Here is a 71,706-nt window from a genome sequence, read left to right as displayed (position 1 = left end):
GCAAATTGATTTCTTGCTTTTGGCTACAAAAATGATCCGATCTGATCCAGATTCAGCAATCTGATAGATATGGTCATTATCTATGATTTTGCGTTTTTAGTTTTCTCGAATGTGCAATATTGTGGATGCAACAGATTTTCGTTTTTTGTGGGGGCGGAAGGGGTGGGGCGAAATTCTGAGATATACGTTTTATAGTGAGATCTAACAGGAGTGCGGATACCAAATTTAGTTACTCTAGCCTTAATAGTCTCTGAGATTTTTGAATATCCCCAGATTTTCGTCCTTTGCGGGGGTGGAATGGGGTGTGGCGAAATTTTGAAACAAACTCGTCTCGGTCCGATATATTAGGAGTGTGCATACCAAATTTGGTTGCTCTAGCTTTTGTAGTCTCTGAGATCTAGGCGCTAATGTTTTACTCTAAGCAAAGCCGCCTATGCTACGTGTGTGTTAGAGAGAGACAGGGCGAGAAAAAATGAAATTGTTTTCTTGATGCTGGCTATAATAATTATACGATCTGGTTCAGATTTTGCACTCTCGAAGATATAGTCATCTTCTACGATTCTGCGTTTTTAGTTTTCTCGTGTCGTCGAAATTGTGGATGCCACAGATTTTCGCCCTTTGTGGGGGCGGAAGTGGGCGGGGCAAAGTTTTGAAATATTTTTGTAGCAGTGACATATCACAGAAGTCTGGATCCAAAGCATCGTTGCTCTAGCTCTTATAGTCTTTGAGCACTAGGCGCTGAAGGGGACGGACAGACGGACAGACGGACGGACGGACAGACAGACAGGGCTCAATCGACTCGGCTATTGATGCTGATCAAGAATATATATACTTTATGGGGTCGGAAACGATTCCTTCTGGACGTTACACACATCCACTTTTACCACAATTCTAATATACCCCAATACTCATTTTGAGTATCGGGTATAACGAGGGGGAACGTTGTGAGTTGCTGCGGACACCGCAACTCTACAGTTATACCCGATACTAATTCAGTATGGCTTTCCTCCGGCAGACGCTGCTAATATTAAACGACACGACGAAGAGTGCGTGCGAGAGAGACAGAAAATCAGTCTGAGCGTGACGTCGGGTGCTGCGTAGCCAGTGCAAATTGATTTGTTCCTTTTGGCTATAAAAATGATCTGATCTGATCCAGATTCAGCAATCGGATATATATGATCATTATCTATGATTCTGCGTTTTTAGTTTTCTCGAATGTGCAATATTGTGAATGCAACAGATTTTCGTTCTTTGTGTAGGCGGAAGGGGGTGGGGCGAAATTTTGAGATACACGTTTTATAGTAAGATCTAACAGGAGTGCGGATACCAAATTTGGTTACTCTAGCCTTAATAGTCTCTGAGATTTTTGAATATCCCCAGATTTTCGTCCTTTGCGGAGCGGAAGGGGGTGTGGCGAAATTTTGAAACAAACTCGTCTCGGTCCGATATATTAGGAGTGTGGATACCAAATTTGGTTGCTCTAGCTTTTGTAGTCTCTGAGATCTAGGCGCTAATGTTTTACTCTAAGCAAAGCCGCCTATGCTACGTGTGTGTTAGAGAGAGACAGGGCGAGAAAAAATGAAATTGTTTTCTTGATGCTGGCTATAATAATTATACGATCTGGTTCAGATTGCAGATTGCACTCTCGAAGATATAGTCATCTTCTACGATTCTGCGTTTTTAGTTTTCTCGGGTCGTCGAAATTGTGGATGCCACAGATTTTCGCCCTTTGTGGGGGCGGAAGTGGGCGGGGCAAAGTTTTGAAATATTCTTGTAGCAGTGACATATCACAGAAGTCTGGATCCAAAACATCGTTGCTCTAGCTCTTATAGTCTTTGAGCACTAGGCGCTGAAGGGGACGGACAGACGGACAGACGGACGGACGGACAGACGGACACACGGACAGACGGACAGACAGACATGACTCAATCGACTCGGCTATTGATGCTGATCAAGAATATATATACTTTATGGGGTCGGAAACGATTCCTTTTGGACGTTACACACATCCACTTTTACCACAAATCTAATATACCCCAATACTCATTTTGAGTATCGGGTATAAATATAAAAAACTGTGTGAATAATTTGGCTTGACAAAAACTCCACTCGCGTCGGTCGAAAAATTTATTACCAAATCCAAACCAGCGCAGCTATGCCACGCGGATCCACTGCCAGAAGATCCACTGCCGGCGTCACAGCCAGGGATCGCCCCAAATCAGCCATTTCCACTGCCAGCTCCGACAGCGCCGCCGACGGCGAAGCCAGCGCCGACAGCGCAGCCACCGGCACCGTGGCAAACGCAGCGATACTGAGACGCCAATCCACCGACTCCGCCACTTGGTTGGAGGCACTTCCTCCAATTCCTGGACCGGCTCCAGCCACCATTACCGGGTATGTGAGGACCACAAATGCCGACACCACCATCACGGCCACTCCGGCCACAAGCCCCATCCCCGACCTGCCCTGCCCCAACAGCTGGGCGGCCATTCCCAATCTCACCAGCCAGGAGCAGTTCCAGATCGGCGACTGGGTGGAGGCGGCCCATACCCAGGATCGCCAGCAGCAGCAGCAGCAGACCATCAGCAGCAGCAGCGGTAGTCGCCGGCTTGAGGCATTGGCGGCGTCGGCAGCGGCAGCGTCGGCAGCGGCAGCGGCGTCAGCCAAAGCACCGCAATGTCAAGCCAAGCCAAGACAAGCGGTACCAAGCGCGCCAATAATTCCGCTTCCCACACTCCAACACACACAGACACGTATCGATGCACCGTATGCCGATGCATCGCGTGGAGAGAGCCGGAAACAGCAAGGCGCGAGAGAGGGCGCAAAGAGAGAGCGGGTAACGACCTCGTACCAGCGACAATACGAGAGGGCACTCGAGCAGCCTCTGCACGAACAGCAGCCAACAAAAGATTCGTGTTCGAGTGCCCGTTCGGGAGCGAGTTCGAACTCGAACCACAGCCATGGCACAAACCCCGCTCGATCGGCCACAGCAGCGGTTCCAAATGCAATGCACACAGCCAATACCACAACCACAACCACAAATACAATGATGACATACATCAGCACACAAACAGCGACATCAAACACAAAAACGACAACTACAATTACGTCGGCAGCCAGACGATGCCTGTTAACAGCAATGTTAACAGGCGGACCCCCCCACCACCGCCGCCAGAGGAACATCAGCAGCAGCAAACACATCAACAACAACAACATCAGCCAACGGCAACAAACACAGCCAATACCGATGATATCCCATCCACCTCTGCTGCAGCGGCCCGTTCGCCACTGAAGCGCGTCCGCGCCGAGTTGGATGATGATGACGATGATGACAGTGATGTTATGGTTGTTGAGTTTGATGACGATGACGACGACAATTTGGATGCCAATCATGCATCGGCCAAACGACGACTCCGGGAAAGTAACCAACAGGCAAGGAAATCCCATATCCCCCAAATTCAAAACCATCCCCATCACCAACAATCAACCAGCAACAACATCAGCGGACAATTACACAAAATGCCCCTGCCCCCGCCCCTGCCCCTGCTCCTGCCACTGCCAATGCTCTACTAGCTCTACCTCACTCACCTGCAAATGCAACTAGTAGTTGCGGCACAGGAACCCACAGCAGCAGCGGCGGCGGCGTTGGGCTGCTCCAGCTGCCCTCCCTGAGTATGCCCAATGCCAGACAAATTCGGATGCTGCAGCGACAGCACCAACCAACGACAATTATCCCCCCACCCCCCCATCATTCTGCCAGCTGTCCCCACATTATGCCCATTCTGGACAAGCTGCAGAATGACCCGAGGGTGGGCAACAATAGCTATCACACCAAGCTCATCAGCCGCAATGGTGTCCGTATCCAGGCCCGCGACATGGCTACCAGGGATGCCATCATGGCAATCCTGGGCGATGGCGGCGGCAACGAGGCGATGACTGGCCACTACACACACCAGCACAAGAGTGACCGTGGGCTACGGATCGTCGTGCGAGATCTCCACCACTCCACAAGCACCCAACTAATAACAAATCAGATGGCCGAACTGGGCTATTCAGTTAAATTTATTAGAGCCATTAAAGCGAGATCCGATGGACAGCCACTCGACCAGTTCGAGTTGGAGATAGCCCCCAAGCCGGATGAAAGCCACCACGATGTCCTCCAATTAACCCAGCTGGGCAACCAGTTGGTGATCGTTGAGAGGCAGGCCAAGCCGGTGGACCCAGCCCAGTGCCACAGATGTCAGGCTTTTAAGCACACCCGCACCTACTGCAGGCGTTCATTCGTCTGTATGAAGTGTGCGGGTGCCCACGCGTCCACGGCATGTGCCAAGCCAAGGGCAGACGCTCCTAAATGCGCCAATTGCCAGGGCGCCCACATCAGCGCCTACAAGGGATGTCCGGCATTCAAGGCAGCAAGGGGCCGCCTTCTGTCGCACCGAGTGGCCATGCAGGAGTTGCGTCGCAAGCGCAGCTCGCTTCTGCAGCCATTGCCAGAGCAGCAGCCACCAGCAAAAACAACACCAGCACATCCAGGGCGCCGACAGCAGCAGCAACAGCCAGCTCAAACGCCAGCCAATCCCTGGCAGGCAGCATGGACGCCACTCAATGTCTCCTCTCCTGGGCGACGAAGAGGACAACAACATCAGCAGAGCAGAAGCAGCAACAGCCAATACAGACAAAAAAACAGACGCCTGCTGCCTCTGGCCCACGCACTGGGCGACGACGTCCAGAGCAGCCATTGAGCCGTTCCCAGGCACAACAGCAGCAGCTACAGCAGCTGTCAACAACAGCGACAGCAGCAGCAGCAGCTTGCCAACAACCGCTCCCGGCAGAAGATGCAGCCGAAACGCCAATCTTTCGAGGGATCCTGCAGCCAGGCACTGTTGGAGAATACGCAGAGGAGGACGCGATTGGAAAAGATGCTGGAAGTGATGATGTCACTACTCACCTCGCTCATCCAATCCCAGGCAGTTGCCGTTCCAGCAGTTCCAGAAACATCGGAAAATCCACCAACAATGGCAGCAGCAACAGTGGTTGCCCCAGCTCCAGCAGCCAGGCGGTCAAAGAAACCACCACGATCACAGCCACCACAAAAAACGTTAGGGCCAACGCCAGCCGCCATTCCAGAGACGGATCCTGAAATGGATGAAGAAAATGATGACGATGAGATGTGGACAGATGACCTCTCCATGGATGACATTAAGGCCTACGCCCGCAACATGAGGTACCATCTTGACAACCAGATATCCTGGAACGCTGTGTACTAATTGGACACATCTCAATCTCTGCCACTGCATTGGATTAAATGACAAATGCATATCACTCGCATGCCACAACAAAAATGAACAACGGACGCTGCCGACATCAAAGCCATTAAATAAAACATAAACGAATAAAAATGCTGCCATACACACTTGCAAAATCATACGGCCGGACAAATTCAAATCGAATGCAGTGCGTTGGTGATTGCTAGAACAGCCAAAAACAGACACACACACACAAACACCCATTACACTTGGGCGGCCGGACCTGTGCCGTTCGAGTTATGTGTGTCGTGGCCGCCATCGTCCTTAGTTGGTGGCCGGATCCAGTGCCATGGCATTCAGAGTGCCCTATGGTCCTGGAAAAGGAAAAATCCATCAGCCACACATACGATTAAAAAGGGCTCTCAAAATACTTACCGCCAGCCATTCAGACACACACACACAAACATCCATTACACTTGAGCGGCCGGACCTGTGCCGTTTGAGTAGGTGTGTCATGTCCGCCATCGTCCTTAGTTGGTGGCCGGATCCAGTGCCATGGCATACAGAGTGCCCTATGGTCCTGGAAAAAGAAAAAAATCCATCAGCCACACATATGATTAAAAAGGGCTCTCAAAATACTTACCGCCAGCCATTCAGACACACACACACAAACATCCATTACACTTGGGCGGCCGGACCTGTGCCGTTCGAGTTATGTGTGTCGTGTCCGCCATCGTCCTTAGTTGGTGGCCGGATCCAGTGCCATGGCATTCAGAGTGCCCTATGGTCCTGGAAAAGGAAAAATCCATCAGCCACACATACGATTAAAAAGGGCTCTCAAAATACTTACCGCCAGCCATTCAGACACACACACACAAACATCCATTACACTTGGGCGGCCGGACCTGTGCCGTTCGAGGAGGTGTGTCGTGTCCGCCATCGTCCTTAGTTGGTGGCCGGATCCAGTGCCATGGCATTCAGAGTGCCCTATGGTCCTGGAAAAGGAAAAATCCATCAGCCACACATACGATTAAAAAGGGCTCTCAAAATACTTACCGCCAGCCATTCAGACACACACACACAAACATCCATTACACTTGGGCGGCCGGACCTGTGCCGTTCGAGTAGGTGTGTCGTTGTCCGCCATTGCCCACAGCTGGTGGCCGGACCAGTGCCACTCGCTCTACACTAGGGCCACAATTGCCGACGCACACACACACTCACATACCTGGAAAAAATACCCGAAATTAGCTCAAGCTCTTGCTGACACCGCGTGCTCACCTGGGAGGATCGAGTCTCGCCCCGACTGGCTTCTGATCCGGGGTGCGCGTTGCATTTCCACGGTCACCCAAAGGGGGCAGGGGCGCTGGGGCCCACCGTGAGTGCTTTGGACGGCGCTTTTCACTCGTCACTTGGAGTTTCCCACCTTTTTTCATCCTTTCTCTCCTTTGGGCCGGTTCTCCCGTTCTTCTTCTTCACTTCAGGCCTCGCAGCTGATCGACTGGGGTACCAGGGCTGGATAGTGCAGGCCACTAACCAGCTGATCGACTGCAGTGCGGTGAAGGGGCACTAGGTGCCAAAGCATCCAGCCCTCGACAGAGACCGCTGCGGAAGATAACTGCGCCCACAGCAGCTAGCTTCTGTCAGCGATCGCACCTGAGGGAAGGTACTGCCTAACTCCTAGGCGGGATCACTTGCAAACCGCACACACACCTACGCATAAGTTCCATCCCAAACTCACACGCGTGGAGGAATCCCGTGGCCGGGGCGCGGACCCTGGAGGCCCTGAGAGATGTTCCCCCGAATCCTGCTTCGCCGGTGGCACACTTGGCCGACGAAGCAAAATTCGCTACAAGCCAAGGAGCAATGGCTTTCCAAAAAGCCTCAAAGGTGGCCCGAACACCGCCACAAGCAGCTTTAGCACCGCCAATGAAGCAGAGCTCGTTGCACAGCTTTGCCAGTGGGGCCACGCAGGACGGCGGCAAGGGCACTGATACTCTGAAGAGGCCGAGGGACCCCCTACACCATCGAGTAGCGGGAGAAAAACCCCCCCCAAGCGAAGCAGGAACTGCTTACAGGACATAGACGAGATTGGCGCAATCCTGGACGACCTACTCTATCAGATGAACGAGAAGGGCCAGAGGTCGATCAACATGGCCATCAAGAAGATGGTAGCACGCATGAAGGAGTTGCAAGTGGAAGTCAAATCCCATCTGCAGGCGCCAGAGGATAAAAGGGCAGCGCCAGGAGGATGCCAGTGCCATGATCACACTGCAGGCCCAACTGGCCCCCTACCCAGGATGACCAAGCCCAGTGCGACTAAGGCGCCGCAAACGGCATCAGGAGCCCACAAGAGCGAGGCAACACCCCGAACTGAGGAGAAGAGCGCGCGCGGAAGGCCCAGGCAAGGACACCAAGCTGACGCCACTCGACAAGAGGAAACCAAGATGCAGTGCGGCAAGGCGGAAGACACCAACCCTACACAGAAGTGGAGTGAGGTGAGAGGCAGGCGTGCGAAACGCAAGCAGACAGGCCGACCAGACGCAGTGCTGGTCAAATGCACCGAGGAGGCATCATACGCCGACATCCTCAAACTGGTGAAGGCAGCACCAACGCTCCAGAGCCTCAAAAACAAGGTTCAGGGCATCAGGAAGACAGCCTCGGGCGAGCTGCTTCTAAGGATGCAACAATCCTCAGACCCCGCCACCCAGGAGCTGCAGATGGCCATCCAGGCAGCGCTTGGGGACAAGGCAGCCGTGAAGGCCATGCAGGAGACAGTCGCGGTTGAGGTACTCAACATAGACGAGCTCACGACAGGCGACGAGGTATGTGAGGCCATAGCTGCAGCGATCGACGGCGACTTAACACAAGGAGCAGTGCCGTACATGCGGAAAGCATATGGCGCAACGCAGGTAGCTACGCTGAACCTTCAGCCCGCACTCGCAAAGAAGCTCCTGGAGCTTGAAGTGGTTTGAAAGAGTAACGTATAAAAAAAAAGGTATAAATACTGGGATCCACAAAAGGGAACATTTGGAAAAGTACCAAGAAGGGATATTGGTCTCCCTATGTTACTCAACTTTGCCGCCTCAATTCAAGTTAAAAGGTAAACGAAGGAGAGCGGTTTTTTTTCTGTTTTTTTGAGTTGAAACTTGTAAAATAATTACAGCGTCAATTCAAAAATGGAGGATTCTCAAGTTTAACGCTGTACTGGGGGGTCTCAGACTGTGCAGATCTAGCCTCGGTCTCTTGGAAGAAAAACTGTTGGCGAAGACAGACGTGCTATTTTTGTCCAGTCCAAGTATAAAGAAAAAAAAAGAGGAATAAAAACCGGGAAAAGATCTTAACAGCTGAATACAGCAAAAAGAAAGAAATATCGTGCGTTTATAAAGTAAAAGAGTGTTAAAAGCCAATCTCAATTGGTATGTATTTCAGCGTCGCTAATATACACCACATACACTCGTGGCGTAGGGTAGTGCTTTTTTTTTATTGTTGGAAATTAATTTTTCAGATTGGCGGTTAGTACCGGCTTAAACTTCGGGCAATCGTTTGGGGACCTGTCTGAACCCCAATACGAAAGCTCGCAACAACAATTTCCCCGATATTAGGGCCTCCGCCCTAATTCCCAGCGCTAGGCCGAGCAGCACAAAGCGGGAGGCGTAAAAGATCGGCTCATCAGTCGCCGTCCAATTCTGCGGAAATTATTAAAGCTATGTAAACGGTCAGCCAATTTCTACCCGAAATATAGATCTGGGTCTCGACCTATTTTCGTTTCCCCATACGAAGTGCCGAGGAGTGCCCAGATGTGAAGCCGGCGGCAACGACTGTCGTTTTTTTTATATCCATCAGTGTAACCGCTGATTCCTATTTTTATGCTATAGTGTCATTAGTGTAATTAGCTTAGTAAATTTCTTTTGGTTGTGTTTCTAAATTCTGTTCGGAAGAAATAGCAAGTGGAATGTGTGACAGGGCGAAAGTGAACAACGGTTAAACGGCAGAGGAGAGCGTGAGTTTTTTTTTTGTAAAAATATTTCTCCAGCTTTCGTTTTAGGAACGTTGCCGCAGTCCATGGAAGCGCTTTTATCGCTGTTTCAACGCATTTATTAAAACAAATCAAAGGAAGGCCGTAAGTGATCCCAAAACATAAAGATAAAATATTGGAGTTTGTTTGTTATGAGCAACTATTTATTGCATGACCGAAAAAAAAAAACCTCACGTAGTCAGGGGCTTCGTCGCTTAAGAGAGGCTGTGCGCTCTCCCTTATGCCCTGCTGGCAACCATAAGCGCTTACGCCGCGCATAAGAACCAGCCCTCTTAAGAACAAGGCACAAAAGGGAAGATGCGAGGCTGGTCGCTCTGACGTTCTTTTATGCTTTCTACTTGCGGTTGCTTTCGCTAATGCACTTGAATAACTGACCTGCCATAACGATCGCGGCGCACAGTTTTTACATTCCCTTTTGCATATTTATTTATTATTATTATCTATTTGCCTAACATAAAAGCTGGAGATATGTACCCTTCCCTTCTTTCAATTTGTCAGTTAAATTTCAATCTAAAGTGTATTATTAAGAGTTAATCATTTATTAGTTTACTAGTGCGATGCATGTGCTATTGCTCAATATGAAATATAGGATTTAACATAAATCGGGGCTATAGTTCTATATGCGGGGAACATGCTGGGCAAAGGAGGGTAATGGGGTTGGATAGGAGGCTGTAAGAGCCTTCTTTATGGGATCACCGGATGAACCGGGAGCGGTGATCATGGTAGGGTGGGCATGAGTGGTCACAACAACACCGTGGCACGACTTGTATGTGTGTATGTGTCCGTGTGTGTGTAGTTAGGTGTATTTGCTCTTGTACATATTTGTGTCGATACTTCGCTTGCACGTGAAATTTTAATGAACGCTACTGTGTCAGTATTATGATTGTTGGAGTAGAGCTGTGTCCCGTCCGTTCTGGGAAATAAAAAAACCCCCCATTTCTTGCCGATGAGACGGAAGCCGGAACAAGCACGTGCCCGGACGGGAGACGAACCATCACCTGCTCAGCCTTCCGTGAAGGTTTGGTAATATCCAATATGCTACAGTTAGTTTATTATTTGGCGCCCAACGTGGGGCCCGAGTTGTCGCAACTGACAACAAACCGGCAAGGCCCAAATGATTGTGAAAATTGTGGAATGTAGACCTTACATTCCCAACCAGTATCGGGACAGATGTGTCTTTCTAGTTGTCATTCTGTTTTGTTTGTTTTGGCTTTATCACTTTATGCTGGATCAGCGCAGTGGGTTATTAAACTATTGCCACCGTTGTAAGTGACCAACCGGGCTCCTAGGATGCAGGCCGGAATGATGAGTACATATAACACCGGTACCACCCCGATGCATCGAGCTTATTACTATTCGTTTCGTTCTTTCTTTCTTTATTCGTTTGTCTTCCTTTCCTTCCTGTTCCTTCTGGCCAATGCTGGAGGAATGCTCCTTTTTTTCGGTTTGGATTATCCGATCAGGAACGGTGGGTGAAAGGCCTCAATTTGCCAGGAAGGAGTTGTGAATGGACTCATACTCATCGGGCTGGGTATCTGGTGTCGTTGGATGGAAACGTGGTATAAAACTATTACCCACCGCGAAAGACCCGGACCGCCTATAGCTACGAGTTGTGGGTTATTATTAATTTCTTTATGCATGTAGTTGAGTAAATGTAGTACATGGGAACATCATACACATACACACACATAGATATACCCTATTATTCCCTTTGACTTAAGCATGGTCCTAGCAGATTGTTTTTTTTTGTTTGATACTGTATTTTTTTTATTTTTTTTTTTATTAATTTCTTAAATTTTATTTATCTATTTAATTACTTTATTATTATATTTTATATTTTATATTATGCCCGTATTTGGCAGTTGCGAGAATTTAGCAGACGAAGAATTAAAAGAAAGTGTTTGCTTGATCTGCCAGGCTCAGGTGGAATATTTGGCTCAGCTCCTTACCACGTCTTGTGGTCACACTTTCCATAGGGCCTGTTTTGGCGCACAAGTGGGTTCTAAGAAGGTTTGTCCTGTCTGCAAAACGTCTTTTCAGTCATCGACGTTGAATTTATTAGACGAAACTGCTGGGGTTACCGTCGGAACCTTATTGGTACCAAAAATGCCTGATACAAGGAGTAAAGCCCATGTGGGGGCTCCACAGGGAGCTTCGATGTCTGCTTCGGCCAATCAGCCGCAAACTAGGGAAGCTGGTCCGCCAGTGGTGGTAGCTCCGCCGCCTAGTAACGAGCTTCAGCGAATGATAGCCGAAGCCATGGCTGAAGCCTCGTTGACACAAACCGAGATGCTAAGCAATGCGATCGCTAATGGTTTTCAAGGTATTCTCAGCTCTCTCATGGGCCAATTGGCAAATACAGCGGATGTTCATTCGAGGGATAACCAAGCTGGAGAAGGATCGGCACGACGGCCGACACCTTTGCCCGGGTTTCAGGGTTTCGAAACAGCCAGCAGGAATTCCCCCATGAGTGTGGATATTCGACCAGAGCGTGTTAGTCAAATTTTAGTCAATTGGAAGCTTAGGTTCTCTGGGCGGACTGGAATTTCCGTCGACGATTTCATTTATCGGGTAGAAGCGCTCACGATCCAAACATTGGACGGGAATTTCGAGTTGCTTTCGAGATACGTGAGCAATCTCTTTGAGGGAAGTGCCAGTGACTGGTATTGGCGCTACCATAAGAGTGTTAGGACGGTCGTTTGGGCCGACCTTAAATCTTCATTGTTAGTACGATTCAAGGATGCGAGGACAGAGGTCAACATTCGAGCTGCAATAGACCGAAGGAAGCAGAAGGAGAACGAATCATTTGATGAGTTCTACGAAGCGATTGTCCGACTGGCAGATACCCTGACAACGCCCTTGTCAGAAGGTTCCCTGATGGAGTCACTCCGATCCAATTTATTGCCGGAGATACAGCATGAACTGCTATATGAAAAGATCTTTAGCATTGCACAGTTAAGACACTTGGTGAAGACTCGGGAACTGTTCATGCAAACTGTTGGTAAAGATCCGGTGGCTAGACCACGACCAGCACCAAGACGGTTGGTTCACGCGGTAGACAGCCCAGGGCAAGAGGAGTCAGACGAAAGTGATGGGGAGATAGCAGCGTTCAACTTAGTCTGTTGGAACTGCCGTGGTAATGGTCATCGCTACCAGGATTGCGTAGCAGAGCGAGTAGTTTTTTGCTATGGGTGTGGCCAGCCTGACACTTACAAGCCGTCGTGCCAAAAATGCCAAGCAACAAAAAACACCCAAGTGCGTGCACCCTTGAAAAGTGCACGCAGACCATCAGCGTCAAAAGCGACGAACACCGAGTAGCGATAGAAGCTGCTACGCAATTCCCAATCCCAATAGTAAACAATAATTTAACCATAGTTAATAGGAAAATAACACAGGAAGAAAAAGAGGATAGGGAGTCTAAACGGAAGGCACGAGCTAAAGTACGTCGGGAAGAATTTGTCAGAAATCTAAAGTTAGAGAAAAAAGCTCTGGTATCGTCAATAATATCAGAAGATCTCAGGCCATATGCAGAGGTCACATTATTAGACAGAAAGCTTGTTGGATTAATGGATACAGGGGCATCTATTAGTTGCATTGGTGGAGATTTGGCCAGCGAGCTGAAAGCCAATTTCAATTTAAGCCCATGACATCCACAGTTCGGACAGCGGGTGGGCAGTCTCAGAGAGTGGTGGGGAAGCTTAAAGCGGAAGTGGGCTATAAAGGTGTTACCAGGTCTGTTACCCTATACATCGTTCCAACCCTAACGCAGCCTCTGTATCTGGGCATTAACTTTTGGACCGAATTTGGCTTATTGCCAGCCGATTTGTATCCACAAGGAAGTGCTAATGACACGGTGAACCATTGCGATGAGGTGTGGAATCCAGAAAACCAACGTCCTTTATCGGAGGTGCAACGAGAACAACTGAATAGAACCATTCAGTGTCTTCCGTCTTTCGCGGATAATGGTTTAGGAAAAACCACGTTGTTGTCCCATGTAATAGATGTAGGGGAGGCAAAGCCCACAAAACAACGACACTATGCAGTGTCCCCAGGTATCGAGAAATTAATGTATGAGGAGTTGGATCGCATGTTAGCGCTAGGGGTCATCGAAGAATCCAACAGTGCGTGGTCTTGTCCGGTAGTACTCGTCCGGAAGCCGGAGAAGGTTCGTCTTTGTATAGACAGCCGCAAGGTGAACGAGGTGACTCGGAAGGACGCGTATCCCATGCCGCTCATAGATGGGATCTTAAGCCGGTTACCAAAGGCAGAATACATAACTAGCCTCGACCTGAAAGATGCCTACTGGCAAATACCGCTAGAAGAAGGTTCTAGGGATAAAACAGCATTCACAGTGCCTGGACGGCCGCTTTACCAGTTTAAAGTTATGCCGTTTGGGCTTACCAATGCGCCGTCTACTATGTCCAAACTTATGGACCGCATTATTCCAGCCAATCTTCGAAACGAAGTGTTTATATACTTGGATGACCTGCTTATAGTGTCAGACAGCTTTGAAAGGCATCTGAGTGTGTTAAAAGTATTAGCAGAGAAGCTGTCTGCAGCGGGGCTTACAATTAATATACAGAAGAGCAAGTTCTGTGTGCCTGAGGTCCGCTATCTGGGGCATGTAGTGGGTCACGGTATTATAGGCATGGACTTGGACAAAATAGAGGCCATTAAGGAATATCCTGCTCCGATGTCGGTGAAACAGTTGCGTCGATTCTTGGGTATGACGGGATGGTACCACAAATTTATAAAGAATTTTGCGGCTATTGCGGCGCCTCTGACGGACGCCCTGAAGCAGAAACGCCAGTTCATTTGGTCCGAAGAAGCAGAAGCTGCATTCACAGCTCTGAAGAACTCAATGTGTGAAGCTCCCGTCTTACACACACCGAATTTTGAAAAGCCTTTCTTTATCCACTGCGACGCTAGTCACTCAGGAGTAGGAGGGGTACTGATGCAGATAAACGAAGAGGGCGATAAAGTACCAATTGCGTTTATGTCACGAAAATTGAATAAGTGCCAACGTGCTTACTCGGTGACGGAAAAGGAATGCTTAGCTGCCATTCTGAGCATCAAGAAATTTCGCGCTTATGTAGAGGGACATCAATTTACGGTGATAACCGACCATGCCTCCTTGAAGTGGCTGATGTCCCAATCAGATCTGAGTAGCAGACTGGCCTGGGCTTTGAAGCTTCAGGGGTATTCCTTTAATATTAGCCACCGAAAAGGGTCTCGAAACATCGTTCCAGACGCCTTGTCTCGGGTCTTTTCCCCAGATTTGTCAGAGATCGAACCAGAAGAAAGGATCGATTTGGAGTCGGAGCACTTTAGTTCGACGGATTACGTTTCCCTTAGGGCTAAAGTAGCGAGTAGTCAGGCTCAGATGCCAGATGTAAAGGTGGTAGGCATGCATATATATCGTCGCACCGAGCACGCAACAGGCGAAAGGGTAGCGGATGAACTCTGTTGGAAAATTTGGATTCCCAAGGGGCTCATAGATTCGGTCCTAAAAAAGGCCCACGAGCACGCCCTATCTGCACACGGAGGCATAAATAAAACGCTCGAAAAGGTTCGGCGCTACTATTATTGGCCGACGTTGTTAAAAGATGTCAAAGAGTTCATAAACCGGTGTGAAATTTGTAAGTGTACTAAGCATCCAAATAGACCTTTAAGACCGCCACTAGCAAAAACGGGGGAAACAGAACGGTTCTTCCAGAAGCTCTACGTAGATTTTCTGGGACCGTATCCTAGAAGTCGTAGTGGGAATGTCGGGATATTTGTGGTGTTAGATCATTTTTCCAACTTTCCGTTTATTAAACCCGTAAGAAAATTTACCGCCGACGCCATCGTACCATACATTGAGGAACAATTATTTCATGCGGAAAAGCTAGTCTCGGACAACGGCGTCCAATTTAAGTCCCATGCATTCAACTCCTTGCTGCAGAAGTATGGCATAGAGCACGCTTACACCGCCGTTTACGCTCCGCAGGCTAACGCGTCCGAGCGAGTTAACAGATCTATCTTGGCAGCAATCAAAGCCTACATAAATACTGACCAAGGTAACTGGGATGAGCAGCTCAGCAGTGTAGCATGTGCGTTAAGATCGGCTGTGCACAGTGCCGTAAAGGCGAGTCCGTACCAGTTGGCGTTTGGGCAACAGATGATCACGAATGGTACCACGTATCAGTTGTTGAGGCAGCTAGAGATGTTAGAAGATCGTTGCGTGCATTTTTCTAGGGACGACTCATTTGACCTGATGCGTGGCACGGCAAAGGAGGCAATGAGGGCTCAGCACGAACGAAATGAAAAGACGTATAACCTTCGAAGTAAGGAGGTATCATTCAGAGAGGGACAGGAGGTTTACCGTCGAAATTTCCAGCAAAGTAATTTCGTGAAAGGATTTAATGCCAAGTTGGCTCCCGTTTTTGTGAAGTCCCGGGTAAGGCGACAGTTGGGTCAAGCCTATTACGAGCTAGAGGATCTGCAAGGACGTCTGATCGGCAAATTCCATGCCAAAGATATCAAACAGTAGCACCATGGTTAAAAATCGCTCTAAGTGGGAATCACCCTTTTGGTCCTTCTTCCCCAAAGTGTGATTTTGGTAGGGGGGATTTGAAGTGGTTTGAAAGAGTAACGTATAAAAAAAAGGTATAAATACTGGGATCCACAAAAGGGAACATTTGGAAAAGTACCAAGAAGGGATATTGGTCTCCCTATGTTACTCAACTTTGCCGCCTCAATTCAAGTTAAAAGGTAAACGAAGGAGAGCGGTTTTTTTTTCTGTTTTTTTGAGTTGAAACTTGTAAAATAATTACGGCGTCAATTCGAAAATGGAGGATTCTCAAGTTTAACGCTGTACTGGGGGGTCTCAGACTGTGCAGATCTAGCCTCGGTCTCTTGGAAGAAAAACTGTTGGCGAAGACAGACGTGCTATTTTTGTCCAGTCCAAGTATAAAGAAAAAAAAAGAATAAAAACCGGGAAAAGATCTTAACAGCTGAATACAGCAAAAAGAAAGAAATATTGTGCGTTTATAAAGTAAAAGTGTGTTAAGTGCCAATCTCAATTGGTATGTATTTCAGCGTCGCTAATATACACCACATACACTCGTGGCGTAGGGTAGTGCTTTTTTTTTATTGTAGGAAATTAATCTTTCAGATTGGCGGTTAGTACCGGCTTAAACTTCGGGCAATCGTTTGGGTACCTGTCTGAACCCCAATACGAAAGCTCGCAACAACAATTTCCCCGATATTAGGGCCTCCGCCCGCGGCAAGGGACTTATGCTCCTCGCCCAACTACAGCTCCGTACCAAAAATTCCCAGCGCTAGGCCGAGCAGCACAAAGCGGGAGGCGTAAAAGATCGGCTCATCAGTCGCTTTGCGGGCGCGAGCCACTTATGTGTCACGGACCCGCGATATATTGGAGGCCGTCCAATTCTGCGGAAATTATTAAAGCTATGTAAACGGTCAGCCAATTTCTACCCGAAATATAGATCTGGGTCTCGACCTATTTTCGTTTCCCCATACGAAGTGCCGAGGAGTGCCCAGATGTGAAGCCGGCGGCAACGACTGTCGTTTTTTTTATATCCATCAGTGTAACCGCTGATTCCTATTTTTATGCTATAGTGTCATTAGTGTAATTAGCTTAGTAAATTTCTTTTGGTTGCGTTTTTAAATTCTGTTCGGAAGAAATAGCAAGTGGAATGTGTGACAGGGCGAAAGTGAACAACGGTTAAACGGCAGAAGAGAGCGTGAGTTTTTTTTTTGTAAAAGTATTTCTCCAGCTTTCGTTTTAGGAACGTTGCCGCAGTCCATGGAAGCGCTTTCATCGCTGTTTCAACGCATTTATTAAAACAAATCAAAGGAAGGCCGTAAGTGATCCCAAAACATAAAGATAAAATATTGGAGTTTGTTTGTTATGAGCAACTATTTATTGCATGACCGAAAAAAAAAAACCTCACGTAGTCAGGGGCTTCGTCGCTTAAGAGAGGCTGTGCGCTCTCCCTTATGCCCTGCTGGCAACCATAAGCGCTTACGACGCGCATAAGAACCAGCCCTCTTAAGAACAAGGCACAAAAGGGAAGATGCGAGGCTGGTCGCTCTGACGTTCTTTTATGCTTTCTACTTGCGGTTGCTTTCGCTAATGCACTTGAATAACTGACCTGCATAACGATCGCGGCGCACAGTTTTTACATTCCTTTTGCATATTTATTTATTATTATTATCTATTTGCCTAACATAAAAGCTGGAGATATGTACCCTTCCCTTCTTTCAATTTGTAAGTTAAATTTCAATCTAAAGTGTATTATTAAGAGTTAATCATTTATTAGTTTACTAGTGCGATGCATGTGCTATTGCTCAATATGAAATATAGGATTTAACATGAATCGGGGCTAGAGTTCTATATGCGGGGACCATGCTGGGCAAAGGAGGGTAATGGGGTTGGATAGGAGGCTGTAAGAGCCTTCTTTATGGGATCACCGGATGAACCGGGAGCGGTGATCATGGTAGGGTGGGCATGAGTGGTCACAACAACACCGTGGCACGACTTGTATGTGTGTATGTGTCCGTGTGTGTGTAGTTAGGTGTATTTGCTCTTGTACATATTTGTGTCGATACTTCGCTTGCACGTGAAATTTTAATGAACGCTACTGTGTCAGTATTATGATTGTTGGAGTAGAGCTGTGTCCCGTCCGTTCTGGGAAATAAAAAAACCCCTCCATTTCTTGCCGATGAGACGGAAGCCGGAACAAGCACGTGCCCGGACGGGAGACGAACCATCACCTGCTCAGCCTTCCGTGAAGGTTTGGTAATATCCAATATGCTACAAGCTCGGAAAAGTTCGAATCGGCTGGGTTGTCTGCCGCGTGCGGCAACGGATTGCGCCAACCCGCTGCTTCAAGTGCATGGCCTATGGACACACTACAGCCAGGTGCAGATCCAAGCGGCCTGTGTCAAGCAATGCATGCTACAAATGTGGTGGGGAGGGGCACAAGCACAACCAGTGCAACAACCCGCCAATGTGCATACTATGCGCTGGCAAGCCAGGAGACGTCCGCTCAGCAGCCCACTCGGCCCTCAGCCGCAGCTGCCTTGAGTATATGAAGGCACTAGCAAAACTGGTTGATGGTTAAGCTCCTGCAGCTCAACCTAAACCACTGCCGAGCTGCTCAGGATCTGTTGGCGCAAACAGTCCTGGAGCAGAAGATCGACATAGCGCTACTCAGCGAGCCGTACGGCAAAAAACACGAAGGAGTCTGGCAGCAAAGCTCAGACGGAGGAGCAGCAATCTGGAGCTGTGGCCCACAACCAGGCCAGCTTACCCACAGAGCATCCAGAGTGGGATATGTGAGAGCTAAGCACAGTGGGACTTTTGTCTACAGCTGCTACATAGCACCAAGGTTCACGCAGCAGGAGTATGAGGCGATCATCAGCAACATCGCTAACGACGCACGAGGCAAATCGCCGGTCCTGATAGCGGGCGACTTTAACGCCTGGGCCACGACTTGGGGCAGCGCCAAGAACACACCCCGTGGGACATCGCTCCTGGACGAGCTTGCAAGCCTGAACGTCTGTCTCCTCAACACAGGAACCACACCAACGTTCAGCAAAGCAGGGCGGGAGTCTATTATAGACCTCACCTTTGCAAGCCCAGAGCTCGCACGCCACGCGAAGTGGCAAGTGCTGAGTGCTTACACCCATAGCGACCACTTAGCCGTAATGACGGAAACCTTTGCACACAGGAACACAACAAGGATACAGCGGGTGCTCCAGGCCGGGTACAAGGAGGAAAGCCTGAGCAGAGCCGCGCTCCTCTCGGCAGCAGAAAACCTAAGCGCCGCCGGGGATGCTGAAGCATCCGCGCTTGCCGTTTACAGGACCGTCAAAGCGGCCTGTGATGCAGCCATGAAAAAAGAAAGATCGGAGGAAGCAGGCACCGGCCAGTACCGTGGTGGAATGAGCACATTGCCAAGGCCAGGAGGGAGTGCTGCGCAGCTCGGCGTGCCTACCAGCGAGCAAGAGGCTCCGCCCAATTTGGCAGAAATGGCGCGGCATTCAAGGCCAAAAGAAAAGAGCTGAAGGAGGCCATCAGAAGCAGCAAACTCAAATGCTTCAAGGAGCTCTGTGATGCGGCCGATGCGGAACCTTTTGGTGGAGCATACAAACTAGTCATGGGGAGATTAAACAGACAGCCTATGCCCAAGGATCCGGTGCATATGAGAGAGATAGTCGGCACCCTATTCCCTAGACAACCACCCTTACAAGAGGAAGCTAGGGTAGATGGAGCTAGCCTGAGGGACACCACCACCATCATCACTGCCAGAGAAGTACTGGAGGCCACGGGTAAGCTGAAGATCGGGAAAGCGGCAGGTCCAGATGGAGTCCCTAATGCAGCACTAAAATGCATAATTAGAGCCCATCCGGAAGCATTCGCCACAATGTACACCCAGTGCCTAGCGGAGCGGACAGTCCACGAGCATGAACGCAAAGCTGTTCTGATACCCAAGCCAGGCAAAGAGCTCAACGACCCATCGTCATACCGGCCGCTGTGCATGCTGGATACCATGGGCAAGATTTTCGAGAGGATGGTATGCAACCGACTGGAGGCGGAACTGGCTGAGCGTCGCGCACTTTCCGACCTCCAATTCGGGTTCCGCAAGCAGAGGAGCACCACTGACGCCATCGAGATGGTGACAAACCTTGCCAGGGAAGCCATGGCAGGAACGCGATGGGCTGGAGGCGACAAAAAGTACTGCCTAGTATGTACACTAGACGTACGAAACGCCTTCAACTCTGCCAGCTGGAAGAGCATCCTAGAGGCCCTGACCAGGAGGGGTATATCTGAGCAAATCACACGAACTCTGCGAAGCTATTTCACGGACCGCGTCCTGATCTACGACACGGAAGAAGGAGCAGAACATCACCAAATCACCGAAGCGTCCCACAGGGCTCGGTCCTAGGGCCGATACTGTGGAACGTGATGTATGACGATATCCTGCGGCTTACATTACCGGAAGGGTGCACCCTGGTGGGCTTCGCCGACGACATAGCACTGGTGACAGTGTCGAAACACGTAAGAGACGTAGAGGAGAAAACCAACGTAGCAGTCGGGAGGATAGTGGCCTGGCTCGCAGCCAACGGGCTAGCATTGGCGGAGAAGAAGACGGAGGCTGTGCTAATGAGCAGCAGAAAAAAGGTCGAGCAGGCATGCGTGAGAGTCGGTAGCACGATCATCAGGACCAAGCCTGCGCTAAAGTACCTAGGGGTAATGATGGACCAGAGGCTGAACTTCAAGGCCCACCTGGAATACGCCAGCGCAAAAGCGACTGCAGCAACGGCGGCCATAAGCAGGATGATGGCCAATACAGGGGGACCACGGCAGCGTAGCAGGCAGCTCATCGCTGGGGTGATCACCTCCATAATCTTATATGGATCAGCAGTGTGGGCACCAGCAATGATGGTTTCCACATACAGCAGAGACTGCAGAAGCGCATACCGACGCTGTGCCCTGAGGGTTACATGCTGCTTCCGGACGGTGTCTGAAGACGCCGCACTTATTGTGGCAGGCATGGTCCCACTGGATCTCCTGGCAGCTGAGCGGCAGAGCGGAGTGGAGGTAGCCAGCGAGCGGCGAGAGCGCACTATAGCCCAGTGGCAACGGCGCTGGGACGAAGCGGCAAAAGGGAGGTGGACCAGACGTCTCCTTCCCCAGCTTAGCCCATGGCTGCGAAGAAGTCACGGCCAAATGGACCATTATTTGGGCCAACTGCTGACGGGGCATGGCTGCTTCAAGCAGTACCTGCATCGCTTTAGGCATGCTGACGACCCGTATTGCAGCTGCTGCGGGCCTGGAGTCGACGAGGATGCAGAGCACGTCTTCTTTGTATGCCCCCGCTTCTCGCAAGAACGAACGAGGCTAGGGGAGACGCTTGCAGAAGTGAGTGTGGACACCCTCACCGACCAGATGCTAGCCGATGAGCAATCTTGGAACGCGGTCGCCTACATGGCAGCAAGCGTGATCAAGGAGCTGCGCAGGCTGGAGCGAAGCCGGACAAACTAAGCCAGAAGGATGACCCCACAGCCCGCACCGCGAAGTAATGCCTAGCGGCAGTCTCGCGGGAGCGGACCCCCCCCAAGCCATAATTGTTATTTTATAAATACAAATTGTTTTCCCAATAAAAAAAAAAAAAAAAAAAAAAACACACACATCCATTTCACTTTGGCGGCCGGACCCGTGTCGCCACAGTAATATGTGTGCCGTCTACTCCTGGATCCCAGCTGGTGGCCGGACCAGTGCCACTGGTTCTCCAAGAGGGCAGCCACAGCCACAACGACGACGAGGTGCTAATTGCACCTACTTCTGACGACTTCGGATGACGCCAATTTCGATGTCCAGGGGGGACGACGGGGTCGGCCGGTATGCAACGCAATGTCTTTACAAACATTGTGTTTTGCTATGCCGGCCGATGCTCCGCTGTTTCTTATCTTCCCTGTAATTATAGAAAAAGATATAGACATTATTTTAAATTGTTATGTTTATTGTAATATTGTAAACGTAAATCAATTGTACCTGTTTTGTCTCGTCTTTGTTCCAGTGTAGTATCTCTTTTATTACCTGTTTTTCCGTCGTCTTCACTCCAGTCTACTACTTATCTGTATTGTTATTTCTGCAAGTGCTTGTCTCTTTTTATTTAGTGTATTTCCTCTTATTTTCCACGCAAAGCACCTGCATTGTTTACCTTTTCTCTTTATCTATTCCTCAATTGACTACGTGTTGCAACACTGCACTTTCTGAATTTTCGGGGATGCCCGAGAACGAACCCAAGGGGACAGGCGCTCTTAGAATGCTTTGCGACGTTGGATGCCGTACTGCTGAACACAGGCACACAGCAGACGTTCGGCAGAGCTGGAACGGGGTCTATAATAGACCTTACGTTCGTGAGCAGCAGCCTCAGCCGCAGGACAACGTGGGAAGTTAGTGGCTTATACACCGGGAGTGACCACCAAGCCCTCATATGTGAAAAAAAATAAGAAATTCTGTGTTAAAAAAAAAAAAAATTGTTTGTTCCTAGTTAACAATTTTTTTGTTACTTTTTGGACTTTTGTTATCTTCTGTCCGTTCCGCATGGACATCAATTCTTGAGCCTTTGGTATTAGCTACATCTACAGACTCACACGAAAAAAAAAAAAAAAAAAAAAAAAATACCGAAACGCTAGAGCCGGATATGGTCCGGGCCATGTTTGAGGACTACGAGACCAACGGTACGGCTGAAGAGAGAGCAAGCCAACTGGCTATACATACGCTGGAAGCATGTGATGCCTCCATGCTAAGGAAAAGAAGAAGCCTGAACAACCGCAGGCCAACGTATTGGTGGAACGCTGCAATAGGTAGCGCCAGGCAGGAGTGCCAGCGGAAAAGACGACTATACCAGCGTTCGAGCGGTTCCCCGGAATTCGAGAGGCTCCAAGGAGAATATAAGGAAACCAGACGCTGCTTGAAGAGGAAGATCAAGGATGCCAAGCGCAAATGCTTCGAAAAGCTCTGCGATGACGCAGATGCGAACCCTTGGGGCTACGCATACGGGCTGGTAATGAAGAGACTGCGAGTGTTCAGTCCCCGCCGCCAATGTGTGCAGATCTGCTGGTTAACATAGTAGAAACCCTATTTCCAGATAAAGTGGCAGCCCAGAGGGTGATGGATAGAATACCGCCACCTGAAATAGAAGCCACCACGGGAGCAGAAGTCCTCGAAGCTCTACAACGGATCAAGAACGGCAAAGCACCAGGACCAAATGTACGTGGAGTTATTCAATGCGTGCATGTCCGAAGGGACCTTCCCCAGACCATGGAAGCGACAGCGGCTAGTCCTCTTACCCAAGGGGAACAAGCCGACCGAGGAGCCATCATCCTATAGACCACTCTGCATGCTCGACACAGTGGGTAAGATCCTCGAGCGCATAATCCACACCAGGCTGGAGAAGGCAGTAACGCGTCAGCTCTCACCGAGACAGCACGGGTTTCGCAAAGGCAGGTCCACGGTGGACGCAATCGGCGAGGTATGTGAGATAGCAAAGCGAGCTATCGATGGCACCCGATGGATGTACGGGACCAAAGAGTATTGCATAGTGGAAACACTCGATGTCCAAAATGCATTCAACTCTGCCAATTGGGATCACATACTAGAAGAATTGAGAAACTTTCAAGTACCGCCGTATCTGCAAAATATCATCGCGGACTACCTAAGAGACCGAGTGCTCATATATGAGACGGATAAGGGGACACGTGAGCACCAAATCACTGGAGGAGTTCCCCAAGGATCGGTCCTCGGCCCGCTGCTGTGGAACATCATGTATGATGGAATCCTCAAGATGGATATGCCAATGGGCGCCACGGTGATAGGCTTTGCTGACGACATAGCAATAGTCGTAGTGGCAAAACAGAAAGAAGCGGCGGAAGAAATCTGCAACGACGCGGTAGAGAGACCCAGAACATGGCTATCAGGGAGGGATCTCTCATTAGCCACCCACAAAACGGAGGCGGTGCTCATAAGCAGCAGGAAAGTAGTGGAGACGGCCACGATCCGAGTAGGAGACTGCACTATTAGCTCCAGTCCAAGCCTGAAGTACCTGGGGGTCATGATTGACCACAGACTCAGCTTCAAGCATCACATGGCGTATGCAAGCAGCAAAGCAGGAAAGACGGCAGTGGCCCTATCCCGCATCATGGCCAACACCGGAGGCCCGAAACAGCCAAGGCGAAAGCTATTAGCGAGCGTAGTTGGCTCAACGCTAACGTACGCTGCACCAATATGGGTTGATGCAATGAAGCATAAAACATATGCCCGAGAATGCAACGCAGTCCAGAGGCTGTGTGCCCTGAGGGTGTGTTGCGCATTCAGAACGGTATCCCAAGACGCCGCGCTTGTGGTAGCAGGAATGATTCCCATCCATCTGCTGGCAAGAGAAGCCGCAGGAATCAGGGCACAGCGAACCCTGGGGACTACGGACCAGGACACCAGAGGTGCCTTAAGGCAGCGCACAATCTTGCAATGGCAAGATTCGTGGGATAACAGCAGCAAAGGGCGATGGACCCATAGGCTAATCCCAGACCTGAAGAGTTGGCTGAACCGTAGCCATGGACAAGTGGAGTATCACCTGACACAACTGCTGACAGGACACGGTTGCTTTAAAGCCTACCTGCATAGGTTTAAGCACGAGGACGACCCCTTCTGCGTGGTCTGCGCAGGGGTCATCGAAGACGCAGAGCACTGCTTCTTCGAATGTCCAAGATTTCGGCAAGAACGAGAGGATCTAAGCAACAAGCTTGGAAGAATGCCAGCGGTGACAAACCTGGCAGAATGCCTGCTGGAGTCGGAAGGAAACTGGGCCGCGATTAGATTCATGGCCGTAACTATGGCTACCAAACTGCGTCGCGAAGAAAGAGCACGCAATGCAAGGAGATAAAGGATAAAGGAGATTATTAAGAGAAGAGCCCTACGGGCATCTCCCCCCGGCGAAGTAATATCTCGCGACAGTACCGCCGGGATCCGGGATAGGTGTGGTTGGTTTAAGAGCGGTTAGAGTCCCTCACTTCGGCTTCGGCTGAGTCGGCATGAAGCTTTCCTGTAGTCACACAACAAAAAAAAAAACGAGGGGGAACGTTGTGAGTTGCTGCGGAGACCGCAACTCTACAGTTATACCCGATACTAAGTCAGTATGGCTCTCCTCCGGCAGACGCCGCTAATATTAAACGACACGACAAGGAGTGCGTGCGAGAGAGACACAAAATCAGTCTGAGCGTGACGTCGGGGGCTGCGTAGCCAGTGAAAATTGATTTGTTCCTTTTGGCTATAAATGATCTGATCTGATCCAGATTCAGCAATCTGATAGATATGGTCATTATCTATGATTCTGCGTTTTTAGTTTTCTCGAATGTGCAATATTGTGGATGCAACAGATTTTCGTTCTTTGTGGGGGCGGAAAGGGGTGGGGCGAAATTCTGAGATAAACGTTTTATAGTGAGATCTAACAGAAGTGCGGATACCAAATTTGGTTACTCTAGCCTTAATAGTCTCTGAGATTTGTGGATGCCCAGATTTTCGTCCTTTGCGGGGGCGGAAGGGGGTGTGGCGAAATTTGGACACAAAACGGTCAAGGTCCGATATCACAGGAGTGTGGATACCAAATTTGGTTGCTCTGGCTCTTATAGGTTCTGAGATCCTTGAACTCATATTTTGCAATTGGCAAAGCCGACCATGAAACCTGTGTGTTAGAGAGAGACAGAGCGAGAAAGAATGAAATTGTTTTCTTGATTCTGGCTATAATAATTATACGATCTGGTTGAGATTTTACACTCTAGATTATATAGTCATCTTCTACGATTCTGCATTTTTGGTTTTATCGTATCTTTAAAAATGTGGATGCCACAGATTTTCGTCTTTTGTGGGGGCGGAAATGGGCAAGGCAAAGTTTTGAAATATTTTTGTAGCAGTGACATTTCACAGATGTCTGGATCCAAAACATCGTTGCTCTAGCTCTTATAGTCTTTGAGCAATAGGCGCTGAAGGGGACGGACGGACGGACGGACGGACGGACGGACGGACGGACGGACGGATGGACGGACGGACGGACAGACGGACGGACGGACGGACGGACGGACGGACGGACGGACAGACGGACAGACAGACAGGGCTCAATCGACTCGGCTATTGATGCTGATCAAGAATATATATACTTTATGGGGTCGGAAACGATTCCTTCTGGACGTTACACACATCCACTTTTACCACAAATCTAATATACCCCAATACTCATTTTGAGTATCGGGTATAAAAAAAAAAAATAACACACACTCACATCCAGTTCACTTTGACGGCCGGACCCGTGTCGCCACAGTAATATGTGTGCCGTCTACTCCTGGCTCCCAGCTGGTGGCCGGAGCAGTGCCACTGGTTCTCCAAGAGGGCAGCCACAGCCACAACGACGACGAGGTGCTAATTGCACCTACTTCTGACGACTTCGGATGACGCCAATTTCGACGACCAGGGGGGACGACAGGGTCGGCCGGTATGCAACGCAATGTCTTTACAAGCATTGTGTTTTGCTATGCCGGCCGATGCTCCGCTGTTTCTTGTCTTCCCTGTAATTATAGAAAAAGAGATAGACATTATTTTAAATTGTTATGTTTATTGTAATATTGTAAACGTAAATCAATTGTACCTGTTTTGTCTCGTCTTTGTTCCAGTGTAGTATCTCTTTTATTACCTGTTTTTCCGTCGTCTTCACTCCAGTCTACTACTTATCTGTAGTAGGGGTCTTATTTTCCACGTAAAGCACCTGCATTGTTTACCTTTTCTCTTTATCTATTCCTCAATTGACTACGTGTTGCAACACTGCACTTTTTGAATTTTCGATCTCATTTCTTTAACCCCTTCTTCTTTCAAATCAGCATCAGTTGCCGCCACACCACCACTACGGCCTAAATTGAGCCAAAAATGCTAGTCTTCGCATAAAACAATTACGCCCCCTATAAACTGCCCGCCCACATTTACATGCTACATTCCTAGTCGTCTGCCCTCAGCAGGCGGCAAGGGTAGTAGAGGGGACTGAAGACCACATACCGCATTACAGCCAACAAAACATCAAGTTGACGAACTCACAGGGGATTGCAAATCAAATTTTAAGTTAGGGGAGAATTACAAAGAAGAGACAGCATACTTTTCAGCGTGGCCCCACTTCACTTTCTTGACTCACACCACACACACACACACACTTGCCAAATGGAAAGTCGTGTCGTGAACGTTGTGGAGTCGAGACGTGTCTGAGGTTTAGTCCCTCCGTCCAAGTGCCGAATATTTTGTCTCTCTCTTTTTCGCCCCAAATCAGCCATTTCCACTGCCAGCTCCGACAGCGCCGCCGACGGCGAAGCCAGCGCCGACAGCGCAGCCACCGGCACCGTGGCAAACGCAGCGATACTGAGACGCCAATCCACCGACTCCGCCACCTGGTTGGAGGCACTTCCTCCAATTCCTGGACCGGCTCCAGCCACCATTACCGGGTATGTGAGGACCACAAATGCCGACACCACCATCACGGCCACTCCGGCGACAAGCCCCATCCCCGACCTGCCCTGCCCCAACAGCTGGGCGGCCATTCCCAATCTCACCAGCCAGGAGCAGTTCCAGATCGGCGACTGGGTGGAGGCGGCCCATACCCAGGAACGCCAGCAGCAGCAGCAGCAGCAGCGGTAGTCGCCGGCTTGAGGCATTGGCGGCGTCGGCAGCGGCAGTGGCGCAAAGAGAGAGCGGATAACGACCTCGTACCAGCGACAGTACGAGAGGGCACTCGAGCAGCCTCTGCACGAACAGCAGCCAACAAAAGATTCGTGTTCGAGTGACCGTTCGGGAGCGAGTTCGAACTCGAAGCACAGCCATGGCACAAACCCCGCTCGATCGGCCACAGCAGCGGTTCCAAATGCAATGCACACAGCCAATACCACAACCACAACCACAAATACAATGATGACATACATCAGCACACAAACAGCGACATCAAACACAAAAACGACAACTGCGATTACGTCGGCAGCCAGACGATGCCTGTTAACAGCAATGTTAACTGGCGGACCCCCCCCCACCACCGCCGCCAGAGGAACATCAGCAGCAGCAAACACAGCCAATACCGATGATATCCCATCCACCTCTGCTGCAGCGGCCCGTTCGCCACTGAAGAGCGTCCGCGCCAAGGTGGATGATGATGACAGTGATGTTATGGTTGTTGAGTTTGATGACGATGACGACGACAATTTGGATGCCAATCATGCATCGGCCAAACGACGACTCCGGAAAGTAACCAACAGCAAGCAAATCCCATATCCCCAAATTCAAAACCATCCCCATCACCAACAATCAAACCAGCAACAACATCAGCGGACAATTACACAAAATACACCTGCCCCCGCCCCTGCCACTGCCAATGCTCCACTAGCTCTACCTCACTCACCTGCAAATGCAACTAGTAGTTGCGGCACAGGAACCCACAGCAGCAGCGGCGGCGGCGGCGGCGTTGGCTGCTCCAGCTGCCCTTCCTGAGTATGCCAATGCCAGACAAATTCGGATGCTGCAGCGACAGCACCAACCAACGACAATTATTCCCCCCCCCCCACAGATGTCAGGCTTTTGGGCACACCCGCACCTACTGCAGGCGTTCATTCGTCTGTATGAAGTGTGCGGGTGCCCACGCGTCCACGGCATGTGCCAAGCCAAGAGCAGACGCTCCTAAATGCGCCAATTGCCAGGGCGCCCACATCAGCGCCTACAAGGGATGTCCGGCATTCAAGGCAGCAAGGGGCCGCCTTCTGTCGCACCGAGTGGCCATGCAGGAGTTGCGTCGCAAGCGCAACTCGCTTCTGCAGCCATTGCCAGAGCAGCAGCCACCAGCAAAAACAACACAAGCACATCCAGGGCGCCGACAGCAGCAGCAACAGCCAGCTCAAACGCCAGCCAATCCCTGGCGCGGACAGCAGCAGCAGGCAGCATGGACGCCACTCAATGTCTCCTCTCCTGGGCGACGAAGAGGACAACAACAACATCAGCAGAAGCAGAAGCAGCAGCAGACAATACAGACAAAAAAACAGACGCCTGCTGCCTCTGGCCCACGCACTGGGCGACGACGTCCAGAGCAGCCATTGAGCCGTTCCCAGGCACCACAACAGCAGCAGCTACAGCAGCTGCAACAGCAGCCGCAGCGCGAACAACAACAACAGCGACAGCAGCAGCAGCAGCTTGCCAATGCACGCTCCCGGCAGAAGATGCAGCCGAAACGCCAATCTTTCGAGGGATCCTGCAGCCAGGCACTGTTGGAGAATACGCAGAGGATGACGCGATTGGAAAAGAGGCTGGAAGTGATGATGTCATTACTCACCTCGCTCATCCAATCCCAGGCAGTGACGGCAACTCCAGCAGTTCCAGAAACATCGGAAAATCCACCAACAATGGCAGCAGCAACAGTGGTTGCCCCAGCTCCAGCAGCCAGGCGGTCAAAGAAACCACCACGATCACAGCCACCACAAAAAACGTTAGGGCCAACCACAAAAAACGTTAGGGCCAACGCCAGCCGGCATTCCAGAGACGGATCCTGAAATGGATGAAGAAAATGATGACGATGAGATGTGGACAGATGACGACTCCATGGATGACAGTAAGGCCTACGCCCGCAACATGAGGTACCAGCTTGACAACCAGATATCCTGGAACGCTGTGTACTAATTGGACACATCTCTGCCACTGCATTGGATTAAATGACAAATGTATATCACTCGCATGCCACAACAAAAATGAACAACGGACGCTGCCGCCATCAAAGCCATTAAATAAAACATAAACGAATAAAAATGCTGCCATACACACTTGCAAAATCATACGGCCGGACAAATTCAAATCGAATGCAGTGCGTTGGTGATTGCTAGAATAGCCAAAAACAGACACACACACACAAACACCCATTACACTTGGGCGGCCGGACCTGTGCCGTTCGAGTTATGTGTGTCGTGTCCGCCATCGTCCTTAGTTGGTGCCCGGATCCAGTGCCATGGCATTCAGAGTGCCCTATGGTCCTGGAAAAGGAAAAAATCCATCAGCCACACATACGATTAAAAAGGGCTCTCAAAATACTTACCGCCAGCCATTCAGACACACACACACAAACATCCATTATACTTGGGCGGCCGGACCTGTGCCGTTCGAGTAGGTGTGTCGTTGACCGCCATTGCCCACAGCTGGTGGCCGGACCAGTGCCACTCGCTCTACATTAGGGCCACAATTGCCGACGCACACACACACTCACATCCATTTCACTTTGGTGGCCGGACCCGTGTCGCCACAGTAATATGTGTGCCGTCTACTCCTGGATCCCAGCTGGTGGCCGGACCAGTGCCACTGGTTCTCCAAGAGGGCAGCCACAGCCACAACGACGACGAGGTGCTAATTGCACCTACTTCTGACGACTTCGGATGACGCCAATTTCGATGACCAGGGGGGACGACGGGGTCGGCCGGTGCACGGCATACCGTGCAACGCAATGTCTTTACAAGCATTGTGTTTTGCTATGCCGGCCGATGCTCCGCTGTTTCTTGTCTTCCCTGTAATTATAGAAAAAGATATAGACATTATTTTAAATTGTTATTTCTATTGTAATATTGTAAACGTAAATCAATTGTACCTGTTTTGTCTCGTGTTTGTTCCAGTGTAGTATCTCTTTTATTACCTGTTTTTCCGTCGTTTTCACTCCAGTCTACTACTTATCTGTATTGTTATTTCTGCAAGTGCTTGTCTCTTTTTATTTAGTGTATTTCCTCTTATTTTCCACACAAAGCACCTGCATTGTTTACCTTTTCTCTTTATCTATTCCTCAATTGACTACGTGTTGCAACACTGTACTTTCTGAATTTTCGATCTCATTTCTTTAACCCCTTCTTCACACCCCATTGTTATTTTCGTAATTAGTGCGGTTCTCCGACACCCCACTACAAAATTATTACAATCTGTGATAAATCTTCGGCGGCAACGGTGCTGACAATTGATTATCGGTTTCAAATCGACTTTCCAATCAGCACCAGTTGCCGCCACACCACCACTACGGCCTAAATTGAGCCAAAAATGCTAGTCTTCGCATTGCACAACTACGCCCCCTATAAACTGCCCGCCCACATGTACATGCTACATCCCTAGTCGTCTGCCCTCAGCAGGCGGCAAGGGTAGTAGAGGGGACTGAAGACCCTATACCGCATTACAGCCAACAAAACATCAAGTTGACGAACTCACAGGGGATTGCAAATCAAATTTTAAGTTAGGGAGAATTACAAGGAAGAGACAGCATACTTTTGAGCGTGGCCCCACTTCACTTTCTTGACTCACACCACACACACACACACACACTTGACACCAAATGGAAAGTCGTGTCGTGAACGTTGTGGAGTCGAGACGTGTCTGAGGTTTAGTCCCTCCGTCAAAGTGCCGAATATTTTGTCTCTCTCTTTTTCCCTTTGGAAAATTTGGAAATTTGGAAGCCTCATCAGCAGCACTACCGTCAATTCCAACAGAAGTCCAGAGGCCAGCCACTGCAACAAAGGAAAAAGACGTCAATACGACCATCACAATGACGTCACGCCACTCCAAACCAGTAGCTGCCATTTACAACGACGACGAAGATGCTGGCACCTGTTGCCGCTCCACTGGGTCGTGCCCGTCTCTCATGCCAATTATGTGAAGGCGGGATGGCCCAGTGTTGAGCCGCCGGACGCCAGCAAATCCTGCAAAAGAAGAAGAAACAGGAGGGAGAAGCAGACAGCCAATACACAAAATACTCACCTGCTGTTTTACTCCAACACCAACCAGACAAGGGTCGCCACAAATAACATCCAAACGCCGACAGTACCTGCAAATAAACATAAATTAAAATCAAAGCCAAAACAAACACCTCCTCATCTGGGTGGCCGGACCAGCAGCCACTCAAAACGCCATTACAGTCCGACGACGAACGTGGCCGAGGAGGCCAATACAACTGACAACGCATCCTGGGTGGCCGGACCAGCAGCCACTCGGATGCGGCCAACAACAACAAAATCGACAACGCATCCTGGTGGCCGGACCAGTTCGCCACTTGGATGCGGCCAATATCATGATTCGTTGGCATCACACACCGATGTCAATGCCACTCCATTCCACGATCGCATCTCGGGGGGCCGGACCAGTGCCACTCGATTGGAGGCGCCATCTCCACCTGACAGATGCAACGTGGGCGGCCGGACCAGAGCCGCTCGTCAATGAACACCTTTGCCCACGATGCACGCCAATACACACATCCAGCCAGCCAATAAACAGCACACAGGGGGACAACAGAGCCGGCCGGTATACAGCGTAATGTTCGCATTGCGTTTGTTATGCCCGCCGGTGCTCCGTTGTTGTTTGTCCTCCTGTTAGAAATAAAATAAATATAATTAATATGTTTATATGTTGTAAATGTATGTCAATTATCGTTTATTTTACCTTGTCTGCATCAATGTATTTGTTGTAGATGTCAATACTGTTGTTTCTGTAGTTTTTGCATGTCCGTAGATAGTTTGTCCATAGTTTTAGTTGATAGCCTGTGATATTAGGAATAAGTTTTTGTAAATTAATGTAGTTTTTTCTGTAGTTAATTGTATATTTTTCGTAGTTTCTAATTAGTTTTATTACCTACTTACTCTTCTTCCCAACCTATCTGCCATTCCCATAATTCCCCTTGACACGTGGTATTACCAAAAATACCACGCAAATACCAGACTGACCGATAGCACACCAAAAAGCCAATTCAAATTTAAAATGCATTTCTCAATGCCAGTGTGTTATCGGTCTCAAATTCGGCAATTACGCCCAGCCATTTCCTCCCACCCCCTACCCACTTCAAAGCAACTAAAGACCAAATGCGGTTGAGCAGGAACAAAATGAACACTGCCAATCTACGCCACTCTGCCAAATGCCCCAACAAAGCCATTTCAACCGCCCACATGATGCTATGCGGTCGACTCTTCGGAGCGTCACGCGCCCGGATCGTAACATCCGGAAGTTGAAAGTATCCGGGTGGTTATACGGGAGCAGGCAAATTTCCCCCTTCCCTTTCCATCCCATCCCCCAACAACAGAGCAGCCAATACACAGAGCCAAAGAACATAAGACACTAGCCATTAACCAACGACAACACAGACAGCCACTATAACAAACGGCCATTCTAAGTCTCCATTGCCTACTTATCGGTGCTGCTGCCCTCGGACTACTTTCATCTCACTCAGTATTGGGGTGAGTGAAAGTGGAACCGGGGGTGAGAGCACCGGTAAATGACGATCGGCGACCGGGTCTCCCGAGTGGGGGGGAGAGTGTGAGAGTTGGTGGACATGTGAGAGTTCCACCATGAACCTCGTCCGCCACTCTCATCTCGTCCACCCGCTCGAGAGGTCGCGATCGTCGGACGTGCTATAACCGTTTCGTGCCGTTTCGTGTCGCATTTTCGTTGTTCTTTGCCGTGTCGCCATTGACGTTTTTCTGTGTTGCCCTGTTCTTTTGTGGTGTCTGTCGTGTGCCGTGCCGCCCTTCCTCCACCACACCCATTACTATCCTTGACAAACTTTTGTTCCCGTGCACATCACAAACCAAAAAAGAGAAGACTAGTGAGGAGGGCAGTTAGGGCCACAAGATACACAAGAAACGACAGGAGGTTTACGAGAAAGCTAGCGGCTAACTCACTCGTGGATCACTCAAACTCCGAAGTGGCCAGACTGCTGACCAACCCCCATGTCCCTAATAGATTGAAATCTAGCCGCCACAGATATGACAATATACTCCGGAAGTTTATCCTCCCGCGTAGTAATGGACAACGTCAGGAACAACCAAATCCAGATCTGGATCCGACTCGATACTATTCCGAAGCTGAGCGCAAAGTTATAGTAGAGAAGTATGTACCCATCCTGAGGAAAGGACTTCCTACTCTGCTGAGGTTAGAAAATGAAGAACAGGAAAGACTGGAAAAGGCTAAAACCTGTACAGATTCTGCGAACTACAAATAAACGTGTACAGAAAAATGTATGCTAAGGGGAAATACACTAGGGAAACAATACTTGAAAGAATCAGGGGTCAACCATTGGGTATACAAAGAATTATAGTGCCAGACCACAGAGGGGATGAAGAGGAAGGCGTCTTCCAGCCGAATGGTTAAGACTTGGTCCAATGGCACAGCAAAAATGGACACATTATCACCAAATCCAGAAAATATAAGCCTACAAATAAAACTTATTAAAAGCAGCCAAAACATAACTTAAACCGCTTACCAAATCACCTCCAAGCAAACCAATCAAAACCTGCAAATAAAATACAATCAAAATTAGCCAAAACAGAAATAAACTCGCTCACCAAATTCAACGCACACCTCCAAATAAACCAATTGAATTGAACCTGCAAATAAAATAAAATTAAAATCAGTCAAAACACAAATTAATTTACTTACCACGCTAGCTTCCAAACAAACCAACCAAAACCTGCAAATGGAATACAATCAAAATCAGCCAAAACAGAAATAGACTCGCTTACCAAACACAACGCAAACCTCCAAATAAACCAATTGAACCTGCAAATAGAATACATTCAATAATCAGTCAAAACACAAATTAATTCACTTACTACGCTACCTTCCAAACAAACCAATCAAAACCTGCAAATAAAATACAATCAAAAACAGCCAAAACAGAAATAAACTGACTTACCAAATTCAACACAAACCTCTAAATAAATTAATTTAGCCTTCAAATAAAATGCAGCTAAAATTAACCAAAGGAAAAGCACATATACAGCCAGGCTCCGTTTTTCACTTTCACAAAAGTTTTCCGATTTACTTTTGAAATCACATAAATTGGGGCTCTCTTTTTCCCATTCCGCAAGATTTCTTCGTTTTCAAAACGAAAACATTTTCGTTGACGAAATGAAAAGTAAACGGCTTTTTATACAACAAAACGAACCTTAATTGCAAAAGGAAAAAAATAGATGACTTATTGATGCATTAACATAAACTTGATACCTATATCAGGGTAATTTAACTTGTGCTTTCTTTATAAATAATTTTATTTTAAACCAACCTCAAATTTGGTTCGGACAAAATTGGCCACAGCAACAACAAATTTCGTTTTGGTGTAAGCAGCTGACGCATTCCGATTTGGTTATCGGAACGTTGGCAAGTAATAAATTTTTGCGTATAACAGCACAAATGTGCATGTAACAGCTCAGACTGTGCTTGTAACATGCGCTTAACAGAACATCTGGGTGAGCACAGCTGTTTCCCGCCCAATTTAGTTCGGACTTCAAAATGTACATAAGTGCAGCAAATTAATTTTTTATTTCAAAATTACCGCTTTGTTCTTTATATCCAGGGAAAGCATAAATCAAGATGAAATCCTGGTGGGTTTTATGAAAGACAACCCGGACAGAGCTTTGCGGCGCTCTCAATGCTGTTGGGCTGCCAATCAAGGACGCATTGGGTTGGAAAAAGGTATGTGTTGCACAACAAAAGGTAGCACACTACTATATTCAATTCTACAATTTCAGGTTTGGGCAGATTGGAAAACAAACATCCGCAAGAAGATGGCGAAAAACAAATCAGAAACTCGAGCTACAGGTGGAGGGCCCTTCGCTCAGCAATCGCTTGGGGAATTGGAGGAGGAAGTGGCCAAGCTATGTGGCCACTAGCAATATATATGTGGCAATATTCCCTAGCAGGGGAGTGATTCCAAATGATGGAGTCATGGCACGAACCAGGGTGCGTGGCATCAATAGCAATTATCTCCATGTTGTAGTTACACACCACCATGGCATTCATGCTATAAAATCATTTCCTATTATAGAACACGGAGTGGTTTTGTACAGGCTTTAGTATTCTGATGTGAGTTCCATCCACACAGGCACCAATTCGAGGCAATTTAAAGTTCCGATAGAAATATTCATATGATTGTCCATCAACGGAATAAGTTTGTGAAGAATCTTTCCAAATGTACTGCGTCCAATGTTTATATGGTGGTCTTTGGCAACTGCCCACTGGTAGCAGCCAGTGGCGAGATATCACATTACTGAAGCCAATTGCGTAGAGGGAGATAACTTCCTGGTAACACCTTAATGGGGTTGAACTTTCTCCAAAATCATTTTGAAAGTTTTTTTGTCGATCCGAAATGACTTCACAAATCTGAAAGCTTAACCATTAGCAATTTAATTTTCAATACGCATGCTGTTACTCACAGTTCGTCAGACATGTTAAATACACAAGTGTTGCATCTAAGATGTCTAGATCTTCTTAGATCACGTAATTTCTGCAATCGTTTTGCTTCAAAACAAGCAATTGAAAAAATAAAAGGCATTTTAATCACGCTGTATTTTTACAAAGCAGCCAGGTCAGCTGTTTTTGTTTGCCAGAAACGATGAAAAAAGAAACATATCAATAAAAAAAATATGTGAAAACTGGAGCACCTTAAAACGAAAACGAAACGTTTTGGCTGAAAACGTAATCCGCAAAAGTAAATGAAAAACGGAGCCTGCCTGATAGACTTACTTACCAAACTCAACGCAAACCTCCCAATGGACCAATCGAACCTGTAAATAGAAAATAATTAAAATCAGTCAAAACAAAGGTTAAAAATCCAATAAATATAACAACACAAATTACCTAACTGGATTCCTGACGCTTGATCGCCAAACCTACAAAACATAAACCTGAAAATAAAATAATATTAAAATCAGCCAGGAGTTTCATATCATTCACAGAAAGAAGCATATGCGTCGCCGTTCGTCTTAGAGTGGCATCGGCTGGATTCGGCCAGGAAGGGAGGGACGAGACGATGCCGCGCTTGCGTTGCCGATGCTTGGAGGTCTCCCTGTCGTCCAAGCCTCCGTTTCGCACTGGATGAGGGTTCCAGGAGCGGCGTCACAAAATTTTTATGCCTAAGTCAGAAAAAGACATAGCTTAGACTTAGACTTAACTTAACTTTTGTTTACAAGAGCAATAATCGATAACTGTCTAGTATTTTTCTGTCTGTTATTATCAATGTTACCGTAAAATAAAAAAAAAATACCTAAATGTTAAAAAAATTGTAATGTTTCCATAAATAATGTTATATGTTGCACCTAGTAATAAGAACATTAATAAAGTACGCTTCAGGGTCACACTAAGTGCCCTGAGCAAGTTTACAAATCAAAAAATCACATCCCCAATGTTGGACAGGCAGATGAGCAGCAGCGGGATGCCGACGATGGCATAGAAATCGTTGTCACCTTGCCCCAGTCGGATTTTAAGGTCTTTTAAGGCTTTATTTAGCTGTCACAAAGTTGAAAAGAGTAATCGTGTACATTTCCAAGTGCTGGAAACAAAAGTTTCACACCATATTTTAGGTGGCATCATTTTTACGCGCTAAAAAGTGCATTTTGAGTTTTGTGCTGTAAAATGGACACATCGAACAACGTACGCCTGCAACTTCAGCAGCAGCAGGCACGCAAATCGAATCAAAACATTCAGGTCTATGTGCGCGTTAGGTGAGTGCCCCATCTACGGGTAGTAGATCGCCCAATAAGTACGATTTCCATCCCTGCAGGCCGCTGAATGCACGCGAGCGATGCATACGGTTGTATGCAGAGGTTGTGGATGTGCTCAATCCACGCGAGATCCTCACACGCCACACCCTCGACTCGAAGTTGACGAAGAAGTTTACGTTTGATCGGAGCTTCGGCCTCGAGTCCAAGCAATGCGATGTCTATGCGGTGGTGGTGTCGCCCCTGATCGAAGAGGTGCTAAGCGGCTACAATTGCACGGTGTTCGCGTACGGACAGACGGGTACTGGCAAGACGCACACGATGGTGGGGAATGAGACCGCGGAGTTGAAGTCCTCTTGGGAAGATGTGAGTAGAGGGGAACCAGTTTTTCTAATTCCTAGAATCGGACGAGGGAGGCGGTTCAAACGTTAATTGCTGCTCTACCTGTCTTTTGTCTTTGGCCCTTTTGTAGGACTCTGATGTGGGCATCATACCGCGTGCCTTGAGTCACCTTTTCGACGAACTCCGCATGATGGAAGTTGAGTTTACGATGCGCATCTCCTACCTGGAGCTGTACAACGAGGAGCTGTGCGACCTCCTCTCCACCGATGACTCCACAAAGATACGCATCTTCGACGATAGCACAAAGAAGGGTTCGGTGATCATCCAGGGCCTCGAGGTGATCACTGTCCAGAGCAAGGACGATGTCTACAAGCTCCTGGAGAAGGGCAAGGAGCGACGCAAGACCGCGACCACCCTGATGAACGCGCAGTCCTCGCGCAGCCACACCGTCTTCTCCATAGTGGTGCACATTCGTGAGAACGGCATCGATGGCGAGGATATGCTGAAGATCGGAAAACTCAATCTGGTGGATCTGGCGGGCAGCGAGAACGTCTCCAAGGCGGGCAACGAGAAGGGGATACGCGTGCGCGAGACGGTCAAAATCAACCAGAGCCTCCTGACGCTGGGCCGTGTGATTACCGCTCTGGTGGATCGGGCCCCCCATGTCCCGTACCGCGAATCGAAGCTGACGCGCCTGCTGCAGGAGTCGCTGGGCGGCCGGACAAAGACCTCGATCAATGCCACCATCTCGCCAGGGCACAAGGACATTGACGAGACACTCAGCACGCTGGAGTACGCGCATCGGGCGAAGAATATTCAGAATAAGCCAGAAGTCAATCAGAAGCTAACCAAGAAAACGGTCCTCAAGGAGTACACCGAGGAGATTGACAAACTGAAGCGAGATCTCCTCGCAGCGCGAGACAAGAATGGCATCTATCTGGCGGAGGAGACCTACGGGGAGATGACCATGAAAATGGACTCGCAGAATCGAGAGCTCAACGAGAAGATGTTGCTGCTGAAGGCCCTCAAAGATGAGCTGCAGTCGAAGGAGAAGACCTTCAACGAGGTGAGCCTGAGTCTCGTGGAGAAGACCCAGGAGCTGAAGAAAACGGAGCAGCACCTAACCGACACCAAGGGGAGTCTACTACAAGGAGAAGCTGGTGGCCTCGCACATGAAAACGGAGGAGACGCTCACGACGCAGGCGCACAAAATCCTGACCGTGGCAGATTTGGCCACCAATGAAACGGAGCAGCTTCATGGCACCATCGAACGGCGAAGGGACACCGATGAAAAGATACGCAGTGCCTGCGATCAGTTCAAGTATCGCATGCAGGACAATCTGGAGCAGCAATCTCCAAGCAGCATCTGAGCCAGGAATTGGGTGAGCCACGACCAAAAGCTCTCCCTGTGCCAGTTTTAACCTTATTTCTGTTCTGTTCTGTTCAGTACCCGTCTGTCCGTACGCGAACACCGTGCAATTGTAGCCGCTTAGCACCTCTTCGATCAGGGGCGACACCACCACCGCATAGACATCGCATTGCTTGGACTCGGGGCCGAAGCTCCGATCAAACGTAAACTTCTTCGTCAACTTCGAGTCGAGGGTGTGGCGTGTGAGGATCTCGCGTGGATTGAGCACATCCACAACCTCTGCGGAGCGTATGCATCGCTTGCGTGCATTCAGCGGCCTGCAGGGATGGAAATCGTACTTATTGGGCGATCTACTACCCGTAGATGGGGCACTCACCTAACGCGCACATAGACCTGAATGTTTTGATTCGATTTGCGTGCCTGCTGCTGCTGAAGTTGCAGGCGTACGTTGTTCGATGTGTCCATTTTACAGCACAAAACTCAAAATTCACTTTTTAGCGCGTAAAAATGATGCCACCCAAAATATGTTGTGAAACTTTTGTTTCCAGCACTTGGAAATGTACACGTTTACTCTTTTCAACTTTGTGACAGCTAAATAAAGCCTTAAAAGACCTTAAAATCCGACTGGGGCAAGGTGACAACGATTTCTATGCCATCGTCGGCATCCCGCTGATGCTCATCTGCCTGTCCAACATTGGGGATGTGATGGCTACGTCATTCCGGTGAGCCTCTGCGCGCTGACATTTAAACAGCTGCGTGACTCCGCCGCTAATGACTCCACTCCACACCACTTCTCTCTTTCATAGTTTTCTCTACTGGCGCATCTGCTGCTATGTGTGCACGCGGACGGCCAAGCGGCCGAGGAATGCCCGCTCCAGGTAGCGGTCGGTGAGGGGACAGCGGTATGCCCGCTCCCAGCCGCCACCCTCGTTCCGGCGATCCATGAAGATGACACAGCGATCGGGCAATGACTCCGGGTTCGGTCCCTCCATGGGGCATGCCCATTCCGATCCGGAGCTGCGCATCATGGGCGGGGCGTCGGCGGCGGCTAGGATGATAGGGAGTTTGGCTACCGCAGCAGTGGAGGACGCAATCGCCGCCAGCAGCAGATTGCGGCACAACATATACGGGGTGTAGCGCTTGTAGCAGGGAATGCTGAGTTTTTGTGGCGCCATCTAGTGCTCAGAGTGGCAGGCGAACGACAGGTCAAGGGAAAACCAAAAAGACGGTAACAGGTCAAAACGTCAGGCTATCTCTGTTGAAAATGCATCCAGGGACCTGTTAGACGATTTACCGCCAGAACGTTGGCGTCCCTATCGGCTATTCCCTCGTGAAAGTCCATTGAGTCGGTTGCGTATCGGTCCGACGAAAAGGAAAAACCAAGAATTTAGTGAAGAGAAAAACTCTAGGGAATCTAAATATCTAAATCCAAGATTCGACTGCGAAATTCTTGGTTGAAGGCGAGTGGGCTATTCAGTCGTCAGAAGCCGTATAGCGCTGAGTCGGTTGGGTAAGTGCTGCGGGAAGAGAAGAGAAGGGCTAAAGGAGAATAAAGAGTTGTCCCATTTGTAGTCTTGGCGCTTAGTAAATCGAGTTAATCAGTGCGGATTCGATCGTCCAAGGAAGCCAGCCAGCAAACAACAGCAGCCGCAAGCCTAACAAAGTGGCGTTTAAACCTTTGGGATTGTCTGGAAAGCGCTCAGCCATCGGAGAAGCGAGCGTGGAAGCAGAGGAGAAGACATTTGGGGAGCGCTCGGTCCCCCCAAGCGGCTAGCTTCCCGAGGCGTTGGCGTCGGCACTTTAGTAGTCAAGCGCGACGCGGCAGATAAGGAGGGCCCGTCCCTTGGTCGCGAGCAGATCGCGGAGAGAAAGTGTCGATCTAGCACCGTCGGAGATTGGCCGTTTGGCCTTTTCTTTGCTTTCGCGTACCTTTCACCTGCAGAATTTGTGCTGTGTCCTTTCGCCCAGGAGGTGGAAAGGAAACATAGATAACAGTCGGGAGAAAGAGAATATAAAACGAGGGGAACGTTGTGAGTTGCTGCGGACACCGCAACTCTACAGTTATACCCGATACTAAGTCAGTATGGCTCTCCTCCGGCAGACGCCGCTAATATTAAACGACACGACAAGGAGTGCGTGCGAGAGAGACAGAAAATCAGTCTGAGCGTGACGTCGGGCGCTGCGTAGCCACTGCAAATTGATTTGTTCCTATTGGCTATAAAAATTATCTGATCTGATCCAGATTCAACAATCTGATAGATATGGTCATTATCTATGATTCTGCGTTTTTAGTTTTCTCGAATGTGCAATATTGTGGATGCAACAGATTTTCGTCCTTTGTGTGGGCGGAAGGGGGTGGGCGAAATTTTGAGATACACGTTTTATAGTAAGATCTAACAGAAGTGCGGATACCAAATTTGGTTACTCTAGCCTTAATAGTCTCTGAGATTTTTGAATATCCCAGATTTTCGTCCTTTGCGGGGGCGGAAGGGTGTGGCGAAATTTTGAAACAAACTCGTCTCGGTCCGATATATTAGGAGTGTGGATACCAAATTTGGTTGCTCTAGCTTTTATAGTCTCTGAGATCTAGGCGCTAATGTTTTACTCTAAGCTAGGCCGCCTATGCTACGTGTGTGTTAGAGAGAGACAGGGCGAGAAAAAATGAAATTGTTTTCTTGATGCTGGCTATAATAATTATACGATCTGGTTCAGATTTTGCACTCTAGAAGATATAGTCATCTTCTACGATTCTGCGTTTTTAGTTTTCTCGTATCGTCGAAATTGTGGATGCCACAGATTTTCGCCCTTTGTGCGGGCGGAAGTGGGCGGGGCAAAATTTTGAAATATTTTTGTAGCAGTGACACATCACAGAAGTCTGGGTCCAAAACATCGTTGCTCTAGCTCTTATAGTCTTTGAGCACTAGGCGCTGAAGGGACGGACAGACGGACGGACAGACGGACAGACGGACAGACGACAGACAGACAGGCCCAATCGACTCGGCTATTGATGCTGATCAGAATATATATACTTTATGGGGTCGGAAACGATTCCTTCTGAACGTTACACACATCCACTTTTACCACAAATCTAATATACCCCAATACTCATTTTGAGTATCGGGTATAAAAGAGAAAGCAACGGATTGACGGAGTAATTGTATTCGTGTTTGTAAATGTGTAATTAATTATGATTTCTGTGCGGAGTTAATTAGGAGAGAGTTAGATTTGATTCCGGTTAGTGGCTTCTCGTGACTCTCGCCGATCTGCAATATGATTTCCCACAACCTTGTGCCCATTTAAGTGTTCTTCGCCACAGCAGCTTTAGGTATTCATCGAGGAAAGCGCTTTCGCCGATGGAGCCATAAACTGGAGAAAAGTATGAGTGGACTTAAATTCTGTTATAATAAATTACAACTTGAAACAAGGAACTAGGGCCGTCGGTGAGTGAGAGGAGAAGAGCCCACTCGCATTGTTTCGTAACATTACGGAATCAGCAAGCAAGTTAGTTTGTCCATTTCGACGTGTTTTGTATATCATTTGTATGGCACATAGCCAAGTATTTGTAGACTTTTATACATATATTTCATTTAGCTATTCTTTTAATGTGGGTGATTATATTATGTATTGTATGTTATTGTTTTAGCCAGTAAGTGAATAAACTTTATAATTATTAATCTAGCGCTTTGCTTTCGCTGGCAAATTCCCCATGTAGGACGCCCCGGACAAAGGGTCCATTCCGTCATTAAATCGAACGGTTTGGAATGGCCATGGTAGGGTGCGCGACACGACCTCGACAACACCAGAGCGGAGTTGAGATACCTTTCCAGCACACATCCACCATTCTATTCAGGGATAAACAGTGTCTCCGGTTAAGCATTTCGTCGTGACACGCTACTTCATTCGCGGTATAATGCGTATAGGCCACCAGCAGGAGGGGGGCAAGAACATCACTCCAATAGCCGACGAGCAGAGGCCGGAAACCAAAGCGTGTGCTTCCCTTCGCTGAATAACAGCTAGCCTGGCAGGATTTATATACACAGTCGTGCGTAGTGACACGTTACATTATGAATCATAGATATAGTATTATAACTAAAAATTGGCGCCCAACGTGGGCCACACCTATTTCAGGTGTTGACACCATCAACACTGTGACATCCTTTTTGTTGTTTTTAAAACTCCCGATTCAGCATAGACGGCATTGACCAACATTGTTCTCTGGAAGTGGTTATGCTCAAGAATATCTCTTTCTCAACACCAAGTAGAGGGTCCGTCAGACGATTCGGAAAACGGTAGTAGAAGTTTTGACTTCTGGAGCGTCTTCTGGCCACGTCTGAGGAGCGTTCGAAAAGTGCATCGATCTTAATAATACCCTACTTTTTCTGAGGCAGGAGTCTTAAACATGTTCTTTCGGCGCATAGGACTGCAGAGGAATCTCGTTTACTTACGAACCCTGCCCACGGCTGAAGGACTGTGCGGAAGGCTTAGCCATTGCTGCTAATGAGTTTTAGCGCGTTGGACATACTCGGATTATCTGATTATAGAATTCCGTTGGCCACGAGTGAAATCAGAAGCAGAATGCTCATTTCAAGTATAGAGTGCCGAGCCGAGATTTTTGGACGACAGCGGCGCGAATCAAAGCAGCAGCTGGCCACGGCTCGCGCATGCAGTTGTTGTTGGTTTGATTAGACAGCGACAAGTGCAAGGCGTCTGCGCGCGTACACATTCTTTTCATTTCTTTTGTGCTTAGGAATTGGGGTCTCAATTAGCATAGGGTCCGTTTCGCATGGGATTAGCAAAAATTTTATGACTTTATTTTATCGTATCATATTCTTTGCGTTCTATTCTTGTGGTTTACATTCCATGTGTGTTATTTGGTAGGGCTGTTGATTTGCTAGCTCTCTCGCTGTACAAGGAAGCGAGACTTGAGAACAGCTGTGGCGGTTGCTGGGCCATTGACCCTAAGTGGCAACGTAGGAAGCTATGAATTATAACTCGAGGAATCAGTTCTCTTTGCAATTTGAGTTCACGTAAATTACTTATTATTTTGAATTTTAGGTCATCTTAGGCTGCTAGCATAAGTTATCTGACTTTTAACTAGAATACTTAATTTTAGTTTTACTATTAACACATTTTTAACTTTGGTTTTGTCTGCGTTTGATAAGTAAGTGTTTAGTTTTGTCGTGTAGTTTTTGTGGGATATATTTTTGTCAGGACAGTTAGCAATTAAGTTTGATTTATTTTTTTGTACAATGGAGAACCCGATAACGAGCCTGAACGCTCCGCGCCAAAATGCCAGTTGTGTGGGAAAACTTTGCTTCGGCTCCTACATTGAAAACAAAGTGCAGCACGAGTCTCACAAAACTTGTATTGAGTCACATGTCAAGACCCATACTACCTGTCCCACATGCAAGACGCTATGCGTCGATAGAAGTACTCCTCATAATACCAGGTTCCAGGCCAAGCAAAACGAGCAGCCATAACCGCTGAAAGAGTTAGTAGCATGGTTACACAGGCCATCAGCACGATGCAAAGCGAGGTGTAGCCCAGCTCACGGGACAAAATGGCTCAAATCATTCAGTCCAGCATAGCAGCACATTTCCAAGAGACTGGCAATAGCATTCCTCAAGGGAATAGACGTGGGAAGCGGATAACCCGTCCAACAAAATAGGGACAGAGAAGTGGAGGAAACATTCCGACAGGGACTGAATAGTCAGTATTCGGCACAGTTTCCGAGCTACGACCGTCCAAGCAGTGCAGTCTCAGATCTGAGTCAGCGACCGGACAAAGTCGCCCATATCCTCAATAGTTGGAAATTACGTTTCAATGGGACCCAAGAAGGATTGAGCATTGATAATTTTCTTCTATAGGGTAGAGGCTTTGACGCATCAGACTCTCGAGGGAAATTTTCCAGTTCTGTGCAGTAACGCCAGTCTGCTTTTTGACGAAGGCCAGAGATTTTATTGGCGTTACCACAAGACTTCCGGATCGATGAGATGGGACCGGTTATGCCAAGCCCTAAGAAAGCAGTTTAGGGATTCTCGAACCGATGTGGATATCAGAGAAACGATAAGGGACAGGAAGCAAAAAGAAAAAGAAAAATTTTCGATTCCTTCCACGACGCCCTGGTACAGCTGATGGATGATTTGAAACTCCCATGTCAGAGAAAGCGATTGTGGAAACTTTACGGCGCAATTTGCGACCTGAAATTAGACATGAGCTCCTGAATGCCAAATCGACTCCGTAGAACGTTTGAGAGAAGTCTGTCGTAGAAGGGAGGGTTTCTCGACGACATTGGCGGAGTCATGGGTACCAGAAATTGATTCCTTTCCGGAAACAGGTTGCGGAATTGTAGAGGAAGCCCAATTAGAGGAGGCCTCCGAATTCTCGGATGTAGAAGAAGAGGACGAGGTGGCAGCCATGGCACTGATTGCTGGAACTGCCGAAAGAGGAGGGCATCGCTAACCACGATTGCGATAGCAAAAGGAAAAATTTTTGCTTTGGGTGCGGAGCACCTAATAAATATAAGCCGTCGTGTAGCAAATGCCAAAAAAACGGCAAAGTGAACACCCACCTCGCCAGCCGGTCAGTGTTCAGCGCAAGCAGTCGAGTGCAGAGGTGAAATCCCAGTAGGGATACTTAAAACTACCGCCCAGCTTCCGTCTGAGAAATCAGAATCCGACATACACCAAGCTTTAGTCTGGCCACAACTAGTCCATGCCAGATCCCATTCGCTTTTCACCAACGACCACCCAGTAATAAGTCCCTCACAAGGAGTGCAAGAAGGATGAGAGCGTTCCGGCAGGCGGCGAAAGCGATAAATTGCATTCGTTACAAGCAGAAGGACAAGCGTCCATATGCGGAAGTTCGCCTGTTGGATCAAACGTCCTTGGTCTATTGGACACCGGAGCAGCTATGAGTGTTATTGGCGGAAAGTTAGCAGAACGCGTAATCCAAAGCCGAATTCCTTTTAAGAGAGGAGTTGTAAATGCTTCCACTGCGGATGGACGGAGGCAAGAGGTAGTGGGACGACTACGGACACCGGTGCAGTATAAGGGTGCAGTGAAGGACCTTGAGCTGCACATTATTCCAACGCTCAGCCAGGACTTGTATTTAGGGATCGATTTTTGGTCAAGTTTCGATTTATTACCACCCAGCATGTCGCTGGCAGAGATAGTTCATGAACCGCAGAACCTCAGCCGAGCGGAAATGGACCAGTTGCAAGCGACCATCAATTTATTTCCTTCGTTTTCCGTTTCCGGTCTAGGAAAGACGGCTCTGCTTTCGCATTCAATTGATGTAGGTGATGCAAAAGCCGTGAAGCAGAGACACTTCCCTGTATCTCCTGCGGTAGAGAAATTGTTATATGCGGAGATAGATCGGATGCTCAGCTTAGGGTGATAGAGGAATCCGATAGTGCGTGGTCATCACCAGTAGTATTGGTGCAGAAGCCAGGAAAGGTGAGGCTATGTTTAGATAGTAGGAAAGTTAACGCGGTGACCAAAAAAGACGCGTATCCGTTACCACAAATTGATGGGATTCTAGGACGTCTTCCTAAGGCGTTGTTTATTTCGAGCCTGGATCTTAAGATGCCTATTGGCAAGTTCCCTTAGAGCCGAGCTCACGCGATAAAACAGCGTTCACGGTTGCGGGGAAACCTCTCTACCAGTATAAGGTAATGCCTTTTGGTCTCACTAATGCTTCGCAGACCATGACAAGGCTGATGGACAAGGTAATTCCGGCCAGTTTAAGATCCCTCCGTCCAAGTGCCGAATATTTTTGTCTCTCTCTTTTTCGCCCCAAATCAGCCATTTCCACTGCCAGCTCGACAGCGCCGCCGACGGCGAAGCCAGCGCCGACAGCGCAGCCACCGGCACCGTGGCAAACGCAGCGATACTGAGACGCCAATCCACCGACTCCGCCACCTGGTTGGAGGCACTTCCTCCAATTCCTGGACCGGCTCCAGCCACCATTACCGGGTTATCGTGAGGACCCACAAATGCCGACACCACCATCACGGCCACTCGGCGACAAGCCCCATCCCCGACCTGCCCTGCCCCAACAGCTGGGCGGCCATTCCCAATCTCACCAGCCAGAAGCAGTTCCAGATCGGCGACTGGGTGGAGGCGGCCCATACCCAGGAACGCCAGCAGCAGCAGCAGCAGCAGCAGCAGACCATCAGCAGCAGCAGCAGACCATCAGCAGCAGCAGCGGTAGTCGCCGGCTTGAGGCATTGGCGGGCGTCGGCAGCGGCAGTGGCGCAAAGAGAGAGCGGATAAACGACCTCGTACCCAGCGACAGTACGAGAGGGCACTCGAGCAGCCTCTGCACGAACAGCAGCCAACAAAAGATTCGTGTTCGAGTGACCGTTCGGGAGCGAGTTCGAACTCGAAGCACAGCCATGGCACAAACCCCGCTCGATCGGCCACAGCAGCGGTTCCAAATGCAATGCACACAGCAATACCACAACCACAACCACAAATTACAATGATGACATACATCAGCACACAAACAGCGACATCAAACACAAAAACGACAACTGCGATTACGTCGGCAGCCAGACGATGCCTGTTAACAGCAATGTTAACAGGCGGACCCCCCCCCACCACCGTCGCCGCCAGAGGAACATCAGCAGCAGCAAACACAGCCAATACCGATGATATCCCATCCACCTCTGCTGCAGCGGCCCGTTCGCCACTGAAGAGCGTCCCGCGCCAAGGTGATGATGATGACAGTGATGTTATGGTTGTTGAGTTTGATGACGATGACGACGACAATTTGGATGCCAATCATGCATCGGCCAAACGACGACTCCGGAAAGTAACCAACAGGCAAGCAAATCCCATATCCCCCAAATTCAAAACCATCCCCCATCACCAACAAATCAAACCAGCAACAACATCAGCGGACAATTACACAAAATACACCTGCCTCCGCCCCTGCCGGCGGCGGCGTTGGGCTGCTCCAGCTGCCCTTCCTGAGTATGCCCAATGCCAGACAAATTCGGATGCTGCAGCGACAGCACCAACCAACGACAATTATTCCCCCCCCCATCATTCTGCCAGCTGTCACCGACATTATGCCCATTCTGGACAAGCTGCAGAATGACCCGAGGGTGGGCAACAGTAGCTATCACACCAAGCTCATCAGCCGCAATGGTGTCCGTATCCAGGCCCGCGACATGGCTACCAGGGATGCCATCATGGCAATTCCTGGGCGATGGCGGCGGCAACGAGGCGATGACTGGCCACTACACACACCAGCAACAAGAGTGACCGTGGGCTACGGATCGTCGTGCGAGATCTCCACCACTCCACAAGCACCCAACTAATAACAAATCAGATGGCGAACTGGGCTATTCAGTTAAATTTATTAGAGCCATTAAAGTGAGATCCGATGGACAGCCACTTGACCAGTTCGAAGTTGGAGATAGCCCCAAGCCGGATGAAAGCCACCACGATGTCCTCCAATTAAACCCAGCTGGGCAACCAGTTGGTGATCGTTGAGAGGCAGGCCAAGCCGGTGGACCCAGCCCAGTGCCACAGGATGTCAGGCTTTTGGGCACACCCGCACCTACTGCAGGCGTTCATTCGTCTGTATGAAGTGTGCGGGTGCCCACGCGTCCACGGCATGTGCCAAGCCAAGGGCAGACGCTCCTAAATGCGCCAATTGCCCACATCAGCGCCTACAAGGGATGTCCGGCATTCAAGGCAGCAAGGGGCCGCCTTCTGTCGCACCGAGTGGCCATGCAGGAGTGCGTCGCAAGCGCAACTCGCTTCTGCAGCCATTGCCAGAGCAGCAGCCACCAGCAAAAACAACACAAGCACATCCAGGGCGCCGACAGCAGCAGCAACAGCCAGCTCAAAACGCCAGCCAATCCCTGGCGCGGACAGCAGCAGCAGGCAGCATGGACGCCACTCAATGTCTCCTCTCCTGGGCGACGAAGAGGACAACAACAACATCAGCAGAAGCAGAAGCAGCAGCAGCCAATACAGACAAAAAACAGACGCCTGCTGCCTCTGGCCCACGCACTGGGCGACGACGTCCAGAGCAGCATTGAGCCGTTCCCAGGCACCACAACAGCAGCAGCTACAGCAGCTGCAACAGCAGCTGCAACAGCAGCCGCAGCGCGAAACAACAACAACAGCGACAGCAGCAGCAGCAGCTTGCCAATGCACGCTCCCGGCAGAAGATGCAGCCGAAACGCCAATCTTTCGAGGGATCCTGCAGCCAGCACTGTTGGAGAATACGCAGAGGATGACGCGATTGGAAAAGAGGCTGGAAGTGATGATGTCAACTACTCACCTCGCTCATCCCAATCCCAGCAGTGACGGCAACTCCAGCAGTTCCAGAAAACATCGGAAAATCCACCAACAATGGCAGCAGCAACAGTGGTTGCTCCAGCTCCAGCAGCCAGGCGTCAAAGAAACCACCACGATCACAGCCACCACAAAAAACGTTAGGGCCAACCACAAAAAAACGTTAGGGCCAACGCCAGCCGCCATTCCAGAGACGGATCCTGAAATGGATGAAGAAAATGATGACGATGAGATGTGGACAGATGACGACTCCATGGATGACAGTAAGGCCTACACCCGCAACATGAGGTACCAGCTTGACAACCAGATATCCTGGAACGCTGTGTACTAATTGGACACATCTCTGCCACTGCATTGGATTAAATGACAAATGCATATCACTCGCATGCCACAACAAAAATGAACAACGGACGCTGCCGCCCTCAAAGCCATTAAATAAAACATAAACGAATAAAAATGCTGCCATACACACTTGCAAAATCATACGGCCGGACAAATTCAAATCGAATGCAGTGCGTTGGTGATTGCTAGAATAGCCAAAAACAGACACACACACACAAACACCCATTACACTTGGGCGGCCGGACCTGTGCCGTTCGAGTTATGTGTGTCGTGTCCGCCATCGTCCTTAGTTGGTGCCCGGATCCAGTGCCATGGCATTCAGAGTGCCCTATGGTCCTGGAAAAGGAAAAAATCCATCAGCCACACATACGATTAAAAAGGGCTCTCAAAATACTTACCGCCAGCCATTCAGACACACACACACAAATATCCATTATACTTGGGCGGCCGGACCTGTGCCGTTCGAGTAGGTGTGTCGTTGACCGCCATTGCCCACAGCTGGTGGCCGGACCAGTGCCACTCGCTCTACATTAGGGCCACAATTGCCGACGCACACACACACTCACATCCAATTCACTTTGGTGGCCGGACCCGTGTCGCCACAGTAATATGTGTGCCGTCTACTCCTGGATCCCAGCTGGTGGCCGGACCAGTGCCACTGGTTCTCCAAGAGGGCAGCCACAGCCACAACGACGACGAGGTGCTAATTGCACCTACTTCTGACGACTTCGGATGACGACAATTTCGACGACCAGGGGGACGACGGGGTCGGCCGGTATGCAACGCAATGTCTTTACAAGCATTGTGTTTTGCTATGCCGGCCGATGCTCCGCTGTTTCTTGTCTTCCCTGTAATTATAGAAAAAAGATATAGACATTATTTTAAATTGTTATGTTTATTGTAATATTGTAACGTAAATCAATTGTACCTGTTTTGTCTCGTCTTTGTTCCAGTGTAGTATCTCTTTTATTACCTGTTTTTCCGTCGTCTTCACTCCAGTCTACTACTTATCTGTATTGTTATTTCTGCAAGTGCTTGTCTCTTTTTATTTAGTGTATTTCCTCTTATTTTCCACGCAAAGCACCTGCATTGTTTACCTTTTCTCTTTATCTATTCCTCAATTGACTACGTGTTGCAACACTGCACTTTCTGAATTTTCGATCTCATTTCTTTAACCCCTTCTCACACCCCATTGTTATTTTCGTAATTAGTGCGGTTCTCCGACACCCCCACTACAAAATTATTACAATCTGTGATAAATCTTCGGCGGCAACGGTGCTGACAATTGATTATCGGTTTCAAATCGACTTTCAAATCAGCACCAGTTGCCGCCACACCACCACTACGGCCTAAATTGAGCCAAAAATGCTAGTCTTCGCATTACACAACTACGCCCCTATAAACTGCCGCCCACATTTACATGCTACATTCCTAGTCGTTTGCCTCAGCAGGCGCAAGGGTAGTAGAGGGGACTGAAGACCCTATACCGCATTACAGCCAACAAAACATCAAGTTGACGAACTCACAGGGGATTGCAAATCAAATTTTAAGTTAGGGAGAATTACAAGGAAGAGACAGCATACTTTTGAGCGTGGCCCCACTCACTTTCTTGACTCACACCACACACACACACACACACACTTGACACCAAATGGAAAGTCGTGTCGTGAACGTTGTGGAGTCGAGACGTGTCTGAGTTTAGTCCCTCCGTCAAAGTGCCGAATATTTTGTCTCTCTCTTTTTCCCTTTGGAAAATTTGGAAATTTGGAAGCCTCATCAGCAGCACTACCGTCAATTCAACAGAAGTCCAGAGGGCCAGCCACTGCAACAAAGGAAAAAGACGTCAATACGACCATCACAATGACGTCACGCCACTCCAAACCAGGAGCTGCCATTTACAACGACGACGAAGATGCTGGCGCCTGTTGCCGCTCCACTGGGTCGTGCCCGTCTCTCATGCCAATTATGTGAGGGCGGGATGGCCCAGTGTTGAGCCGCCGGACGCCAGCAAATCCTGCAAAAGAAGAAGAAACAGGAGGGAGAAGCAGACAGCCAATACACAAAATACTCACCTGCTGTTTTACTCCAACACCAACCAGACAAGGGTCGCCACAAATAACATCCAAACGCCGACAGTACCTGCAAATAAACATAAATTAAAATCAAAGCCAAAACAAACACCTCCTCATCTGGGTGGCCGGACCAGCAGCCACTCAAAACGCCATTACAGTCCGACGACGAACGTGGCCGAGGAGGCCAGGCCAATCCAACTGACAACGCATCCTGGGTGGCCGGACCAGCAGCCACTCGGATGCGGCCAACAACAACAAAATCGACAACGCATCCTGGTGGCCGGACCAGTTCGCCACTTGGATGCGGCCAATATCATGATTCGTTGGCATCACACACCGATGTCAATGCCACTCCATTCCACGATCGCATCTCGGGTGGCCGGACCAGTGCCACTCGATTGGAGGCGCCATCTCCACCTGACAGATGCAACGTGGGCGGCCGGACCAGAGCCGCTCGTCAATGAACACCTTTGCCCACGATGCACGCCAATACACACATCCAGCCAGCCAATAAACAGCACACAGGGGGACAACAGAGCCGGCCGGTATACAGCGTAATGTTCGCATTGCGTTTGTTATGCCCGCCGGTGCTCCGTTGTTGTTTGTCCTCCTGTTAGAAATAAAATAAATATAATTAATATGTTTATATGTTGTAAATGTATGTCAATTATCGTTTATTTTACCTTGTCTGCATCAATGTATTTGTTGTAGATGTCAATCCTGTTGTTTCTGTAGTTTTTGCATGTCCGTAGATAGTTTGTCCATAGTTTTAGTTGCTAGCCTGTGATATTAGGAATAAATTTTTGTAAATTAATGTAGTTTTTCTGTAGTTAATTGTATATTTTTCGTAGTTTCTAATTAGTTTTATTACCTACTTACTCTTCTTCCCAACCTATCTGCCATTCCCATAATTCCCCTTGACACGTGGTATTACCAAAAATACCACGCAAATACCAGACTCTGACCGATAGCACACCAAAAAGCCAATTCAAATTTAAAATGCATTTCTCAATGCCAGTGTGCTATCGGTCGCAAATTCGGCAATTACGCCCAGCCATTTCCCTACCCACTTCAAAGCAACAAAAGACCAAATGCGGTTGAGCAGGAACAAAATGAACACTGCCAATCTACGCCACTCTGCCAAATGCCCCAACAAAGCCATCGACTCTTCGGAGCGTCACGCGCCCGGATCGTAACATCCGGAAGTTGAAAGTATCCGGGTGGTTATACGGGAGCAGGCAAATTTCCCCCTTCCCTTTCCATCCCATCCCCCAACAACAGAGCAGCAAATACACAGAGCCAAAGAACATAAGACACTAGCCATTAAGCAACGACAACACAGACAGCCACTATAACAAACGGCCATTCCAATTCTCCATTGCCTACTTATCGGTGCTGCTGCCCTCGGACTACTTTCATCTCACTCAGTATTGGGGTGAGTGAAAGTGGAACCGGGGGTGAGAGCACCGGTAAATGACGATCGGCGACCGAGTCTCCCGAGTGGGGGGAGAGTGTGAGAGTTGGTGGACATGTGAGAGTACCACCATGAACCTCGTCCGCCACTCTCATCTCGTCCACCCGCTCGAGAGGTCGCGATCGTCGGACGTGCTATAACCGTTTCGTGCCGTTTCGTGTCGCATTTTCGTTGTTCTTTGCCGTGTCGCCATTGACGTTTTTCTGTGTTGCCCTGTTCTTTTGTGGTGTCTGTTGTGTGCCGTGCCGTGCCGTGCCGCCCTTCCTCCACCACACCCATTACTATCCTTGACAAACTTTTGTTCCCGTGCACATCACAAACCAAAAAAGAGAATACTAGTGAGGAGGGCAGTTAGGGCCACAAGATACACAAGAAACGACAGGAGGTTTACGAGAAAGCTAGCGACTAACTCACTCGTGGATCACTCAAACTCCGAAGTGGCCAGACTGCTGACCAACCCCCATGTCCCTAATAGATTGAAATCTAGCCGCCACAGATATGACAATCAACTCCGGAAGTTTATCCTCCCGCGTAGTAATGGACAACGTCAGGAACAACCAAATCCAGATCTGGATCCGACTCGATACTATTACGAAGCTGAGCGCAAAGTTATAGTAGAGAAGTATGTACCCATCCTGAGGAAAGGACTTCCTACTCTGCTGAGGTTAGAAAATGAAGAACAGGAAAGACTGGAAAAGGCTAAAACCCGTACAGATTCTGCGAACTACAAATAAACGTGTACAGAAAAATGTATGCTAAGGGGAAATACACTAGGGAAACAATACTTAAAAGAATCAGGGGCCAACCATTGGGTATACAAAGAATTATAGTGCCAGACCACAGAGGGGATGAAGAGGAAGGCGTCTTCCAGCCGAATGGTTAAGACTTGGTCCAATGGCACAGCAAAAATGGACACATTATCACCAAATCCAGAAAATATAAGCCTACAAATAAAACTTATTAAAAGCAGCCAAAACATAACTTAAACCGCTTACCAAATCACCTCCAAGCAAACCAATCAAAACCTGCAAATAAAATACAATCAAAATTAGCCAAAACAGAAATAAACTCGCTCACCAAATTCAACGCACACCTCCAAATAAACCAATTGAACCTGCAAATAAAATACAATTAAAATCAGTCAAAACACAAATTAATTTACTTACCACGCTAGCTTCCAAACAAACCAATCAAAACCTGCAAATGGAATACAATCAAAATCAGCCAAAACAGAAATAGACTCGCTTACCAAACACAACGCAAACCTCCAAATAAACCAATTGAACCTGCAAATAAAATACAATTAAAATCAGTCAAAACACAAATTAATTTACTTACCACGCTAGCTTCCAAACAAACCAACCAAAACCTGCAAATGGAATACAATCAAAATCAGCCAAAACAGAAATAGACTCGCTTACCAAACACAACGCAAACCTCCAAATAAACCAATTGAACCTGCAAATAGAATACATTCAATAATCAGTCAAAACACAAATTAATTCACTTACTACGCTACCTTCCAAACAAACCAATCAAAACCTGCAAATAAAATACAATCAAAAACAGCCAAAACAGAAATAAACTGACTTACCAAATTCAACACAAACCTCTAAATAAATTAATTAAGCCTTCAAATAAAATGCAGCTAAAATTAACCAAAGGAAAAGCACATATACAGCCAGGCTCCGTTTTTCACTTTCACAAAAGTTTTCCGATTTACTTTTGAAATCACATAAATTGGGGCTCTCTTTTTCCCATTCCGCAAGATTTCTTCGTTTTCAAAACGAAAACATTTTCGTTGACGAAATGAAAAGTAAACGGCTTTTTATACAACAAAACGAACCTTAATTGCAAAAGGAAAAAAATAGATGACTTATTGATGCATTAACATAAACTTGATACCTATATCAGGGTAATTTAACTTGTGCTTTCTTTATAAATAATTTTATTTTAAACCAACCTCAAATTTGGTTCGGACAAAATTGGCCACAGCAACAACAAATTTCGTTTTGGTGTAAGCAGCTGACGCATTCCGATTTGGTTATCGGAACGTTGGCAAGTAATAAATTTTTGCGTATAACAGCACAAATGTGCATGTAACAGCTCAGACTGTGCTTGTAACATGCGCTTAACAGAACATCTGGGTGAGCACAGCTGTTTCCCGCCCAATTTAGTTCGGACTTCAAAATGTACATAAGTGCAGCAAATTAATTTTTTATTTCAAAATTACCGCTTTGTTCTTTATATCCAGGGGAAAGCATAAATCAAGATGAAATCCTGGTGGGTTTTATGAAAGACAACCCGGACAGAGCTTTGCGGCGCTCTCAATGCTGTTGGGCTGCCAATCAAGGACGCATTGGGTTGGAAAAAGGTATGTGTTGCACAACAAAAGGTAGCACACTACTATATTCAATTCTACAATTTCAGGTTTGGGCAGATTGGAAAACAAACATCCGCAAGAAGATGGCGAAAAACAAATCAGAAACTCGAGCTACAGGTGGAGGGCCCTTCGCTCAGCAATCGCTTGGGGAATTGGAGGAGGAAGTGGCCAAGCTATGTGGCCACTAGCAATATATATGTGGCAATATTCCCTAGCAGGGGAGTGATTCCAAATGATGGAGTCATGGCACGAACCAGGGTGCGTGGCATCAATAGCAATTATCTCCATGTTGTAGTTACACACCACCATGGCATTCATGCTATAAAATCATTTCCTATTATAGAACACGGAGTGGTTTTGTACAGGCTTTAGTATTCTGATGTGAGTTCCATCCACACAGGCACCAATTCGAGGCAATTTAAAGTTCCGATAGAAATATTCATATGATTGTCCATCAACGGAATAAGTTTGTGAAGAATCTTTCCAAATGTACTGCGTCCAATGTTTATATGGTGGTCTTTGGCAACTGCCCACTGGTAGCAGCCAGTGGCGAGATATCACATTACTGAAGCCAATTGCGTAGAGGGAGATAACTTCCTGGTAACACCTTAATGGGGTTGAACTTTCTCCAAAATCATTTTGAAAGTTTTTTTGTCGATCCGAAATGACTTCACAAATCTGAAAGCTTAACCATTAGCAATTTAATTTTCAATACGCATGCTGTTACTCACAGTTCGTCAGACATGTTAAATACACAAGTGTTGCATCTAAGATGTCTAGATCTTCTTAGATCACGTAATTTCTGCAATCGTTTTGCTTCAAAACAAGCAATTGAAAAAATAAAAGGCATTTTAATCACGCTGTATTTTTACAAAGCAGCCAGGTCAGCTGTTTTTGTTTGCCAGAAACGATGAAAAAAGAAACATATCAATAAAAAAAATATGTGAAAACTGGAGCACCTTAAAACGAAAACGAAACGTTTTGGCTGAAAACGTAATCCGCAAAAGTAAATGAAAAACGGAGCCTGCCTGATAGACTTACTTACCAAACTCAACGCAAACCTCCCAATGGACCAATCGAACCTGTAAATAGAAAATAATTAAAATCAGTCAAAACAAAGGTTAAAAATCCAATAAATATAACAACACAAATTACCTAACTGGATTCCTGACGCTTGATCGCCAAACCTACAAAACATAAACCTGAAAATAAAATAATATTAAAATCAGCCAGGAGTTTCATATCATTCACAGAAAGAAGCATATGCGTCGCCGTTCGTCTTAGAGTGGCATCGGCTGGATTCGGCCAGGAAGGGAGGGACGAGACGATGCCGCGCTTGCGTTGCCGATGCTTGGAGGTCTCCCTGTCGTCCAAGCCTCCGTTTCGCACTGGATGAGGGTTCCAGGAGCGGCGTCACAAAATTTTTATGCCTAAGTCAGAAAAAGACATAGCTTAGACTTAGACTTAACTTAACTTTTGTTTACAAGAGCAATAATCGATAACTGTCTAGTATTTTTCTGTCTGTTATTATCAATGTTACCGTAAAATAAAAAAAAAAATACCTAAATGTTAAAAAAATTGTAATGTTTCCATAAATAATGTTATATGTTGCACCTAGTAATAAGAACATTAATAAAGTACGCTTCAGGGTCACACTAAGTGCCCTGAGCAAGTTTACAAATCAAGAAATCACATCCCCAATGTTGGACAGGCAGATGAGCAGCAGCGGGATGCCGACGATGGCATAGAAATCGTTGTCACCTTGCCCCAGTCGGATTTTAAGGTCTTTTAAGGCTTTATTTAGCTGTCACAAAGTTGAAAAGAGTAATCGTGTACATTTCCAAGTGCTGGAAACAAAAGTTTCACACCATATTTTAGGTGGCATCATTTTTACGCGCTAAAAAGTGCATTTTGAGTTTTGTGCTGTAAAATGGACACATCGAACAACGTACGCCTGCAACTTCAGCAGCAGCAGGCACGCAAATCGAATCAAAACATTCAGGTCTATGTGCGCGTTAGGTGAGTGCCCCATCTACGGGTAGTAGATCGCCCAATAAGTACGATTTCCATCCCTGCAGGCCGCTGAATGCACGCGAGCGATGCATACGGTTGTATGCAGAGGTTGTGGATGTGCTCAATCCACGCGAGATCCTCACACGCCACACCCTCGACTCGAAGTTGACGAAGAAGTTTACGTTTGATCGGAGCTTCGGCCTCGAGTCCAAGCAATGCGATGTCTATGCGGTGGTGTGTCGCCCCTGATCGAAGAGGTGCTAAGCGGCTACAATTGCACGGTGTTCGCGTACGGACAGACGGGTACTGGCAAGACGCACACGATGGTGGGAATGAGACCGCGAGTTGAAGTCCTCTTGGAAAGATGTGAGTAGAGGGAACCAGTTTTCTAATTCCTAGAATCGGACGAGGGAGCGGTTCAAACGTTAATTGCTGCTCTACCTGTCTTTTGTCTTTGGCCCTTTTGTAGGACTCTGATGTGGCATCATACCGCGTGCCTTGAGTCACCTTTTCGACGAACTCCGCATGATGGAAGTTGAGTTTACGATGCGCATCTCCTACCTGGAGCTGTACACGAGGAGCTGTGCGACCTCCTCTCCACCGATGACTCCACAAAGATACGCATCTTCGACGATAGCACAAAAAGGGTTCGTGATCATCCAGGCCTCGAGGTGATCACTGTCCAGAGCAAGACGATGTCTACAAGCTCCTGGAGAGGCAAGAGCGACGCAAGACCGCGACCACCCTGATGAACGCGCAGTCCTCGCGCAGCCACACCGTCTTCTCCATAGTGGTGCACATTCGTGAGAACGGCATCGATGGCAGGATATGCTGAAGATCGGAAAACCTCAATCTGGTGATCTGGCGGGCAGCGAGAACGTCTCCAAGCGGGCAACGAGAAGGGATACGCGTGCGCGAGACGGTCAAAATCAACCAGAGCCTCCTGACGCTGGGCCGTGTGATTACCGCTCTGGTGGATCGGGCCCCCCATGTCCCGTACCGCGAATCGAAGCTGACGCGCCTGCTGCAGGAGTCGCTGGGCGGCCGGACAAAGACCTCGATCAATGCCACCATCTCGCCAGGGCACAAGGACATTGACGAGACACTCAGCACGCTGGAGTACGCGCATCGGGCGAAGAATATTCAGAATAAGCCAGAAGTCAATCAGAAGCTAACCAAGAAAACGGTCCTCAAGGAGTACACCGAGGAGATTGACAAACTGAAGCGAGATCTCCTCGCAGCGCGAGACAAGAATGGCATCTATCTGGCGGAGGAGACCTACGGGGAGATGACCATGAAAATGGACTCGCAGAATCGAGAGCTCAACGAGAAGATGTTGCTGCTGAAGGCCCTCAAAGATGAGCTGCAGTCGAAGGAGAAGACCTTCAACGAGGTGAGCCTGAGTCTCGTGGAGAAGACCCAGGAGCTGAAGAAAACGGAGCAGCACCTAACCGACACCAAGGGAGTCTACTACAAGGAGAAGCTGGTGGCCTCGCACATGAAAACGGAGGAGACGCTCACGACGCAGGCGCACAAAATCCTGACCGTGGCAGATTTGGCCACCAATGAAACGGAGCAGCTTCATGGCACCATCGAACGGCGAAGGGACACCGATGAAAAGATACGCAGTGCCTGCGATCAGTTCAAGTATCGCATGCAGGACAATCTGGAGCAGCAATCTCCAAGCAGCATCTGAGCCAGGAATTGGGTGAGCCACGACCAAAAGCTCTCCCTGTGCCAGTTTTAACCTTATTTCTGTTCTGTTCTGTTCAGTACCCGTCTGTCCGTACGCGAACACCGTGCAATTGTAGCCGCTTAGCACCTCTTCGATCAGGGGCGACACCACCACCGCATAGACATCGCATTGCTTGGACTCGGGGCCGAAGCTCCGATCAAACGTAAACTTCTTCGTCAACTTCGAGTCGAGGGTGTGGCGTGTGAGGATCTCGCGTGGATTGAGCACATCCACAACCTCTGCGGAGCGTATGCATCGCTTGCGTGCATTCAGCGGCCTGCAGGGATGGAAATCGTACTTATTGGGCGATCTACTACCCGTAGATGGGGCACTCACCTAACGCGCACATAGACCTGAATGTTTTGATTCGATTTGCGTGCCTGCTGCTGCTGAAGTTGCAGGCGTACGTTGTTCGATGTGTCCATTTTTACAGCACAAAACTCAAAATTCACTTTTTAGCGCGTAAAAATGATGCCACCCAAAATATGTTGTGAAACTTTTGTTTCCAGCACTTGGAAATGTACACGTTTACTCTTTTCAACTTTGTGACAGCTAAATAAAGCCTTAAAAGACCTTAAAATCGACTGGGGCAAGGTGACAACGATTTCTATGCCATCGTCGGCATCCCGCTGATGCTCATCTGCCCTGTCCACATTGGGGATGTGATGGCTACGTCATTCCGGTGAGCCTCTGCGCGCTGACATTTAAACAGCTGCGTGACTCCGCCGCTAATGACTCCACTCCACACCACTTCTCTCTCTTCATAGTTTTCTCTACTGCGCATCTGCTGCTATGTGTGCACGCGGACGGCCAAGCGGCCGAGGAATGCCCGCTCCAGGTAGCGGTCGGTGAGGGACAGCGGTATGCCCGCTCCCAGCCGCCACCCTCGTTCCGGCGATCCATGAAGATGACACAGCGATCGGGCAATGACTCCGGTTCGGTCCCTCCATGGGGCATGCCCATTCCGATCCGGAGCTGCGCATCATGGGCGGGCGGCTCGGCGCGCGCTAGGATGATAGGGAGTTTGGCTACCGCAGCAGTGGAGGACGCAATCGCCGCCAGCAGCAGATTGCGGCACAACATATACGGGGTGTAGCGCTTGTAGCAGGAATGCTGAGTTTTTGTGGCGCCATCTAGTGCTCAGAGTGGCAGGCGAACGACAGGTCAAGGGAAAACAAAAAGACGGTAACAGGTCAAAACGTCAGGCTATCTCTGTTGAAAATGCATCCAGGGACCTGTTAGACGATTTACCGCCAGAACGTTGGCGTCCTATCGGCTATTCCTCGTGAAGTCCATTGAGTCGGTTGCGTATCGGTCCGACGAAAAGGAAAAACCAGAAATTTAGTGAAGAGAAAAACTCTAGGGAATCTAAATATCTAAATCCAAGATTCGACTGCGAAATTCTTGGTTGAAGGCGAGTGGCTATTCAGTCGTCAGAAGCCGTATAGCGCTGAGTCCGGTTGGGTAAGTGCTGCGGGAAGAGAAGAGAAGGGCTAAAGGAGAATAAAGAGTTGTCCCATTTGTAGTCTTGGCGCTTAGTAAATCGAGTTAATCAGTGCGGATTCGATCGTCCAAGGAAGCCAGCCAGCAAACAACAGCAGCCGCAAGCCTAACAAAGTGGCGTTTAAACCTTTGGGATTGTCTGGAAAGCGCTCAGCCATCGGAGAAGCGAGCGTGGAAGCAGAGGGAGAAGACATTTGGGAGCGCTCGGTCCCCCAAGCGGCTAGCTTCCCGAGGCGTTGGCGTCGGCACTTTAGTAGTCAAGCGCGACGCGGCAGATAAGGAGGGCCCGTCCCTTGGTCGCGAGCAGATCGGCGGAGAGAAAGTGTCGATCTAGCACCGTCGGAGATTGGCCGTTTGGCCTTTTCTTTTGCTTTCGCGTACCTTTTCACCTGCAGAATTTGTGCTGTGTCCTTTCGCCCAGGAGGTGGAAAGGAAACATAGATAACAGTCGGGAGAAAGAGAATATAAAACGAGGGGAACGTTGTGAGTTGCTGCGGACACCGCAACTCTACAGTTATACCCGATACTAAGTCAGTATGGCTCTCCTCCGGCAGACGCCGCTAATATTAAACGACACGACAAGGAGTGCGTGCGAGAGAGACAGAAAATCAGTCTGAGCGTGACGTCGGGCGCTGCGTAGCCACTGCAAATTGATTTGTTCCTATTGGCTATAAAAATTATCTGATCTGATCCAGATTCAACAATCTGATAGATATGGTCATTATCTATGATTCTGCGTTTTTAGTTTTCTCGAATGTGCAATATTTGTGGATGCAACAGATTTTCGTCCTTTGTGTGGGCGGAAGGGGGTGGGGTGAAATTTTGAGATACACGTTTTATAGTAAGATCTAACAGAAGTGCGGATACCAAATTTGGTTACTCTAGCCTTAATAGTCTCTGAGATTTTTGAATATCCCCAGATTTTCGTCCTTTGCGGGGCGGAAGGGGGTGTGGCGAAATTTTGAAACAAACTCGTCTCGGTCCGATATATTAGGAGTGTGGATACCAAATTTGGTTGCTCTAGCTTTTATAGTCTCTGAGATCTAGGCGCTAATGTTTACTCTAAGCTAGGCCGCCTATGCTACGTGTGTGTTAGAGAGAGACAGGGCGAGAAAAAATGAAATTGTTTTCTTGATGCTGGCTATAATAATTATACGATCTGGTTCAGATTTTGCACTCTAGAAGATATAGTCATCTTCTACGATTCTGCGTTTTTAGTTTTCTCGTATCGTCGAAATTGTGGATGCCACAGATTTTCGCCCTTTGTGCGGGCGGAAGTGGGCGGGGCAAAATTTTGAAATATTTTTGTAGCAGTGACACATCACAGAAGTCTGGGTCCAAAACATCGTTGCTCTAGCTCTTATAGTCTTTGAGCACTAGGCGCTGAAGGGGACGGACAGACGGACGGACAGACGGACAGACGGACAGACAGACAGACAGACAGGGCCCAATCGACTCGGCTATTGATGCTGATCAAGAATATATATACTTTATGGGTCGGAAACGATTCCTTCTGAACGTTACACACATCCACTTTTACCACAAATCTAATATACCCCAATACTCATTTTGAGTATCGGGTATAAAAAGAGAAAGCAACGGATTGACGGAGTAATTGTATTCGTGTTTGTAAATGTGTAATTAATTATGATTTCTGTGCGGAGTTAATTAGGAGAGAGTTAGATTTGATTCCGGTAGTGGCTTCTCGTGACTCTCGCCGATCTGCAAATATGATTCCACAACCTTGTGCCCATTTAAGTGTTCTTCCGCCACAGCAGCTTTAGGTATTCATCGAGGAAAGCGCTTTCGCCGATGAGCCATAAACTGGAGAAAAGGTATGAGTGGACTTAAATTCTGTTATTAATAAATTACAACTTGAAACAAGGGAACTAGGGCCGGTCGGTGAGTGAGAGGGAGAAGAGCCACTCGCATTGGTTTCGTAACATTACGAATCAGCAAGCAAGTTAGTTTGTCCATTTCGGACGTGTTTTGTATATCATTTGTATGGCACATAGCCAAGTATTTGTAGGACTTTTATACATATATTTCATTTAGCTATTCTTTTAATGTGGGTGATTATATTATGGTATTGTAATGTTATTGTTTTAGCCAGTAAGTGAATAAACTTTATAATGTATTAATCTAGCGCTTTGCTTTCGCTGCAAATTCCCCATGTAGGACGCCCCGGACAAAGGGTCCATTCCGTCATTAAATCGAACGGTTTGGAATGGCCATGGTAGGGTGCGCGACACGACCTCGACAACACCAGAGGCGGAGTTGAGATACCTTTCCAGCACACATCCACCATTCTATTCAGGATAAACAGTGTCTCCCGGTTAAGCATTTTCGTCGTGACACGCTACTTCATTCGCGGTATAATGCGTATAGGCCACCAGCAGGAGGGGGCAAGAACATCACTCCAATAGCCGACGAGCAGAGGCCGGAAACCCCAAAGCGTGTGCTTCCCTTCGCTGAATAACAGCTAGCCTGGCAGGATTTATATACACAGTCGTGCGTAGGTGACACGTTACATTTATGAATCATAGATATAGTATTATAACTAAAATTGGCGCCCAACGTGGGCCACACCTATTCAGGTGTGACACCATCAACACTGTGACATCCTTTTTGTTGTTTTTAAAACTTCCCGATTCAGCATAGACGGCATTGACCAACATTGTTTCTCTGGAAGTGGTTATTGCTCAAGAATATCTTCTTTCTCAACACCAAGTAGAGGGTCCGTCAGACGATTCGGAAAACGGTAGTAGAAGTTTTGACTTCTGGAGCGTCTTCTGGCCACGTCTGAGGAGCGTTTCGAAAAGTGCATCGATCTTAATAATACCCTACTTTTTCTGAGGCAGGAGTCTTAAACATGGTCTTTCGGGCGCATAGGACTGCAGAGGGAATCTCGTTTACTTACGGAACCCTGCCCACGGCTGAAGGACTGTGCGGAAGGCTTAGCCATTGCTGCTAATGAGTTTTAGCGCGTTGGACATACTCGGATTAATCTTGATTATAGAATTCCGTTGCCACGAGTGAAATCAGAAGCAGAATGCTCATTTCAAGTATAGAGTGCCGAGCCGAGATTTTTGGACGACAGCGGCGCGAATCAAAGCAGCAGCTGGCCACGGCTCGCGCATGCAGTTGTTGTTGGTTTTGATTAGACAGCGACAAGTGCAAGGCGTCTGCGCGCGTACACATTCTTTTCATTTTCTTTGTGCTTAGGAATTGGGGTCTCAATTAGCATAGGGTCCGTTTCGCATGGGGATTAGCAAAAATTTTATGACTTTATTTTATCGTATCATATTCTTTGCGTTCTATTCTTGTGGTTTACATTCCATGTGTGTTATTTGGTAGGGCTGTTGATTTGCTAGCTCTCTCGCTGTACAAGGGAAGCGAGACTTGAGAACAGCTGTGGCGGTTGCTGGGCCATTGACCCTAAGTTGGCAACGTAGGAAGCTATGAATTATAACTCGAGGAATCAGTTCTCTTTGCAATTTGAGTTCACGTACAATTACTTATTATTTTTGAATTTTTAGGTCATCTTAGGCTTGCTAGCATAAGTTATCTGACTTTTTAACTAGAATACTTAATTTAGTTTTACTATTAACACATTTTTAACTTTGGTTTTGTCTGCGTTTGATAAGTAAGTGTTTAGGTTTTGTCGTGTAGTTTTTGTGGGATATATTTTTTGTCAGGACAGTTAGCAATTAAGTTTGATTTATTTTTTTGTACAATGGAGAACCCCGATAAACGAGCCTGAACCGGCTCCGGCGCCAAATGCCAGTTGTGTGGGAAAACTTTGGCTTCGGCTCCTACATTGAAAACAAAGTGCAGCCACGAGTCTCACAAAACTTGTATTGAGTCACATGTCAAGACCCATACTACCTGTCCCACATGCAAGACGCTATGCGTCGATAGAAGTACTCCTCATAATACCAGGTTCCAGGCAAGCAAAACGAGCAGCCATAACCGCTGAAAGAGTTAGTAGCATGGTTACACAGGCCATCAGCACGATGCAAAGCGAGGTGGTAGCCAGCTCACGGACAAAATGGCTCAAATCATTCAGTCCAGCATAGCAGCACATTTCCAAGAGACTGGCAATAGCATTCCTCAAGGGAATAGACGTGGGGAAGCGGATAACCCGTCCAACAAAATAGGGACAGAGAAGTGGAGAAACATTCCGACAGGGACTGAATAGTCAGTATTCGGCACAGTTTCCGAGCTACGACCGTCCAAGCAGTGCAGTCTCAGATCTGAGTCCAGCGACCGGACAAAGTCGCCCATATCCTCAATAGTTGGAAATTACGTTTCAATGGGACCCAAGAAGGATGAGCCATTGATAATTTTCTCTATAGGGTAGAGCTTTGACGCATCAGACTCTCGAGGGAAATTTTCCAGTTCTGTGCAGTAACGCCAGTCTGCTTTTTGACGGAAAGGCCAGAGATTTTTATTGCGTTACCACAAGACTTCCGGATCGATGAGATGGGACGGTTTATGCCAAGCCCTAAGAAAGCAGTTTTAGGGATTCTCGAACCGATGTGGATATCAGAGAAACGATAAGGACAGGAAGCAAAAGAAAAAGAAAATTTCGATTCCTTCCACGACGCCCTGGTACAGCTGATGGATGATTTGAAACTCCCATGTCAGAGAAAGCGATTGTGGAAACTTTACGGCGCAATTTGCGACCTGAAATTAGACATGAGCTCCTGAATGCCCAAATCGACTCCGTAGAACGTTTGAGAGAAGTCTGTCGTAGAAGGGAGGGTTTTCTCGACGACATTGGCGGAGTCATGGGTACCAGAAATTGATTCCTTTCCGGAAACAGGTTGCGGAATTGGTAGAGGAAGCCCAATTAGAGGAGGCCTCCGAATTCTCGATGTAGAAGAAGAGGACGAGGTGGCAGCCATGGCACTGATTTGCTGGAACTGCCGAAAGGAGGGCATCGCTACCACGATTGCGATAGCAAAAGGAAAAATTTTTGCTTTGGGTGCGAGCACCTAATAAATATAAGCCGTCGTGTAGCAAATGCCAAAAAAAACGGCAAAGTGAACACCCAGCCTCGCCAGCCCGGTCAGTGTTCAGCGCAAGCAGTCGAGTGCAGAGGTGAAATCCCAGTAGGGATACTTAAAACTACCGCCCAGCTTCCGTCTGAGAAATCAGAATCCGACATACACCAAGCTTTAGTCTGGCCACAACTAGTCCATGCCAGATCCCATTCGCTTTTCACCAACGACAACCCAGTAATAAGTCCCTCACAAGGAGTGCAAGAAGGATGAGAGCGTTCCGGCAGCGCGAAAGCGATAAATTGCATTCGTTACAAGCAGAAGGACAAGCGTCCATATGCGGAAGTTCGCCTGTTGGATCAAACGGTCCTTGGTCTATTGGACACCGGAGCAGCTATGAGTGTTATTGGCGGAAAGTTAGCAGAACGCGTAATCCAAAGCCGAATTCCTTTTAAGAGAGGAGTTGTAAATGCTTCCACTGCGGATGACGGAGGCAAGAGGTAGTGGACGACTACGGACACCGGTGCAGTATAAGGGTGCAGTGAAGGACCTTGAGCTGCACATTATTCCAACGCTCAGCCAGGACTTGTATTTAGGGATCGATTTTTGTCAAGTTTCGATTTATTACCACCCAGCATGTCGCTGGCAGAGATAGTTCATGAACCGCAGAACCTCAGCCGAGCGGAAATGGACCAGTTGCAAGCGACCATCAATTTATTTCCTTCGTTTTCCGTTTCCGGTCTAGGAAAGACGGCTCTGCTTTCGCATTCAATTGATGTAGGTGATGCAAAAGCCGTGAAGCAGAGACACTTCCCTGTATCTCCTGCGGTAGAGAAATTGTTATATGCGGAGATAGATCGGATGCTCAGCTTAGGGGTGATAGAGGAATCCGATAGTGCGTGGTCATCACCAGTAGTATTGGTGCAGAAGCCAGGAAAGGTGAGGCTATGTTTAGATAGTAGGAAGTTAACGGGTGACCAAAAAAGACGCGTATCCGTTACCACAAATTGATTGGGATTCTAGGACGTCTTCCTAAGGCGTTGTTTATTTCGAGCCTGGATCTTAAGGATGCCTATTGGCAAGTTCCCTTAGAGCCGAGCTCACGCGATAAAACAGCGTTCACGTTGCGGGGAAACCTCTCTACCAGTATAAGTAATGCCTTTTGGTCTCACTAATGCTTCGCAGACCATGACAAGGCTGATGGACAAGGTAATTCCGGCCAGTTTAAGATCCCTCCGTCCAAGTGCCGAATATTTTGTCTCTCTCTTTTTCGCCCCAAATCAGCCATTTCCACTGCCAGCTCCGACAGCGCCGCCGACGGCGAAGCCAGCGCCGACAGCGCAGCCACCGGCACCGTGGCAAACGCAGCGATACTGAGACGCCAATCCACCGACTCCGCACCTGGTTGGAGGCACATTCCTCCAATTCCTGGACCGGCTCCAGCCACCATTACCGGGTATGTGAGGACCACAAATGCCGACACCACCATCACGGCCACTCCGGCGACAAGCCCCCATCCCCGACCTGCCCTGCCCCAACAGCTGGGCGGCCATTCCCAATCTCACCAGCCAGAAAGCAGTTCCAGATCGGCGACTGGTGGAGGCGGCCCATACCCAGGAACGCCAGCAGCAGCAGCAGCAGCAGCAGCAGACCATCAGCAGCAGCAGCAGACCATCAGCAGCAGCAGCGGTAGTCGCCGGCTTGAGGCATTGGCGGCGTCGGCAGCGGCAGTGGCGCAAACGAGAGAGCGGATAACGACCTCGTACCAGCGACAGTACAGAGGGCACTCGAGCAGCCTCTGCACGAACAGCAGCCAACAAAAGATTCGTGTTCGGAGTGACCGTTCGGGAGCGAGTTCGAACTCGAAGCACAGCCCATGGCACAAACCCCGCTCGATCGGCCACCAGCAGCCGGTTCCCAAATGCAATGCACACAGCCCATACCACAACCACAACCACAAATACAATGATGACATACATCAGCACACAAACAGCGACATCAAACACAAAAAACGACAACTGCGATTACGTCGGCAGCCAGACGATGCCTGTTAACAGCAATGTTAACAGGCGGACCCCCCCCCACCACCGCCGCCAGAGGAACATCAGCAGCAGCAAACACAGCCAATACCGATGATATCCCATCCACCTCTGCTGCAGCGGCCCGTTCGCCACTGAGAGCGTCCGCGCCAAGGTGGATGATGATGACAGTGATGTTATGGTTGTTGAGTTTGATGACGATGACGACGACAATTTGGATGCCAATCATGCATCGGCCAAACGACGACTCCGGAAAGTAACCAACAGGCAAGCAAATCCCATATCCCCCAAATTCAAAACCATCCCCATCACCAACAATCAAACCAGCAACAACATCAGCGGACAATTACACAAAATACACCTGCCTCCGCCCTGCCGGCGGCGGCGTTGGGCTGCTCCAGCTGCCCTTCCTGAGTATGCCCAATGCCAGACAAATTCGGATGCTGCAGCGACAGCACCAACCAACGACAATTATTCCCCCCCCCCCATCATTCTGCCAGCTGTCACCGACATTATGCCCATTCTGGACAAGCTGCAGAATGACCCGAGGGTGGGCAACAGTAGCTATCACACCAAGCTCATCAGCCGCAATGGTGTCCGTATCCAGGCCCGCGACATGGCTACCAGGGATGCCATCATGGCAATCCTGGGCGATGGCGGCCGGCAACGAGGCGATGACTGGCCACTACACACACCAGCACAAGAGTGACCGTGGGCTACGGATCGTCGTGCGAGATCTCCACCACTCCACAAGCACCCAACTAATAACAAATCAGATGCCGAACTGGCTATTCAGTTAAATTTATTAGAGCCATTAAAGTGAGATCCGATGGACAGCCACTTGACCAGTTCGAGTTGGAGATAGCCCCCAAGCCGGATGAAAGCCACCACGATGTCCTCCAATTAACCCAGCTGGGCAACCAGTTGGTGATCGTTGAGAGGCAGGCCAAGCCGGTGGACCCAGCCCAGTGCCACAGATGTCAGGCTTTTGGCACACCCGCACCTACTGCAGGCGTTCATTCGTCTGTATGAAGTGTGCGGGTGCCCACGCGTCCACGGCATGTGCCAAGCCAAGGGCAGACGCTCCTAAATGCGCCAATTGCCCACATCAGCGCCTACAAGGGATGTCCGGCATTCAAGCAGCAAGGGGCCGCCTTCTGTCGCACCGAGTGGCCATGCAGGAGTTGCGTCGCAAGCGCAACTCGCTTCTGCAGCCATTGCCAGAGCAGCAGCCACCAGCAAAAACAACACAAGCACATCCAGGCGCCGACCAGCAGCAGCAACAGCCAGCTCAAACGCCAGCCAATCCCTGGCGCGGACAGCAGCAGCAGGCAGCATGGACGCCACTCAATGTCTCCTCTCCTGGGCGACGAAGAGGACAACAACAACATCAGCAGAAGCAGAAGCAGCAGCAGCCAATACAGACAAAAAAACAGACGCCTGCTGCCTCTGCCCACGCACTGGCGACGACGTCCAGAGCAGCCATTGAGCCGTTCCCAGGCACCACAACAGCAGCAGCTACAGCAGCTGCAACAGCAGCTGCAACAGCAGCCGCAGCGCGAACAACAACAACAGCGACAGCAGCAGCAGCAGCTTGCCAATGCACGCTCCCGCAGAAGATGCAGCCGAAACGCCAATCTTTCGAGGGATCCTGCAGCCAGGCACTGTTGGAGAATACGCAGAGGATGACGCGATTGGAAAAGAGGCTGGAAGTGATGATGTCACTACTCACCTCGCTCATCCAATCCCAGCAGTGACGGCAACTCCAGCAGTTCCAGAAACATCGGAAAATCCACCAACAATGGCAGCAGCAACAGTGGTTTGCTCCAGCTCCAGCAGCCAGGCGGTCAAAGAAACCACCACGATCACAGCCACCACAAAAAACGTTAGGGCCAACCCACACAAAAAACGTTAGGGCCAACGCCAGCCGCCATTCCAGAGACGGATCCTGAAATGGATGAAGAAAATGATGACGATGAGATGTGGACAGATGACGACTCCATGGATGACAGTAAGGCCTACACCCGCAACATGAGGTACCAGCTTGACAACCAGATATCCTGGAACGCTGTGTACTAATTGGACACATCTCTGCCACTGCATTGGATTAAATGACAAATGCATATCACTCGCATGCCACAACAAAAATGAACAACGGACGCTGCCGCCCTCAAAGCCATTAAATAAAACATAAACGAATAAAAATGCTGCCATACACACTTGCAAAATCATACGGCCGGACAAATTCAAATCGAATGCAGTGCGTTGGTGATTGCTAGAATAGCCAAAAACAGACACACACACACAAACACCCATTACACTTGGGCGGCCGGACCTGTGCCGTTCGAGTTATGTGTGTCGTGTCCGCCATCGTCCTTAGTTGTGCCGGATCCAGTGCCATGGCATTCAGAGTGCCCTATGGTCCTGGAAAAGGAAAAAATCCATCAGCCACACATACGATTAAAAAGGGCTCTCAAAATACTTACCGCCAGCCATTCAGACACACACACACAAATATCCATTATACTTGGGCGGCCGGACCTGTGCCGTTCGAGTAGGTGTGTCGTTGACCGCCATTGCCCACAGCTGGTGGCCGGACCAGTGCCACTCGCTCTACATTAGGGCCACAATTGCCGACGCACACACACACTCACATCCAATTCACTTTGGTGGCCGGACCCGTGTCGCCACAGTAATATGTGTGCCGTCTACTCCTGGATCCCAGCTGGTGGCCGGACCAGTGCCACTGGTTCTCCAAGAGGGCAGCCACAGCCACAACGACGACGAGGTGCTAATTGCACCTACTTCTGACGACTTCGGATGACGACAATTTCGACGACCAGGGGGGACGACGGGGTCGGCCGGTATGCAACGCAATGTCTTTACAAGCATTGTGTTTTGCTATGCCGGCCGATGCTCCGCTGTTTCTTGTCTTCCCTGTAATTATAGAAAAAGATATAGACATTATTTTAAATTGTTATGTTTATTGTAATATTGTAAACGTAAATCAATTGTACCTGTTTTGTCTCGTCTTTGTTCCAGTGTAGTATCTCTTTTATTACCTGTTTTTCCGTCGTCTTCACTCCAGTCTACTACTTATCTGTATTGTTATTTCTGCAAGTGCTTGTCTCTTTTTATTTAGTGTATTTCCTCTTATTTTCCACGCAAAGCACCTGCATTGTTTACCTTTTCTCTTTATCTATTCCTCAATTGACTACGTGTTGCAACACTGCACTTTCTGAATTTTCGATCTCATTTCTTTAACCCCTTCTTCACACCCCATTGTTATTTTCGTAATTAGTGCGGTTCTCCGACACCCCACTACAAAATTATTACAATCTGTGATAAATCTTCGGCGGCAACGGTGCTGACAATTGATTATCGGTTTCAAATCGACTTTCAAATCAGCACCAGTTGCCGCCACACCACCACTACGGCCTAAATTGAGCCAAAAATGCTAGTCTTCGCATTACACAACTACGCCCCCTATAAACTGCCCGCCCACATTTACATGCTACATTCCTAGTCGTTTGTCCTCAGCAGGCGGCAAGGGTAGTAGAGGGGACTGAAGACCCTATACCGCATTACAGCCAACAAAACATCAAGTTGACGAACTCACAGGGGATTGCAAATCAAATTTTAAGTTAGGGAGAATTACAAGGAAGAGACAGCATACTTTTGTGCGTGGCCCCACTTCACTTTCTTGACTCACACCACACACACACACACACACTTGAC

The 71,706-nt window shown here is 48.5% G+C and overlaps 2 protein-coding genes, 4 long non-coding RNA genes and 2 pseudogenes across 10 annotated transcripts; 7 read left to right on the top strand and 1 right to left on the bottom strand.

Annotated features, from left to right (window-relative positions):
- Positions 1 to 8,926: 8,926 nt before the first annotated feature.
- On the top strand, positions 8,927 to 9,707 carry LOC117195212. 2 transcript variants are annotated; one of them, XR_004474986.1, is made up of 3 exons: positions 8,927 to 8,964; positions 9,283 to 9,369; positions 9,464 to 9,707. It is a non-coding gene; the product is annotated as an uncharacterized LOC117195212 (long non-coding RNA). The 2 variants fall into 2 exon arrangements; XR_004474985.1 differs by lacking the exon at positions 9,464 to 9,707 and having other exon boundaries at positions 9,283 to 9,453.
- A 6,550-nt stretch (positions 9,708 to 16,257) lies between these two features.
- Positions 16,258 to 17,442, top strand: LOC117195210. Of its 2 annotated transcripts, XR_004474983.1 has the most exons (3): positions 16,258 to 16,352; positions 16,442 to 17,153; positions 17,248 to 17,442. It is a non-coding gene; the product is annotated as an uncharacterized LOC117195210 (long non-coding RNA). The 2 variants fall into 2 exon arrangements; XR_004474982.1 differs by lacking the exon at positions 17,248 to 17,442 and having other exon boundaries at positions 16,442 to 17,225.
- A 17,793-nt stretch (positions 17,443 to 35,235) lies between these two features.
- On the top strand, positions 35,236 to 36,260 carry LOC117195211. The gene is made up of 2 exons (XR_004474984.1): positions 35,236 to 35,350; positions 35,407 to 36,260. It is a non-coding gene; the product is annotated as an uncharacterized LOC117195211 (long non-coding RNA).
- Positions 36,261 to 37,249: 989 nt separating this feature from the next.
- Positions 37,250 to 39,602, top strand: LOC117195209 (annotated as a pseudogene).
- Positions 39,603 to 55,164: 15,562 nt separating this feature from the next.
- Positions 55,165 to 56,573, top strand: LOC117195226. 3 transcript variants are annotated; one of them, XR_004474995.1, is made up of 4 exons: positions 55,165 to 55,204; positions 55,285 to 55,481; positions 55,544 to 55,663; positions 55,720 to 56,573. It is a non-coding gene; the product is annotated as an uncharacterized LOC117195226 (long non-coding RNA). The 3 variants fall into 3 exon arrangements; XR_004474996.1 differs by lacking the exon at positions 55,165 to 55,204 and having other exon boundaries at positions 55,260 to 55,436; XR_004474994.1 differs by lacking the exon at positions 55,165 to 55,204 and having other exon boundaries at positions 55,260 to 55,481.
- An 821-nt stretch (positions 56,574 to 57,394) lies between these two features.
- On the top strand, positions 57,395 to 57,934 carry LOC117195229 (kinesin-like protein Klp61F). The gene is made up of 2 exons (XM_033399855.1): positions 57,395 to 57,691; positions 57,751 to 57,934. Exons 1-2 carry the CDS (start codon positions 57,603 to 57,605, stop codon positions 57,932 to 57,934), a joined length of 273 nt encoding a protein of 90 aa, XP_033255746.1. The 5' UTR covers positions 57,395 to 57,602.
- A 228-nt stretch (positions 57,935 to 58,162) lies between these two features.
- Positions 58,163 to 59,147, top strand: LOC117195228 (annotated as a pseudogene).
- Positions 59,148 to 59,150: 3 nt separating this feature from the next.
- LOC117195227 (kinesin-like protein Klp61F) lies at positions 59,151 to 59,868 on the bottom strand (the record flags this gene model as incomplete). Its single annotated transcript, XM_033399853.1, has 2 exons — positions 59,757 to 59,868; positions 59,151 to 59,697 (listed from the first exon to the last, which is right to left on the bottom strand). Coding segments are annotated over exons 1-2 (636 nt in total), but the record flags the coding sequence as incomplete, so codon positions are not given.
- Positions 59,869 to 71,706: the final 11,838 nt, after the last annotated feature.

Source organism: Drosophila miranda (genome assembly GCF_003369915.1).
Source record: "Drosophila miranda strain MSH22 chromosome Y unlocalized genomic scaffold, D.miranda_PacBio2.1 Contig_Y9_pilon, whole genome shotgun sequence".
NCBI classification, from domain to species: Eukaryota; Metazoa; Arthropoda; class Insecta; order Diptera; family Drosophilidae; genus Drosophila; species Drosophila miranda.
The sequence above is the reverse complement of the archived record's forward strand: the minus strand, read 5'-3'. Positions and strand labels throughout refer to the sequence as shown.

What these genes read in the sequence shown, in the direction of transcription:
- LOC117195229 (XM_033399855.1), top strand. Translation starts at nt 57,603, where the DNA reads ATGGACACATCGAACAACGTACGCCTGCAACTTCAGCAGCAGCAGGCA. An exon ending in CAGGTCTATGTGCGCGTTAG is followed by an intron (nt 57,692 to 57,750) that starts GTGAGTGCCCCA and finishes CCATCCCTGCAG; the next exon opens with GCCGCTGAATGCACGCGAGC.